Genomic DNA, 70,865 nt, shown 5'->3' with positions numbered 1-70,865 from the left:
TGCTATGAATTCTGCCAATGCTCTGCATTGGATAGTTGAAGTAATCTCAAACTTGAGGCCAAAGCTTGACAGTTCAAGTGGCCACTCGACAATCCTGCCTGTTGCTTCTGGATTCTGTAGTATCCTCTTCAGTGGAAAGCAAGTGAAAACTATGATCTCATGTGCTTGGAAGTAATGGCGTAGCTTTCTCGACGACATGAGAAGGCCGAAAAGCAATTTTTGCATGCTAGAGTACCTTGACCTAGCCCCCTGCAGAAGGGAACTGACAAAGTAAACTGGGCGCTGCACCATTCTCTTCTGTATCTCCTTGCGCGTCTGCGCAGATCCATCCTTGTCGGGTCCAGAGCTTGCCGGGGAAGCCCCCTGCTTGTCGCTGGATGCGCCTGCCGTGGTTGCTGGCTCGTCATCTGCCTCCCTCTTTTCTACTAACGCAGCACTAACCACTTGATTGGTTGCCGCTATATACAGCAGCAACTTCTCTTGTGGCTTAGGTGCGACAAGTATTGGAGGGGAGGTCAGGTATCTCTTCAAGTCTTGCAGCACAGCCTCCGCTTCAGGAGTCCATTTCACTGGACCTGCCTTTTTCAATAATTTGAAAAATGGCAGGGCGCGCTCAGCAGACCTAGAGATAAACCTGCAGAGAGCAGCCACGCAACCGGCAAGTCTTTGTACATCCTTGACGCGCTTTGGTGCTTCAATCTGCGCAATGGCCTTGATCTTGCCGGGATTGGCTTTGATTCCCCGCTGAGACACGAAGCACCCGAGAAGCTTGCCGGAGTGGACTCCAAACACACACTTCTCTGGGTTGAGCTTGAGGCTGATCTTGCGCAGATTTGCAAAGGTCTCGTCTAAATCTTGGATCAGAGTTGCCTTGTCCTTGCTCTTGACCACTATGTCATCCATGTAGGCTTCCACATTTCTGTGTATTTGTGGCTCAAGAGCGACATGGACTACTCTTGCAAATGTTGAACCAGCATTTTTTAATCCGAAAGGCATCTGTATGAAACAGTACGTGCCACATGGAGTAATGAATGCGGTCTTCTCCTCATCCTCTTCTGCCATGAAGATCTGATGGTATCCTGAGTACGCGTCAAGAAATGAAAGCAAATCACATCCGGCTGTGGAGTCAACAATCTGGTCAATGCGCGGCAAAGCAAATGGGTCTTTGGGACAAGCTTTGTTAACATCGGTAAAGTCAATACAAAGTCTCCATTTACCGTTCGCCTTGCGCACGACTATAGGATTGGCCAACCACGTAGGATGGAGCACTCCTCTGACAAGGCCTGCTGCTTCCAACTTCTTGATCTCTTCTGCAATGAATTCTTGGCACTCCACTGCTTGCTTCCTGACCTTCTACTTGACGGGCCGCGCATGAGGACAAACGGCAAGGTGGTGCTCAATTACTTTCCTGGGAACACCGGGGATGTCATATGGTTGCCATGCAAACACGTCGACATTCGCCCGCAGGAAAGAAATGAGCGCGCTTTCCTATTTAGGGTCGAGAGTGGCACTGATGGTGAAGGTACTACCAGTGCCGTCCTCCTTGGCGGACACCTTCTTCATCTCTGGCGGAGCTGCCATTGTTTTCTTACACTTGCCGGTGGAGCTCGATGGTGCATCCTCGACGGCAGCGCAACACTCCGAAGAGGTGCGCTTGCCGGAGTGGGCATCAGAACTCTTGCCGGACTTGGTCTTCTTCTTCCCCCCGGGAGCTTCAACGGCAGGTGACTTGTGATCTGCTGCGGCTGCCGCTTCCCGGTAGATCTTGTCGGCGCAGATAAGAGCATCCTTCTTGTCGCCAGGGACAGAGATGACGTTTACGGGCCTGGCATCTTCAACATGTTGTATGCATAGTGAGAGGCTGCCATGAACTTGGCGAGTGCTGGACGGCCAAGTATCCTATTGTAAGGCAATGGAATATCGGCAACGTCAAAAGTGACCCTCTCAGTCCTGAAGTTCAGCTCGCTGCCAAATGTTACTGGCAACGTGACCTTCCCCTTCGGCTTGCTCCTTCCCGGGTTGATTCCTTGGAATGTGCCGGTCTCTTCAAGCTCGCTGTCAGGGATCTGGAGTTTCTGGAGTACAGCGGAGATCAGGTTCAAGCCGGCCCCGCCGTCAACTAGCATCTTAGTGACCTTGAGGTTGCGGATAGTTGGTGAAACCAACATCGGCAAGCACCCGACCGCGGTTGTGCGATCAGGGTGGTCCTCAATATCAAAGATGATAGGCGTGCTGGACCACTTCAGAAGCTTGCGTGACTCGACAGGTGGTTCCGCCGCATTGACTTCCCGCACCCACTGCTTGAGTTGGCAGTGCGAAGTATGCAGAGAAGCACCGCCGTCAACGCACAAGACCACTGTGGCTTTCTGGAACTCCTGCTCACTGGTCTCGACATCATCCATGTCTTCGTTGTTGTCATCATCTTCATCCTTGTCGCGGCCGCGGGGAGGTCTGTCTCCTTGCCGCTGCTTGGCCTTGCCGCGGCGTCCTCCCCGGCCGGCGCGCTTCTTGCCAGATTCTCCAGCGCCTCCTTGGGCCCTCTCCTTGTCGCGTCGCTCGTATTCAGCCTTTTGCTGCTGGACAAGCTGCTCGACCTTCTTGCAGCTCTGGAGGTCATGGCCCTTGGTGCGGTGGATCTTGCAGTACTGCTGGTCAGTGCCGTCCTGCTTGTCGGCGGCCGCCATAGCCTGACAGTTGGTGCATGTGGCAATTTCTTGGCGCCACCTTCGTTGCCGGATTGCTCAATGACTAGCACATCTTTGCCTTTCTTCTTCTTGTTGTTCCGCCGCCGGTTTTTCTTTGCCGGGGCAGCATCCTCGCTGTCAGATCCCCCTGCTCCTGTATTCTCTCCAGGGAGTTTCCTCCCTTCCTCAGCACGTGCACACTTGTCGGCCAGGGCATACAGCTCACTGACGTCTCTGATCTTGCACATCGCCATCTCCTCCCGCATCCTGCGGTTATGCACGTTCTGATGGAACGCGCTGATGACCGCGGCAGGATGGACATCTGGGATGTTGTGCTGTACACGACTGAATCTCTGAATGTACTTACGCAGGGGCTCTCCTTCCTTCTGGGCGAGCAGATGAAGGTCACTCTCTTGGCCATGAGGTTTGTGGCCGCCTGTAAAGGCGCCGACAAACTGATGGCACAGGTCTGCCCAGGAGGATATGGAGTTGTCCGGCAAGTGCATGAGCCAGGACCTGACGTTGGGCTTGAGCACCAGCGGGAAGTAGTTGGCAAGGATCTTGTCGTCCCGCCCCCCGGCAGCCTGCACTGCGATGGTGTAGATGCTGAGGAACTCCGACGGATGCGACTTGCTGTCGTACTTCTCTGGTACGTCTGGCTTGAAATTCTTCATTCTGGGCCACTGGACTTGCCGCAGCTCACGAGTAAACGCAGGGCAACCTACCGCGTACGGCAAGCCGCCTGGTTCCCCTGGCGCATGCATGTCGACAGAGGGCCCAGCGCGCTGGTCCGATTGACGTCGCGCTTCTCTTCGGCGCTCGATGCGAGTACGAGCATCTTCTTGCTGTCGTTCGTGAAGAACTTGGCGCTGATCACGACGAGCTCGTGGATCTGATGACGCGGTGGAGTCGCTGTCGAGGTGGATCCGACGAGTCGGCGATCTTGGCCTTCGGGGCGGAGAGTGCACAGTGGTTGCACCCCCACCGGTCTTGTCGCCACCGGCTTGTGCCTGGCTGACTTGTCGCGGCTGCGACGTGCTCGGCGGCCGTTGAGTGTCGCCGTTGGCGAAGCCGATGAGATTCTGAATGGTGGCCCTCCAGTCGTCGATCTTGTCTGCCGTTGGAGGGTAGTCCAGGAGCAGTTGAGCTCGCGCCAAAGCTTCTGCTGCAGTGGCGGGTGGCGGCGGCGAACGGTGCGAGGAGCGGGATATGCTCGGACTTCTAACTATGTTAGAAGGAGCAGTATCCCATCCAGGCGACCATGTCTCACTCGCGCCAGCATGTTGGCGTGCATGCTGGTCTTGAGCACTCCGAGATCCACTAGCTCCATCTTGGTCCAGCAAAACGCATGGTACCGTGAATACCATGAAGCTGCCAGTCCCGCGCCTCCAGAGATGGGCGCGGTGCATGTACGGACGCCGAGGTCTTGGTGTGCGCCCGGTCATTGTGGGAGCCGGCTATGCCGCCGATGGGCAGCGCAACCTTGTCCTTGGATCTGGCAGCACCGTGAGCTCCCTCGTCGACGCCCGTTCTTCCGCCGGCGTCCGCCCCATCAGCCGTTTGCTCCGGTGGTAGCGGGGCGGACGGAGCAGCTGCCTCCGAAGCCTTCTTCTTTGGCGGCATGTCGATGAAGATGATGAAGATCTAGCTCGCGTGAATGCCGGATCTGGTTCACACAACCTCGACGCCCCCTACCTGGCGCGCCAAAGATGTCGGGGGACTGATCCACGAACACCTATGGGACCGGCGGGCCGAGTCCCTTTCGGTTCGGCGGGGGCGGAGGCTGCACGAAGAGCGGATCGAGGCGAAGCACACGAGCGGTTTACCCAGGTTCGGGCCGCGCGGATGCGTAAAACCCTACTCCTGCTTTGTGGTTTGTATTGAGTTCTTGCTCAGGAGCATGGAGTGCTACAGTACACACCATCAGCTAACGAGACCGAGCGTGAGTGTTCTGTTTCCCCCCCCCTCTACGTTGCGCATGGGCCTTCTTTTATATGCTCAAGGGGTCACCGACAGGTGGAACGTAAACAAGGGTAAAAATGGAAAAGGTGCTGCGGTAGGTACAGCTACCTGCCACAGTGTATCATACCTAACCCTGACGGCAGGGGACAAGGGCATTAAATGCCCGTCTGCGTCGCCTAAACAGTGCAGAAGGGACCGTCAGGGACGCCACCGCTCGCCACGATGGCAATCTTGTCAGCGCCGCTTGCCACCGCGCGCTGCTGGCTGCACAGCCTCCCGCCACATACGCCTGGAAGGGTCCCAGAGCGACACGTTGGTGGATGTGCTGGAGCACGGGCACAGAGTGGTGGCTTGCCGCGGCAAGCGCCTTGCCGCGGTCGTTGTCTTGTCACGTCCGGGAGCTTGTCGCTCACCGGGCCTTGCCGGGACGCGCGGCGCGTCGCGGCAAGTTCCTTGAGATGCCTTAGTTGGCCTTCCCGGCAAGCAACTCTTGCCAGGGTCTTGTCTCCTTGGCTTGGATACTTTGTCCTTGAATGGCTCCAAAGGAACCACGGAGGACCTTGGCGGTCACCTGGCAAGTCTTGCCGCGGAGTGCTGCGACTGCCCGTGCACAAGTTCGGGATACTAGGGTACCCCTACTCTAGTACACCGACAGTGGTCAAACAAATTTATCGTGTTAAAAAAGATGGCCGTAAGAGTGCTACTTTAGATTTGATCTCAAATGAGAAGGAGCCAATTGAAGTATTGACAATGGCTACTAATGGCGATGAGGCAAGTCAATCAAGTACCAAATCTGAAGAGAAGAAGTTGGGAGTGCACATGGTAAAACAAGAATTGCCATTGCTTCAAACAAAATCACAGCCAGGGTGGCCACTCGGCTTATCATATTGGCAAAAGAAGAAATTACAAAAACTTAGTGCACAAGAACTTGAAGAAAGGAATATGGCATGGGTTCCCAAAGGAAGTATTCAAAAATAAGAATTATGTGCAAGCTTCCTTTACAAGGAGTGCGACAAATGTGAAGAAGGAAAAGAGTGAAAACTATGAAGGACCAAGCCGAAGGTTTCAACATCTTCGGTCCACACATTATCCATTTTCTTCAACAATGTCATTGATGCCTATGCCATGGAATTTCTCATCAGGTATGATTGTATACCCTCAATGGGCTTATTTTAAACAATGGATGCAATATAATTTCTTACATCATGAAAGGGTATTACCAAATCATCATATGTTTGATTAGCTTTACTTTTGTTGCTAATCCAAATGGCTGATATATACTTATCGTCCTAAGAGCATAAAATGTCCCATGGAGTGTTGACATCGTCCTTAGGAAAAGCATCTTGCAAATTATTTTTCGGCACACAAGTTTGCCGAAAAACAGGGGGGCATGTGTTGACACCAGATTTTGGCACGACGAAGAACTTAATTAAGATGGCCTAAAATGGAGAAGTGCTCAAAGTGAGAAAGTTCCGTATCGTCAAAAGGAAAAACTTTGATATTTGGGTCATAGTCATCCGCTCTCATCTGTAAGGCTGAAGTTGTGTTCGAAGTACTTAGATTTTGTATTCAGAACACTATTCTGCTGATTACGCCCCCAAGACTGGCCCATATTGAAAATTGTGATCTCATGTGCTTGGAAGTAATGGCGTAGCTTTCTCGAGGACATGAGAAGTCCGAAAAGCAATTTCTGCATGCTAGAGTACCTTGACCTAGCCCCCTGCAGAAGGGAACTGACAAAGTAAATTGGGCGCTTGCTCCTTGGGAAAGTGCATCTGGACTACGTACTTGAGGTGCTCTTCGGTGGGTGCGACAGGCAGCACGCCACCGCCGCGCCTTGCAGCGAAAAGGCACCATCAAAGTACATCAGCCACTCTTTGCTTGCTTCCTTGACGGGGATGCTCGTTTCTGGAATTTCTTCATCTAGTGTTGGCGTCCTTTCTGCTATGAATTCTGCCAATGCTCTGCTTTGGATAGTTGAAGTACTCTCAAACTTGAGGCCAAAGCTTGACAGTTCCAGTGCCCACTCGACAATCCTGCCTGTCGCTTCTGGATTCTGTAGTATCCTCTTCAGCGGAAAGCGAGTGACAACTGTGATCTCATGTGCTTGGAAGTAATGGTGCAGCTTTCTCGAGGCCATGAGAAGGCCGAAAAGCAATTTCTGCACGCCAGAGTACCTTGACCTAGCCCCCTGCAGAAGGGAACTGACAAAGTAAACTGGGCGCTGCACCATTCTCTTCTGTATCTCCTCGCGCGTCTGCGCAGATCCATCCTTGTCGGGACCAGAGCTTGCCGGGGAAGCCCCCTGCTTGTCGCTGGATGCGCCTGCCGTGGTTGCTGGCTCGTCATCTGCCTCCCTCTCTGCTACTAACGCAGCACTAACCACTTGATTGGTTGCCGCTATATACAGCAGCAACTTCTCTTGTGGCTTAGGTGCGACAAGTATTGGAGGGGAGGTCAGGTATCTCTTCAAGTCTTGCAGCGCAGCCTCCGCTTCCGGAGTCCATTTCACTGGACCTGCCTTTTTCAATAATTTGAAAAATGGCAGGGCGCGCTCAGCAGACCTAGAGATAAACCTGCAGAGAGCAGCCACGCAACCGGCAAGTCTTTGTACATCCTTGACGCGCTTTGGTGCTTCAATCTGCTCAATGGCCTTGATCTTGTCGGGATTGGCTTCGATTCCCCGCTGAGACACGAAGCACCCGAGAAGCTTGCCGGAGTGGATTACAAACACACACTTCTCTGGGTTGAGCTTGAGGCTGATCTTGCGCAGATTTGCAAAGGTCTCGTCTAAATCTTGGATCAGAGTTGCCTTGTCCTTGCTCTTGACCACTATGTCATCCATGTAGGCTTCCACATTTCTGTGTATTTGTGGCTCAAGAGCGACATGGACTACTCTTGCAAATGTTGAACCAGCATTTTTTAATCCGAAAGGCATCCGTATGAAACAGTACGTGCCACATGGAGTAATGAATGCGGTCTTCTCCTCATCCTCTTCTGCCATGAAGATCTGATGGTATCCTGAGTACGCGTCAAGAAATGAAAGCAAATCACATCCGGCTGTGGAGTCAACAATCTGGTCAATGCGCGGCAAAGCAAATGGGTCTTTGGGACAAGCTTTGTTAACATCGGTAAAGTCGATACAAAGTCTCCATTTCCCGTTCGCCTTGCGCACGACTATAGGATTGGCCAACCACGTAGGATGGAGCACTCCTCTGACAAGGCCTGCTGCTTCCAACTTCTTGATCTCTTCTGCAATGAATTCTTGGCGCTCCACTGCTTGCTTCCTGACCTTCTGCTTGACGGGCCGCGCATCAGGACAAACGGCAAGGTGGTGCTCAATTACTTTCCTGGGAACACACGGGATGTCAGATGGTTGCCATGCAAACACGTCGACATTCGCCCGCAGGAAAGCAATGAGCGCGCTTTCCTATTTAGGGTCGAGAGTGGCACTGATGGTGAAGGTACTACCATTGCCGTCCTCCTTAGCGGACACCTTCTTCATCTCTGGCGGAGCTGCCATTGTTTTCTTACACTTGCCGGTGGAGCTCGATGGTGCGTCCTCGACGGCAGCGCAGCACTCCGAAGAGGTGCGCTTGCCGGAGTGGGCATCAGAACTCTTGCCGGACTTGGTCTTCTTCTTCCCCCCGGGAGCTTCAACGGCAGGTGACTTGTGATCTGCTGCGGCTGCCGCTTCCCGGTAGATCTTGTCGGCGCAGATAAGAGCATCCTTCTTGTCGCCAGGGACAGAGATGACGTTTATCGGGCCTGGCATGTTCAGCATGTTGTATGCATAGTGAGAGGCTTCCATGAACTTGGCGAGTGCTGGACGGCCAAGTATCCCATTGTAAGGCAATGGAATATCGGCAACGTCAAAAGTGACCCTCTCAGTCCTGAAGTTCAGCTCGCTGCCAAATGTTACTGGCAACGTGACCTTCCCCTTCGGCTTGCTCCTTCCCGGGTTGATTCCTTGGAATGTGCCGGTCTCTTCAAGCTCGCTGTCAGGGATCTGGAGTTTCTGGAGTACAGTGGAGGAGATCAGGTTCAAGCTGGCCCCACCGTCAACTAGCATCTTAGTGACCTTGAGGTTGCGGATAGTTGGTGAAACCAACATCGACAAGCACCTGACCGTGGTTGTGCGATCAGGGTGGTCCTCAATATCAAAGATGATAGGCGTGCTGGACCATTTCAGAAGCTTGCGTGACTCGACAGGTGGTTCCGCCGCATTGACTTCCCGCACCCACTGCTGGAGTTGGTGGTGCGAAGTATGCAGACAAGCACCGCTGTCAACGCACAAGACCTCTGTGGCTTTCTGGAACTCCTGATCACTGGTCTCGACATCATCCATGTCTTCGTCGTCGTCATCATCTTCATCCTTGTCGCGGCCGCGGGGAGGTCTGTCTCCTTGCCGCTGCTTGGCCTTGCCGCGGCATCCTCCCCGGCCGGCGCGCTTCTTGCCAGATTCTCCAGCGCCTCCTTGGGCCCTCTCCTTGTCGCGTCGCTCGTATTCAGCCTTTTGCTGCTGGACAAGTGCTCGACCTTCTTGCAGCTCTGGAGGTCATGGCCCTTGGTGCGGTGGATCTTGCAGTACTGCTGGTCAGTGCCGTCCTGCTTGTCGGCGGCCGCCACAGCCTGACAGTTGGTGCATGCGGCAATTTCCTTGCTGGAGCTACCAGCTTTAGCTTTCTTGGCGCCACCTTCGTTGCCGGATTGCTCAATGACTAGCACATCTTTGCCTTTCTTCTTCCTGTTGTTCCGCCGCCGGTTTTTCTTTGCCGGGGCAGCATCCTCGCTGTCAGATCCCCCTGCTCCTGTATTCTCTCCAGGGAGTTTCCTCCCTTCCTCAGCACGTGCACACTTGTCGGCCAGGGCATACAGCTCACTGACGTCTCTGATCTTGCACATCGCCATCTCCTCCCGCATCCTGCGGTTACGGACGTTCTGATGGAACGCGCTGATGACCGCGGCAGGATGGACATCTGGGATGTTGTGCTGTACACGGCTGAATCTCTGAATGTACTTACGCAGGGGCTCTCCTTCCTTCTGGGCGAGCAGATGAAGGTTACTCTCTTGGCCATGAGGTTTGTGGCCGCCTGTAAAGGCGCCGACAAACTGATGGCACAGGTCTGCCCAGGAGGATATGGAGTTGTCCGGCAAGTGCATGAGCCAGGACCTGACGTTGGGCTTGAGCACCAGCAGGAAGTAGTTGGCAAGGATCTTGTCGTCCCGCCCCCCGGCAGCCTGCACCGCGATGGTGTAGATGCTGAGGAACTCCGACGGATGCAACTTGCTGTCGTACTTCTCTGGTACGTCTGGCTTCAAATTCTTCATGCTGGGCCACTAGACTTGCCGCAGCTCACGAGTAAACGCAGGGCAACCTACCGCGTACGGCAAGCCGCCTGGTTCCCCTGGTGCATGCATGTCGATAGAGGGCCCAGCGCGCTGGTCCGATTGACATCGCGCTTCTCTTTGGCGCTCAATGCGAGTACGAGCGTCTTCTTGCTGTCGTTCGTGAAGAACTTGGCGCTGATCGCGACGAGCTCGTGGATCTGATGACGCGGTGGAGTCGCTGTCGAGGTGGATCTGACGAGTCGGCGATCTTGGCCTTCGGGGCGGAGAGTGCAAAGTGGTTGCACCCCCACCGGTCTTGTCGCCACCGGCTTGTGCCTGGCTGACTTGCCGCGGCTGCGACGTGCTCGGCTGCCGTTGAGTGTCGCCGTTGGCGAAGCCGATGAGATTCTGAATGGTGGCCCTCCAATCGTCGATCTTGTCTGCCGTTGGAGGGTAGTCCAGGAGCAGTTGAGCTCACGCCAAAGCTTCTGCTGCAGTGGCGGGTGGCGGCGGCGAACGGTGCGAGGAGCGGGACATGCTCGGACTTCTAACTATGTTAGAAGGAGCAGTATCCCGTCCAGGCGACCGTGCCTCGCTCGCGCCAGCAAGTTGGCGTGCATGCTGGTCTTGAGCACTCCGAGATCCACCAGCTCGATCTTGGTCCAGCAAATGCATGGTACCGTGAATACCATGACGCTGCCAGTCCCGCGCCTCCAGAGATGGGCGCGGTGCATGTACGGACGCCGAGGTCTTGGTGTGCGCCCGGTCATTGTGGGAGCCGGCTACGCCGCCGATGGGCAGCACAGCCTTGTCCTTGGACCTGGCAGCACCGTGAGCTCCCTCGTCGATGCCCGTTCTTCCGCCGGCGTCCGCCCCATCAGCCGTTTGCTCCGGTGGTAGCGGGGCGGATGGAGCAGCTGCCTCCGAAGCCTTCTTCTTTGGCGGCATGTCGATGAAGATGATGAAGATCTAGCTCGTGTGAATGCCGGATCTGGTTCACACAACCTCGATGCCCCCTACCTGGCGCACCAAAGATGTCCGGGGACTGATCCACGAACACCTATGGGACCGGCGGGCCGAGTCCCTTTCGGTTCGGCGGGGGCGGAGGCCGCACGAAGAGCGGATCGAGGCGAAGCACACGAGTGGTTTACCCAGGTTCGGGCCGCACGGATGCGTAAAACCCTACTCCTGCTTTGTGGTTTGTATTGAGTTCTTGCTCGGGAGCATGGAGTGCTACAGTACACACCAGCAGCTAACGAGACCGAGTGTGAGTGTTCTGTTTCCCCCCCCCCTCTACGTTGCGCATGGGCCTCCTTTTATATGCTCAAGGGGTCACCGACAGGTGGAACGTAAACAAGGGTAAAAATGGAAAAGGTGCTGCGGTAGGTACAGCTACCTGCCACAGTGTATCATACCTAACCCTGACGGCAGGGGACAAGGGCATTAAATGCCCGTCTGCGTCGCCTAAACAGTGCAAAAGGGACCGTCAGGGACGCCACCGCTCGCCACGATGGCAATCTTGTCAGCGCCGCTTGCCACCGCGCGCTGCTGGCTGCACAGCCTCCCGCCACATACGCCTGGAAGGGTCCCAGAGTGACACGTTGGTGGATGTGCTGGAGCGCGGGCACAGAGTGGTGGCTTGCCGGGGCAAGCGCCTTGCCGCGGTCGTTGTCTTGTCACGTCCGGGAGCTTGTCGCTCACCGGGCCTTGCCGGGACACGCGGCGCGTCGCGACAAGTTCCTTGAGATGCCTTAGTTGGCCTTCCCGGCAAGCTCCTCTTGCCGGGGTCTTGTCTCCTTGGCTTGGATACTTTGTCCTTGAATGGCTCCAAAGGAACCACGGAGGACCTTGGCGGTCACCTGGCAAGTCTTGCCGCGGAGTGCTGCGACTGCCCGTGCACAAGTTCGGGATACTAGGGTACCCCTACTCTAGTACACCGACAGTGGTCAAACAAATTTATCGTGTTAAAAAAGATGGCCGTAAGAGTGCTACTTTAGATTTGATCTCAAATGAGAAGGAGCCAATTGAAGTATTGACAATGGCTACTAATGGCGATGAGGCAAGTCAATCAAGTACCAAATCTGAAGAGAAGAAGTTGGGAGTGCACATGGTAAAACAAGAATTGCCATTGCTTCAAACAAAATCACAGCCAGGGTGGCCACTCGGCTTATCATATTGGCAAAAGAAGAAATTACAAAAACTTAGTGCACAAGAACTTGAAGAAAGGAATATGGCATGGGTTCCCAAAGGAAGTATTCAAAAATAAGAATTATGTGCAAGCTTCCTTTACAAGGAGTGCGACAAATGTGAAGAAGGAAAAGAGTGAAAACTATGAAGGACCAAGCCGAAGGTTTCAACGTCTTCGGTCCACACATTATCCATTTTCTGCAACAATGTCATTGATGCCTATGCCATGGAATTTCTCATCAGGTATGATTGGTTACCCTCAATGGGCTTATTTTAAACAATGGATGCAATATAATTTCTTACATCATGAAAGGGTATTACCAAATCATCATATGTTTGATTAGCTTTACTTTTGTTGCTAATCCAAATGGCTGATATGTACTTATCATCCTAAGCACATAAAATGTCCCATGGAGTGTTGACATCGTCCTTAGGAAAAGCATCTTGCAAATTATTTTTCGGCACACAAGTTTGCCGAAAAACAGGGGGGCATGTGTTGACACCAGATTTTGGCACGATGAAGAACTTAATTAAGATGGCCTAAAATGGAGAAGTGCTCAAAGTGAGAAAGTTCCGTATCGTCAAAAGGAAAAACTTTGATATTTGGGTCATAGTCATCCGCTCTCATCTGTAAGGCTGAAGTTGTGTTCGAAGTACTTAGATTTTGTATTCAGAACACTATTCGGCTGATTACGCCCCCAAGACTGGCCCATATTGAAAATTGTGATCTCATGTGCTTGGAAGTAATGGCGTAGCTTTCTCGAGGACATGAGAAGTCCGAAAAGCAATTTCTGCATGCTAGAGTACCTTGACCTAGCCCCCTGCAGAAGGGAACTGACAAAGTAAATTGGGCGCTTGCTCCTTGGGAAAGTGCATCTGGACTACGTACTTGAGGTGCTCTTCGGTGGGTGCGACAGGCAGCACGCCACCGCCGCGCCTTGCAGCGAAAAGGCACCATCAAAGTACATCAGCCACTCTTTGCTTCATTCCTTGACGGGGATGCTCGTTTCTGGAATTTCTTCATCTGGTGTTGGCGTCCTTTCTGCTATGAATTCTGCCAATGCTCTGCTTTGGATAGTTGAAGTACTCTCAAACTTGAGGCCAAAGCTTGACAGTTCCAGTGCCCACTCGACAATCCTGCCTGTCGCTTCTGGATTCTGTAGTATCCTCTTCAGCGGAAAGCGAGTGACAACTGTGATCTCATGTGCTTGGAAGTAATGGCGCAGCTTTCTCGAGGCCATGAGAAGGCCGAAAAGCAATTTCTGCACGCCAGAGTACCTTGACCTAGCCCCCTGCAGAAGGGAACTGACAAAGTAAACTGGGCGCTGCACCATTCTCTTCTGTATCTCCTCGCGCGTCTGCGCAGATCCATCCTTGTCGGGACCAGAGCTTGCCGGGGAAGCCCCCTGCTTGTCGCTGGATGCGCCTGCCGTGGTTGCTGGCTCGTCATCTGCCTCCCTCTCTGCTACTAACGCAGCACTAACCACTTGATTGGTTGCCGCTATATACAGCAGCAACTTCTCTTGTGGCTTAGGTGCGACAAGTATTGGAGGGGAGGTCAGGTATCTCTTCAAGTCTTGCAGCGCAGCCTCCGCTTCCGGAGTCCATTTCACTGGACCTGCCTTTTTCAATAATTTGAAAAATGGCAGGGCGCGCTCAGCAGACCTAGAGATAAACCTGCAGAGAGCAGCCACGCAACCGGCAAGTCTTTGTACATCCTTGACGCGCTTTGGTGCTTCAATCTGCTCAATGGCCTTGATCTTGTCGGGATTGGCTTCGATTCCCCGCTGAGACACGAAGCACCCGAGAAGCTTGCCGGAGTGGACTCCAAACACACACTTCTCTGGGTTGAGCTTGAGGCTGATCTTGCGCAGATTTGCAAAGGTCTCGTCTAAATCTTGGATCAGAGTTGCCTTGTCCTTGCTCTTGACCACTATGTCATCCATGTAGGCTTCCACATTTCTGTGTATTTGTGGCTCAAGAGCGACATGGACTACTCTTGCAAATGTTGAACCAGCATTTTTTAATCCGAAAGGCATCCGTATGAAACAGTACGTGCCACATGGAGTAATGAATGCGGTCTTCTCCTCATCCTCTTCTGCCATGAAGATCTGATGGTATCCTGAGTACGCGTCAAGAAATGAAAGCAAATCACATCCGGATGTGGAGTCAACAATCTGGTCAATGCGCGGCAAAGCAAATGGGTCTTTGGGACAAGCTTTGTTAACATCGGTAAAGTCGATACAAAGTCTCCATTTCCCGTTCGCCTTGCGCACGACTATAGGATTGGCCAACCACGTAGGATGGAGCACTCCTCTGACAAGGCCTGCTGCTTCCAACTTCTTGATCTCTTCTGCAATGAATTCTTGGCACTCCACTGCTTTCTTCCTGACCTTCTGCTTGACGGGCCGCGCATCAGGACAAACGGCAAGGTGGTGCTCAATTACTTTCCTGGGAACACAGGGGATGTCAGATGGTTGCCACGCAAACACGTCGACATTCGCCCGCAGGAAAGCAATGAGCGCGCTTTCCTATTTAGGGTCGAGAGTGGCACTGATGGTGAAGGTACTACCATTGCCGTCCTCCTTAGCGGACACCTTCTTCATCTCTGGCGGAGCTGCCATTGTTTTCTTACACTTGCCGGTGGAGCTCGATGGTGCGTCCTCAACGGCAGCGCAGCACTCCGAAGAGGTGCGCTTGCCAGAGTGGGCATCAGAACTCTTGCCGGACTTGGTCTTCTTCTTCCCCCTGGGAGCTTCAACGGCAGGTGACTTGTGATCTGCTGCGGCTGCCGCTTCCTGGTAGATCTTGTCGGCGCAGATAAGAGCATCCTTCTTGTCGCCAGGGACAGAGATGACGTTTATCGGGTCTGGCATCTTCAGCATGTTGTATGCATAGTGAGAGGCTGCCATGAACTTGGCGAGTGCTGGACGGCCAAGTATCCCATTGTAAGGCAATGGAATATCGGCAACGTCAAAAGTGACCCTCTTAGTCCTGAAGTTCAGCTCGCTGCCAAATGTTACTGGCAACGTGACCTTCCCCTTCGGGTTGCTCCTTCCCGGGTTGATTCCTTGGAATGTGCCGGTCTCTTCAAGCTTGCTGTCAGGGATCTGGAGTTTCTGGAGTACAGCGGAGGAGATCAGGTTCAAGCCGGCCCCGCCGTCAACTAGCATCTTAGTGACCTTGAGGTTGCGGATAGTTGGTGAAACCAACATCGGCAAGCACCCGACCGCGGTTGTGCGATCAGGGTGGTCCTCAATATCAAAGATGATAGGCGTGCTGGACCATTTCAGAAGCTTGCGTGACTCGACAGGTGGTTCCGCCGCATTGACTTCCCGCACCCACTGCTGGAGTTGGCGGTGCGAAGTATGCCGAGAAGCACCACCGTCAACGCACAAGACCTCTGTGGCTTTCTGGAACTCCTGCTCACTGGTCTCGACATCATCCATGTCTTCGTCGTCGTCATCATCTTCATCCTTGTCGCGGCCGCGGGGAGGTCTATCTCCTTGCCGCTGCTTGGCCTTGCCGCGGCGTCCTCCCCGACCGGCGCGCTTCTTGCCAGATTCTCCAGCGCCTCCTTGGGCCCTCTCCTTGTCGCGTCGCTCGTATTCAGCCTTTTGCTGCTGGACAAGCTGCTCGACCTTCTTGCAGCTCTGGAGGTCATGGCCCTTGGTGCGGTGGATCTTGCAGTACTGCTGGTCAGTGCCGTCCTGCTTGTCGGCGGCCGCCACAGCCTGACAGTTGGTGCATGCGTCAATTTCCTTGCCAGAGCTACCAGCTTTAGCTTTCTTGGCGCCACCTTCGTTGCCGGATTGCTCAATGACTAGCACATCTTTGCCTTTCTTCTTCCTGTTGTTCCGCCGCTGGTTTTTCTTTGCCGGGGCAGCATCCTCGCTGTCAGATCCCCCTGCTCCTGTATTCTCTCCAGGGAGTTTCCTCCCTTCCTCAGCACGTGCACACTTGTCGGCCAGGGCATACAGCTCACTGACGTCTTTGATCTTGCACATCGCCATCTCCTCCCGCATCCTGCGGTTACGCACGTTCTGATGGAACGCGCTGATGACCGCGGCAGGATGCACATCTGGGATGTTGTGCTGTACACGGCTGAATCTCTGAATGTACTTACGCAGGGGCTCTCCTTCCTTCTGGGCTTGCAGATGAAGGTCACTCTCTTGGCCATGAGGTTTGTGGCCGCCTGTAAAGGCACCGACAAACTGATGGCACAGGTCTGCCCAGGAGGATATGGAGTTGTCCGGCAAGTGCATGAGCCAGGACCTGACGTTGGGCTTGAGCACCAGCGGGAAGTAGTTGGCAAGGATCTTGTCGTCCCGCCCCCTGGCAGCCTGCACCGCGATGGTGTAGATGCTGAGGAACTCCGACGGATGTGACTTGCTGTCGTACTGCTCTGGTACGTCTGGCTTGAAATTCTTCATGCTGGGCCACTGGACTTGCCGCAGCTCACGAGTAAACGCAGGGCAACTCACCGCGTACGGCAAGCCGCCTGGTTCCCCTGGCGCATGCATGTCGACAGAGGGCCCAGCGCGTGGTCCGATTGACATCGCGCTTCTCTTCGGCGCTCGATGCGAGTACGAGCGTCATCTTGCTGTCGTTCGTGAAGAACTTGGCGCTGATCGCGACGAGCTCGTGGATCTGATGACGCGGTGGAGTCGTTGTCGAGGTGGATCCGACGAGTCGGCGATCTTGGCCTTCGGGGCGGAGAGTGCACAGTGGTTGCACCCCCACCGGTCTTGTCGCCACCGGCTTGTGCCTGGCTGACTTGCCACGGCTGCGACGTGCTCGGCTGCCGTTGAGTGTCGCCGTTGGCGAAGCCGATGAGATTCTGAATGGTGGCCCTCCAGTCGTCGATCTTGTCTGCCGTTGGAGGGTAGTCCAGGAGCAGTTGAGCTCGCGCCAAAGCTTCTGCTGCAGTGGCGGGTGGCGGCGGCAAACGGTGCGAGGAGCGGGACATGCTCGGACTTCTAACTATGTTAGAAGGAGCAGTATCCCGTCCAGGCGACCGTGCCTCGCTCGCGCCAGCATGTTGGCGTGCATGCTGGTCTTGAGCACTCCGAGATCCACCAGCTCGATCTTGGTCCAGCAAACGCATGGTACCGTGAATACCATGACGCTGCCAGTCCCGCGCCTCCAGAGATGGGCGCGGTGCATGTACGGACGCCGAGGTCTTGGTGTGCGCCCGGTCATTGTGGGAGCCGGCTACGCCGCCGATGGGCAGCGCAGCCTTGTCCTTGGACCTGGCAGCACCGTGAGCTCCCTCGTCGACGCCCGTTCTTCCGCCGGCGTCCGCCCCATCAGCCGTTTGCTCCGGTGGTAGCGGGGCGGACGGAGCAGCTGCCTCCGAAGCCTTCTTCTTCGGCGGCATGTCGATGAAGATGATGAAGATCTAGCTCGCGTGAATGCCGGATCTGGTTCACACAACCTCGACGCCCCCTACCTGGCGCGCCAAAGATGTCGGGGGACTGATCCACGAACACCTATGGGACCGGCGGGCCGAGTCCCTTTCGGTTCGGCGGGGGCGGAGGCCGCACGAAGAGCGGATCGAGGCGAAGCACACGAGCGGTTTACCCAGGTTCGGGCCGCACGGATGCGTAAAACCCTACTCCTGCTTTGTGGTTTGTATTGAGTTCTTGCTCGGGAGCATGGAGTGCTACAGTACACACCAGCAGCTAACAAGACCGAGCGTGAGTGTTCTGTTTCCCCCCCCCCTCTACGTTGCGCATGGGCCTCCTTTTATATGCTCAAGGGGTCACCGACAGGTGGAACGTAAACAAGGGTAAAAATGGAAAAGGTGCTGCGGTAGGTACAGCTACCTGCCACAGTGTATCATACCTAACCCTGACGGCAGGGGACAAGGGCATTAAATGCCTGTCTGCGTCGCCTAAACAGTGCAAAAGGGACCGTCAGGGACGCCACCGCTCGCCACGATGGCAATCTTGTCAGCGCCGCTTGCCACCGCGCGCTGCTGGCTGCACAGCCTCCCGCCACGTACACCTGGAAGGGTCCCAGAGCGACACGTTGGTGGATGTGCTGGAGCGCGGGCACAGAGTGGTGGCTTGCCGCGGCAAGCGCCTTGCCGCGGTCGTTGTCTTGTCGCGTCCGGGAGCTTGTCGCTCACCGGGCCTTGCCGGGACGCGCGGCGTGTCGCGGCAAGTTCCTTGAGATGCCTTAGTTGGCCTTCCCGGCAAGCTCCTCTTGCCGGGGTCTTGTCTCCTTGGCTTGGATACTTTGTCCTTGAATGGCTCCAAAGGAACCACGGAGGACCTTGGCGGTCACCTGGCAAGTCTTGCCGCGGAGTGCTGCGACTGCCCGTGCACAAGTTCGGGATACTAGGGTACCCCTACTCTAGTACACCAACAATGGTCAAACAAATTTATCGTGTTAAAAAAGATGGCCGTAAGAGTGCTACTTTAGATTTGATCTCAAATGAGAAGGAGCCAATTGAAGTATTGACAATGGCTACTAATGGCGATGAGGCAAGTCAATCAAGTACCAAATCTGAAGAGAAGAAGTTGGGAGTGCACATGGTAAAACAAGAATTGCCATTGCTTCAAACAAAATCACAGCCAGGGTGGCCACTCGGCTTATCATATTGGCAAAAGAAGAAATTACAAAAACTTAGTGCACAAGAACTTGAAGAAAGGAATATGGCATGGGTTCCCAAAGGAAGTATTCAAAAATAAGAATTATGTGCAAGCTTCCTTTACAAGGAGTGCGACAAATGTGAAGAAGGAAAAGAGTGAAAACTATGAAGGACCAAGCCGAAGGTTTCAACATCTTCGGTCCACACAATATCCATTTTCTTCAACAATGTCATTGATGCCTATGCCATGGAATTTCTCATCAGGTATGATTGGTTACCCTCAATGGGCTTATTTTAAACAATGGATGCAATATAATTTCTTACATCATGAAAGGGTATTACCAAATCATCATATGTTTGATTAGCTTTACTTTTGTTGCTAATCCAAATGGCCGATATATACTTATCATCCTAAGCACATAAAATGTCCCATGGAGTGTTGACATCGTCCTTAGGAAAAGCATCTTGCAAGTTATTTTTCGGCACACAAGTTTGCCGAAAAACAGGGGGGCATGTGTTGACACCAGATTTTGGCACGGCGAAGAACTTAATTAAGATGGCCTAAAATGGAGAAGTGCTCAAAGTGAGAAAGTTCCGTATCGTCAAAAGGAAAAACTTTGATATTTGGGTCATAGTCATCCGCTCTCATCTGTAAGGCTGAAGTTGTGTTCGAAGTACTTAGATTTTGTATTCAGAACACTATTCGGCTGATTACGCCCCCAAGACTGGCCCATATTGAAAACTGATCTACATGAATTGTCTTTGTCTCGTCGAAACGATTGATTTTGATATAAAGATCGTCTCAATCCGAGGTCATATGCAAAAGTTAGAGCCCTCACAGCACGACCCTCGAGTGAGCAAAAATATGACGCCCGAAACCACACACATATGTGTGTATGTCTGATGTGCTGCATGAATAATTAGCTGTCTTGCACAAGCGATTTGACCCTCGAGATGACCTCTGATTGAAAAACGTTCAACATGAAAGTTGTTCGTCTCGTCGAAACGGTCAAGATTGCTTTTGGGCTCGTTTCCATCCGAGGTCGTTTGTCCCCACAAAAAGGACCCTCAAAGTACAGCCAGGTTAAACCAAACAGTGTTGGAAAGTTCGGATAAAGCCAGTCCGAATTTGACTAGGGTTTTGGACGTGAATCGATGTAATTTTCTTGTAAAGAAAGCCTAGATAAATCCTTTGCTTGTACGAGAAGTCCAGCCGCCTCTTATATATGTTGGGGTGACGTCCGATTGAAACAACACACAATCGAACAAATCAATCTACTACTTTTTCTTGTTCATCTACTTTTTATCTCTCCCTTGTATCTTTCTTCTCGTTCTTCGCTAGTTCTTCATGCCGGAGGGCTGCGGAATCACGAGGCTCTAGGGTCGAGCGAATCGACCTGGAGCAGCCCATAGCCGTTGTGAGCCCTGACGGGGTCCCTCCCGGGTAATCGGGGCATCGGGTCTACAAAAGCGTCTGTCGGCTGTCCTGCGTATCGCGCTGCCGGCTGGACCTCCTTTGACGCGAGCTGTGGTGCATCACCCCCGGCGTTGAGGGTACACGGTGACGTGTTCGTGTGCGAACATCAGTTCATGCCTGAAAATCTTCTTGGGCTTCTTGGTTTTCTTTGTCTTCTCGGCCTTCTTGGAGACACGAGATATGTCTTCAGAGTGCACACTGGCTTCAGGAGGTGCTGTGGCCAATGGCTTCACACATGAAAATTTTGGTGAGGCAGGGGGCTTTGAAGCCTTTGATTTCTTCTTCTTCTTCTGTGGCTTTGGTGGTGCTGGCGCATCCTCCGAGTCTGCGTCATCAGCTGAGTGCTCCACCGTAGCCCCCTATACAGCTATGTGAGTGAGAAGGCCATCGAGGTTGTAGAAGGGGCCGATGACATTTGGATTGGTATCACGTGTGCCATCAGCCCCTGGAGCAGATGGACCAGGGTTGAAGTCAAGTCCCAGGTCCTACTTGTTCTTGACAGCAGACTCCTTGGCAAATTGATAATTGCGCTTGAAGAGATTGTCGTCACGACACCATAACAGTGATGATGGGTCGGCATTCTCTGGCTGTGGTCCTCGGAACATGCCAAGGTAGAAGCCTTCAACAATGGCTTCATACTTGGACTTGGGCTGCAGATTTCTGTATAGAATATCTCCCCAGGGGCCCTTGATGGCGTTCTTTTCAGCATATTCAGCAGTCACAAATCTGTACATGAACCATTGCTCTGCCCAATATCTTCGAATCCATTGGATTCGGGTCTTGCGCTCGCCATAGCTCTCCCCAGGATCTGACTTGTATAGCTCAAACAGATCTGGAGGCAAATCCTTGGTTGTATCTCTACGGCACTGCCTGCCGCCCTTTGTAGCTCATTTCTGTGTTGCCATTGTATTCAGATTAAAAGGCTTCAAGACAGTGAATGGCTTCCTCTTGCTGGTCAGACATGAACTGGCTTCAGGTGAGTGAATATGAAGCTGTAAGAACTCTACAAATGAATGGAGACTATGAGAACCAAGGGATTCTCCCACGGACATGTACCTGTGACAGCATTAGAGATGCGAGGGAAGGTGAAGAGGCCATATGCATTCTAAGCTTTGGAGGGAGTCTAGCATAGACAGGGCAAAACCGTTCTCGCCTGTGCATATTGATGGTTTCTCTTGCGAGTTTGTGCAGGTGCCGCAGCAGAAAAACACATGAGTATCCGTTTTTAAAGAGTTTTTGTTAGTTGTTTTTGTTGCTGGGAGGGTGGTGTTACTGTGTTTTTGGATTTTTGATGTACCCATTTGTTTTTTCTTTTGTTAACATGCATGATTGTGGATTCTTTATGCTACAAAGCTGCAAGACCTATCATTGCCGGGAGGATGGTGTGATTAGAAAGACTTTTCTGTATACCTGTGCAACTAGCGATGTGTTTGATGTTGACTTCCGTGGTTTGTTTGGCATCGAACCCTGTATGTAATGCATGACCTTTTGTAATTTTTTGCAGCTTGTACTTCTTTGATTTGTACTGTCATGAATTACGTATTTGAACTTTACCCTTGATGCGGTCTTTTATTTTTTTATTTTTGCAGGTGAGTGGCTGGATCTTAATGAGCATGACTACAAGATCTTTGGGAGCTAGTTCTCAGAGCTCGAGCGCGTATCTATTGATCTTAGCCAGTGGTGTTCTCCAGAAAAGACATGGTCTGGTGTTGTTAAGGGGCGGTTGGGAGCTCTGAAAGGTTCTACGGCTACTTGTGCAGAGAGCCCCTCTACACCCAAGAATCGCATGTGGAATTTATAGACAGTGATGATGATGCGTTTGACAAGATTACTGGCATGGGAAGAGTCACCAGGAGTGCTGCTGCTGCCAAGGGTTTATCCCCACTTGCTGGAATAGTGGCCCGTAGAGCTGGTGGTGCAAGGAAGGATCCTGCTTTGGATTCTGGCAATGTTACAAGCACGAAGCGTGCACCCAGAGCTCCTATAAAGTTCTGCTGCCCTATGCAGCAGCTTCACCCTCATAGATACCCTCACCTGGACAAGGCTCGCAAGTTGTATAATCTGTTGCTTAGCGATGAGGCATGTGAGAAGTATGCCGAGTGAGTATCTCTCATTACGTTTCCTCTTCTTTTCCTCTGTTGTTTGTAACTGCTAGATAGATATGACCCGGACTGTTACTTTTTATACAACTTGAATTGCTATGAATGCCTTATCTTGCTTCCCCTGCTTTTTGTTCTTGTCCGTGCTGCAGCAATATATTCTCAATGATACCTCAGCCCGATGATAGCGTAACCAGCTTCACTGGGAAACGCATCTGGGAAGTTTTTGCACCTGGGCAAATGATGGAGGGTGATGTAATGGACTTCCTTATTGATGATTGGAAGAAAGATCCCGATAGAAATGTTGATTTTGCGTCTGGGAAAAGGGTATTGCTGAGTCCATATTTCATCACGGTAACCAATGGATCGTTTGTTTCTTTTAAACAAGAACACCTATTTGTTTTACGAGTTTTGATAATACCTTGCTTTGTTTATCCTCTTCCCCTATCTATTTCTTTTTTGGCTTTTTTGCAGGTTGTGCTTGACTGTACATTTTACGGTGATGAAAATAAAGAGTTTAATGTCAAGAGTGCAGTGAGAGATTTTAAGAGCTATGTTAAAGATAATGAAGACTTGCTCAGTGCCAACCTTGTGAGATCTACTAGCTAATTTTTGGTTTTATTTGTTTGTTGTCATGCTGGTTTTTATTTTGAATAGTTAACATCTCTTTTTTGGTCATCTATTTTTAGATCATGATGCCTCTATTCAAGCCTATGGTTTTACCAAAGGATAAGAAAGTGAACCACTTTTCCTTATATGTCATGAATCGGTACCGAAGTAGCGTCGACATCCTTGACTCTTTACCTTATCCGAAGAACCATCGTCCTTCAAAGAACACCTATCATAAAGACTGCGAGAAGATTGTGAGTGACATTTATTATCTGTACTGGATTAATTTTTTTGCATCTTTGTTTCTGCTTTTTCTTAGACCTGAAAATGTGTGGTTTCTTTTCTTTTTTTATAGATCTCCAGGATGGTCCAAGTAATGAAGGATGTGTATGGTGATGCTCAGTACAATGCGAGCAAGCAGCCCAAATGGGAGCTTTTTAAAAAGAAACCAACGTTTGTGAAGGTTCCACTTCAAGGGGCGAATGAATGTGGCCATTATACTCTGAAGTATGCTGGATCCTATGATGGTGAAAAGATCGTTGGGAACATTCGAGATAATGATGTGGGTTCTACTTGAGCTTTTCACTTTTCTGTGTTTGGCTGATCGTGTATTCTTCTTTTTAATGTGTCATGATTTTTGATAATTTGTTTCATTGTTTTGCAGCCTCGTATTGTTGATTGGAAGGCTGAGGATCTGTATAGAGTTGTGTTCAACCGGAATAACCAGCTTCTGGTGACGGAGCTTCCCAAGGAGTTTCAGCCTTTGGCTCCTGGTGCATAGAAGAAATGGTCATCATTCACGTAGTGAAATGGATAGTTGTGTGATATATCTCTTGAAAGCATTGTAGGCTTTGATTGTAGTGTTTGGATGTCTTTGATTTTTGATAGTTGTGTGATATATCACTTGTGTATGTTTCATTGGGAATTCTTTCTGGTTAAGTTCTATTTTTTGTACTGAAGTCTTGTAAACTACTTGAACTAAAAACACGTTTTCCCAAGTTCATTACGAGTTGTTGCTGGAAAAGTGAGATTTATCATTTATTTTCATCTGTCCCAACCTAGGTTGGACCTTTATAGTTTCTGTACCCTCTTTTCTTGTACTTATAGTGTAGTTATGTTAGTACTGAATTGTAATGTTGTTCAGCGTAAGGCTTTTAAAATTTGGTGTTACGATGGCACTTGTGGATCTAGCGTGAGTGGAGTGACGCTTCCTTGTTATGTAGAACTGATTTCATATAATGTATTAGAACTGAAGTTTTTTTTGTGATTGAAATTATTTACGACCAAGTTGCTACGTCATCTCTAGCCAGATTTTATTCAAGTATAAGAAATTTAGCAAGATTTGAGAGCCAAATTTTTGTTTGAACTTCTTGAATTGTAGTAGTTGAACTTCATAGTAAAATTTAAATACTGGTTTAAATTAGCTACATTTAAATATGTCTCCGAGGGGGGGGGGCTATTTTCTAGGCTGTGGTTCTTCTCAAGGCAATGTTTTGTATGATCATAGTACTTGCCTTACAGACTAAGTTGTACTGATATTTCAGTTGTACTATTAGTGTTATTCTTGAGTGTGTCAATGTTTTATGGAATGTGAACTGGAGCTTCCCGTCCCTTTTTATATTTTGTAGAATGAATCTACCGTTTGTTCAAGTGTACCAGAACTCTCAGTCCTAGCATGCTAGTGGCTTGGAAATATGTACTGATTGTTCTTTGCTTTTCATGTTGCAGTACTCAGTAAATTTCTAACTACTATTAGCACGATGCTGTTAGTACTCCTCGGCTGAAACTTAGTCTTTTTAGTGTTCTTCTGAAACTAAAAACTGATTTCTTAGTGTGATAGTACTACCGTAAATGTCTAAGCTGTACTGAGCGTCCAATTCTACTATTTTGCTGTTTTCCTTAGTTAGTCTGCCATAGTTTTTGTTTTCTTTTGTGAAAATATCCATGTATGATTTTTGTTTCTGCATGACTAGTTTCAGCTTCAACCTACTTCAACTTCAAATGATGGATGAACAAAAATAGGAAGCTAACAAAACTTGTTGACTGACATAAGCAAATGATGTACATGATAGACAAAGGCAAACTTGTTCAAACCCTGACAGACATAACATAAGGTAGCTGGTTCAACATAACGGAAGCAAACTATAAATATGAAACAACAATATTAAGGACAGGCAGAAGTGCGAGCAACACGAATGCAGACTTTCATGCATCTTCATCCCGCGCAGTTGAAGTGGCAGTAGGGGTCAGCCTCCTGCTCTTTTGAAATATCCCAACCTGTCACGATGTTGTCGATTGTCTTCCATGACTTGTACGTGGCGTACGCATCTATTTCTGCGTACGTGATGAGGTTGTCTGGCAGCTGGCTGGTCCCCCACAGTTGGTCTTCTCCCTTGTCCATCTTCTTCTTCATGCCTTTGTAGGATTCGTGGATGACGCCGCCTGCAACATCGGCCAAGGAGTCGAAGTATTTGCTGGTGTGTGGATCTTTCCACTTGCGCTGCATGTCGATGAAGTTGTTGGGGTTGATCTCCAAACCAGACTTGTTCAGCATCCGCTTGTCACCTCCAATGCTGAAACCGACAAAATGTGTACAATTTCTCCTCCCGCAGGAACTGTTTGAGGCATTTGGGCCTGCAAGGGGGGAGACACACATTGAAGGTTAGTGTTCTTTTTTGAAGATTTAATTCTTCTATTTTTTGGTTATGAAAGTGATAATCCATGAGGTAGATGCTTATATAGTATAAGTCATGGATGAATGTTGTCCAGAAACTAGTACACAAAGTCCTGAAATTAAATTCAACTACACCATGTTATTTTTCTTTTTTTGCTATCTTCGGTGCTTCACCAAATGCTTCTCCAAATTCAAGAATCATTTTTAACAGATTCAATGATATATGTGCTGCTTGATTCAAGTTTAGTTTTCTTTTTCGTTGAATAAAAGACCTATACCAGTGCTTGATACATCTTTGTGCATCAATTCTATATCAAGTTTAGAAATTAATTTGAGAAACATGTGCATCAAGATATGGACCTATACCACTTCACCAAACATATTTTAATACATCAATTCTATAAAATATACTAGTGCATCAAGATCAGAATCTATGCTAGCACATCAAGTTCAGAAATTAATTTGGTGCATCATTTCATATACTAGTGCATCAAGATCAGAATCTATGCTAGCACATCAAGTTTAGAAATTAATTTGGTGCATCAAGTTCAGAATTCTATAAACATTTTTTTCAGATGCTAATCTGGTGAAACAATCCACTTCACAGTTTCAGAATTGCATGTAAGTTGAGAAACATGTACTCGTGCATACACTTCACAAAGTATAGTAGTTCATCTAGTTGGGAAACTAGTTTAATGAAGTTTTTAGTGAGTAGTACTTGTACAACAGATGAATGAACAGTAGTATGGGTTACCATTTTGTGGCTGCTGCGATGTGGTAAACCAAGCAGAGTTCCTCGACGCACAACTGCAGTACTGCCGCCATCTATGGAGGTTCCTCATCGCTGGTGAACTCCACATCAACTCCGATGAAGCTCAGATACAAGCCACCGCCCTTCGTCCTGAGCCTGCTCATCACCTCGTCGGCCTTGTCTGGTTCGTTGGTGCAGATGATCTCCGGCGTCTCTTTGCCGTGGATCTCAACCCCTGTGAGGGTTCTCGTGTACTCGTGCTTCTCGCCGGGGACGTGAACGTCAACGAGGTTGCTGCTCTTGTCCGACGGCTCGCCATGATGGCGCTTGGCGGATGGTTCCTCCGCCATCGCCTTCCTGTGGCGACTGTGGGCTTGGGAGAGAGAAGTTTGTGGTTTGTGTGCAGTGGAGATTGAAGCGGCAATGGTGGTTTCTGGGAATGAGGCAGAGATGGAAGACGATGAGGTATTTTGCAGTGCATCAACGGGGATGTGTAGGAGGCGGTTCGTCAGGGGCGTGGGTGTGGTGGTCGTGGGGGTGCCCGTTTGCAGTCCCTTGTGGCAACCGCTCAGTGGGTGGCGCGGGTGGTGGCCTGGAAGAAGCAACCGTCCAATTCAAATGGTTTTACTGCTGCACTGACTTGTCTTGTCAAGCTGTACTTATGACCTGCTAAATCCCACTTGCACGTCTCAGGGTGTTGATGACGGCATTTTGGACTGTTTAGGTGACGTATGCTTTGTGATGTTTTTCCCTGAGGATGTTAAGTATTTCTTTTTCCGCTGAAGTCTTATAGACTAGTTTATCTGAAGACATTTGTTAGTGCCCTGGGAGTTGTTGCTCAAAACTGGTACTTATTTTATTTTCATCTGTACTTACCTAAGTTAGGCCTTTATAGTTTTTGTATTCTCATTTTAGTGCACTTATGGTTTATGCTGTGTGAACTGAAATGTAATTTCATACAGCGTGTGCTTTTCAAATTTGGTGTCGTAGTGGTGTGAGTGGCCTGACTGATCCTGCTTTTTTAGTACTGATCTCATATGTATGTTTGAACTGAGTTTTTTTATTTTTTTCGGTGGTTTGTGGGATTGAGATTATTTTACGACTAGATCGTTCGTTGAGGTGTGTATAGATTTTATATAAATTAGAAATTTAGCAAAATTGACAAATAAATTCTATTTGAACTTCTTTTATTTTAGTAGTTGAACTTGTGGGATTTTATATAAATAAGAAATTTAGCATAATTGACAAATAAATTCTATTTTGAACTTTTTGCATTTTAGTAGTTGAACTTGTCAGATTTTATGTAAATAAGAAATTTAGCATAATTGACAAACATTATATGTTTGAACTTTTTGCATTTTAGTAGTTGAACTTGTTAGATTTTATGTAATAAGAAATTTAGCATAATTGACAAACATTATATGTTTGAACTTTTTGCATTTTAGTAGTTGAACTTGAAAGTAATATTTAATTCAGTTTTTAAAATTATGTACATTTAACAAATAGGCTACTAAGTTCTCTTCTTTTTTAGAGGTTTATTTTTTTGTATCATATTTTCTTCCTTTTTTATCATCCGTGGTGCAGAGCTAAATTATTTTTATTTTTATTTTTCGTATTCAAAGTTATTTCCTATGAACTAGTATTTGAATTTATATATTTTTAGTTTCAAACATTTTTCTTGTAGTTTATATTTCTTTGCGTCATCCTCTGGTTTGTTTAACTGGGTTTATTTGGTGTGGTGTTTGTAAATGATGCAGGCTATTGGGCCATTTTCTGGCCCAGATAGCTCGTCCGTGCAGCTATGCGGTGGGGCGTGCGCATGCACTCTGGGTTTAGTCCCACCTCGCTAGTCGAGGGGGCTCCGAACCTGTTTATAAGCGCAGCCAAGGCTCACTGGTCGAACTCCTCTGAATAGTTACCTGAGCACTTACACACGGCGCTCGCTCTCTCTCTCTCTTGACCTGTGGGCCCTGATGGGAGGGCCCTGCGTTGTGCGGATTACTAGGGATTCGCCTATGGGCTCGAGTTTAAGTATCTAGCAACGTCAGGGCTTGCGCCTGACCTTGGGCGGTCAGTTTTTTCGTTTTTTGTTTGTTTGAATCTAGTACTTGACTCCAGCAGTAACTTGGACTGAAACTTTTTGTTCTAGTTCTTGTCAGTTTTGTGTAAGTGTAATTGTAAGATGTACTTGCGTGTAGACTAAGTTGTACTGATAGTCCATTCGTAGTAGCGCTTACGGATTGATGCTTCTATGTACTTTTTATTGTAGTAAGTATGTACTGTCCGATCAAGTGTACTAGTACTGTGATTCTTAATCTGCATGCGACCAACATAAGTGTGTGCTGATGCTTCTTAACCTTTACCGTTTGTAGTGCTTGTTAATTATCTAGTAGCTACATATGAATGAGAACACTACATGAAGTACTAAGAATTTTTGCTTCAACTTTTGAAGCGTTGTTAAGCAACTCAAATTGTGCTGATTGTTCTCAACGTTATGTTTTCTATACAATACTGAATCGAAACTAGACATGGAACAACGTTACGTGATTAGTTGCATCATAACTAGTACTTTAGAGCAGCCACAAAGTTCTATTCAGAAGCTACTTTTGAATTTGAAATGATGGATTAACAACATACGAAGCTACCAAACTTATATAATGAGATAAGTAGAACATTGTACTTGATGACATAAATAAACTAGTTCAACCATGACAAGCACGACATAATCAAACTGGTTCAACCCAACAAGAGCAATCTACTAATTTGAAACAACAAGATAAAAGGCAAGCACAAGTGAAAGTAAAATGAAGGCAGGCTCTGATGTATCTTCATCCCTAAAAGGGGCAATAGGGGTGGTCGTAGAATTTCGCAGCCTCCCGCTCTTTTGCAAATTCCGAACCATTTGCGATGTAGTCAATCATGCTCCATGCCTTGTACGTGGCGTATGGATCTACTCCTGCGTACTCGATGAGGTTGTCTGGCAGTGGGCTGGTCCCCCATAGTTTGTAGTCTTCCTGCGTGTTGATGTTCTTGTTCATGCCTTTGTAGAATGGGTGGATGACGCTGGCTGCAACATCAGTCACGGAGTCGTACTCTTTTCCGGTGTATGGAACTCTCCACTTGCACTGAATGTCGGTGAACTTGTCGGGGTTGATCTCCAAACCAGACAACTTCAGCTTCTCTTTGTCGCTTTCAATGTTGAAACCGGCAAATGTGAACAACGTCTTATGCTGCAGCAACTCGTTTAGGCGCTTGGGCCTGCAAGGGGAGAGACATTTTTGAAATTTAGCATTACTTTGATGTTTGAATTATTCATTTTTGTTTTGTTTTACAAGAGGTGAATCTATGAAGTAGATGTTTATGTAGCATAAATAATGGATGAGTGAACTTCAAAAACTAGAAAACAAAGTTCTGAAATTAAATTAAGTACATCATGTTATTCATCTTTTTGGATTATACATGGTTTCAGTCAATGTTGTATGTTCTGCTTTGGCACTAGTTTAGTTTACTTTTGTTGAATAGGATAACACATAAACAATGCTTCACCAAGTTCTTAGTTTATTTTCTTTTGAAAATAACATTAGATCAAATTTAGAAAATACTTCACTACATCAAGTTCAGAAACATCTATTTAATACATCGAGTACATAAACTACACTATTGTATCAAGTTCAGAAACTAGACAAGTCGATCAACTTCAGAAATTAATCTTCCGCAAGATTTTCCGAATAGTAATCCGGTGCATCAGGTTCAAAAATACATTTATAGTGTATCTACTTGAGAAAATGCAGCAGTGCATCCAGTTTTCACAAACCACACTAGTACATCTAGTTGGGAAACAAGTTTGATGAAATTTTCAGGATACAGTACTAATAAAACAGATGAACCAAACAGGGCAAATGAGTAGGGTGGCTCACCATTTTGTGCCCGCTACGATGTGGTACACTAAGCATAACTCATCGACGCACAACTGTAGGACTGTTGCCATCTGGGGAGGTTCATCTTCTCTGGTGTAGTGCACACCAACACCGATGATCTTACGAATCTTGCCGCCAGCCTTCCTCCAGAGCCTGGAGATCATCTCGTCGACCTTGTCTGGTTCTCTAGTGCAGACGATCTCCAACGTCTCCTTGCTGTGGAGCTCAACCTCTCTGAGGGTTTTGGTGTACTCGTGCTTCTCGCCGGGGACGTGAACGTTGACGAGATTGCTGCTCTTGTCGGACGACTCGTCTTGATGACGCTTGGTGGACAGTTCCTCCGCCATTGCCCTCCTCCGGCGGCTGTGGGCTTGTGAGAGAGAAGTTTGTGGTTTGTGTGCATTGGAGATGGAAGGGCAATGGTTGTTAGTGGGGATGATGGGGACATGGAAGATAATGGAGGTTTTTTGAAGTGCATCGATGGGGATTCGTGGGAGGCGGTTCGTAGGGGGCATGCGTGTAGTGCGTGTAGTGGCGTGGGGTCGCCGTTTGCAGTCCCGTGTGGTAACCGCTCAATGGGTGGCGTGGGTGGTGGCCTGGAAGAAGTAACCGTCCAAGTCCAATGGGTTTTACTGCTTGATTGACTAGTCTTATCAAGCTGTACTTATGACCTGCTAAATCCCACTTGCACGTCTCAAGGGTGGTGATGGTGGCATTTTACTGTCGCACTGAATTGTCTTATCAAGCTGTACTTATTGGCTGCTTATCCCACTTGCACATGTTAGGGTTGGTGACGATGGAGGTCTGTACTCCTCTACTGTGGTACTTGGACTGGTGACTGAAGTGTAATTGAACTTACCAAATACCAATGAGACTATGTGTGATGCTAATGTTTTTAAAACAATTTTTGTATTTTTTAAAGGATTGTTTATATCAAGATAATCTCTGAGTATTTTTTATAGATAAATTAGATTTTCATTAGTACAGAATGTATTATATTCGTATTTTTGTTTGAGGTAATTATTTTTAAGTACTGAAGGTCTTTCTGAATTGGGACTGGCAGAAGCAGACATAGCTTTGTTTTTTTCAAAACGATGTTTTTTTGAGGTGGTCACGGGTGTGTTTGTTTTACTCTGCTTTTGTACTGATGACTGGTCGACAGTAGTGTTTTTCGTCAGTACAAATGTATTTGTGACTGCATTCAAAAGGATTATCAAATGTTTTACATAATAATGAGACTGCTCCAGCAGGCACAAATCACAAATTATATCAGTACTAATGTGTACTCTTTCTTTGTACTGACGACTGAGAACTATCAATACTGATGTACTATAGGAGTTTAAATTTTCCTTGACATATTTTTGCTGCTGAGTTACTGGTCGACAGTAGCGTTTGCATCAGATAAATCCAGATAAGTTTTTTCAAATGTATTTGTGACTGCATTTAAAAGGATTATCAAATGGTTTACATAATAATGTCACTGGTCCAGCGGGCACAAATCACAAATTATATCTTAACTATAGAACTGATCGAGAAATCGATGATAAAGCTAAATAAGTTTTGGTAACGATAGTTTTTCTGAATTATTTCCTCATTGTGTGGCGAGGCAACCGAGACCACTATGTATCGTTCAGTTGTTCAGCCTTGAGCTTCTCCTAACTGGCCCCGAATGTTGTGCCTTGCCCGCGCCCTTTCCTGGTTGAGCCTTGGGAGCTTCATCATCAGTTTCAGCTTCCTCGTCCCCGACACTGTCATCTTCATTGTCTTTGTATGATTAGTCATCATTCTCGTCAAACTCTTCTTCTTCACTGTCTTCATTTGATTTTTTAGAACTCTGCACCCTGTCCTGTGTTTGTTCGGCGCCAATGACCTTCTTGCCCACTTTGCACGTGCGGGCATTATGCCCGTCAGTTCCCCCACACTTGAGGCAAGTGTAGCTGTTACGTGCGTTGTCTCCATTGGTAGAAACCTGGGTGGCTCCAATCTGCTTGTGCTTGTTGGCAGTGCCATCTGTGCGGAGTGGGCATGTGTGGTAGTTATGGTTGCTCACGATGTTGCAGAATCCGCATGCCCTTATCCCGAGAGGTTTGCCGTCCGGGCCAAATTCCACATGCTTGATGGGGCGTGGTGGCTTTTTGGCTGCTGCTTTCGCTGCTTGCGTCTTGCTCTTCCTCCCCTTTGTGTTTGAGAATATGGGTGGTTTAGTCACTCTTTCCTGCTGCTGCTGGTAGGATGTGCTGTTGTCATGTCGTTCGCCTACAGCACAATCAAGCTCATGATCTCGCATGTGAGCTTGTTGTTGCTCTTGAGTGTGCACATGGGCAAGCTCTGGTTGTTGCTGCTCCTCTTCCTCATTGTCGAACGGGTCAACAGCTCCCAGATGATTCATCTCGGATAACATGGTAGCAATATCCTTCTCAATGGCTTCATTGTCCTTCACATCTCCATTTTCAGAAGAATGCATGGCGTCGAGTTCTTGTTCATGTTTCTCCATGACGACCCACGACCTCGCCATTTGCTCTTGGCTTCTCAAACTTTTTCTGTGCACCCTCATGTTGAGCATCAGTAGTGAATGTAGTATTTGGATGCCTTGTTTGATGCTACTGTCCTCAAGTCATTTCTGTCGAATGTTGGCTGGATGTTCGGGCGTTTGGTGTATCTCTTAAGGATGTATTTCTCTGGAACGCTGGCAGCCTTAATTGTTTGCATCATGCACAGGACATGCACGCAGAAAAGACCTGTATTGTTTTTGGAAGAGGTGCATATTTTTTGTCATTTCATTCGAACAAAAACTTTGCAAATAAAATAGTACAATATGTAACATATTTTTTTGTAGTCCTCACCTATGTGGTCCCATAGCCTGCACTCACACTCATATGTTTCTCCCACGGGGTCTGCAACCACCTGGAATGCGTGCTGAGACCATGCAGACAGTTTTTGTGGGTTGTTGTAGCGCACGAGGTACTTTGTGGGCTCTTTTGTCTCCGTCGTCGTGAAGAGTGTGCTCAGTTTTAGCCTTTTTCTGATCTCGCTGTACACAGCTCGCGAGTAAACCTTTGCCATCTAGGTGTCAAACCCATAGAAGGTCAGTGTTTTTTGTTCCTTCTGCACATGCAAGAATGATGACCAAATTGTTAGTTTTCTCGCGGCAAAAACTTGTCTAACTAATAAAGTTTTAATTTAGTAAGCATGTTTTTTTGTCTCACGACAGGTGATAGAGCTATACCCTGTTACCCATTGTCTCTTGGTTCTCTGTCTGCCTCCTGGTTTTGACGCAGGAGTTTACCTGGCTGACAAAGCGGTGTAGGTTTTGTCTCTCACTTACAAAGTTCTTCTTGAGCACATAGTTCATGCTCTCACTTCGCTGTGTGGATGTCATTTTGGCACAGAAAATTTCTTTAAAGTAGGCCGATATCCATTTCTCACGCTCGTTCCGCATGGCCACCATCGTGGCATCATCATGGAGGATGGACCAATCCATGAGTCCTTTCCAAGCATCCTCAAACTCAGTTGGCATGAGGGGCCAGTTGAGGATTGATGTGAATTCATCCTTAAAGTCTTCGTGTAGGTAGTACATGTATGCGAGGTGTTCCCTGTACTTCTTCATAATGTGCCAGCGGCACAACTTGTGTACTGTGTTCTTGAAAACTTTTGGTATCGCCAAAGCCATTGCCGGGCACTGGTTTGGTAATGAGAAAAGAGATGTGGAGTGGTTAGCATATGGTGGTGCATATATACAAATAGAACTCACACAACATTTTTTATCGTGTTATTTTCCTTTTATTTTTTGGGGGGAAGGGAGTGGTGGTGGTGGTTGGGGGTGGTTTTAGCGGTTGTACCTGTGAGGATGCATGTAGGAGCCTTCCCCTCTCATGCACCTTAAAAACGTCTTGAACAGCCATCTGAATGATTCTGCATCCTCATCTCTTATCATGGGGAAACCAAAGAATGTAGTCTGTAAGTGGTTGTTAGTACCGACAAACACCCCAAGTGGTATATGGTACTAGTTGGTCTTATATGTGGTGTCAAATGTTACGCAGTCACCGAAGTCCTGATAGGCCCCTCGGCAGCTTGCATTGGCCCAGAATATGTTCTTAACTCTGTCGGACTCATTGAGTTGCATGTCACAGAAGAATTCCCTGTTTATAGCTTTCATCTCCCTAAAGAAGTTGACAGTCTTTAGGACATCATCCACATCATCCATCCTTGAATTCTTTCCTTTCCTGGATATTAAAAGTTCATTCAAAAATGCATGTTGAACTGGTGTCAGGTCATGCGTTGCATAACATGTTTGTACTGAAAAAGGAAAAAATACATAGGCGGTTATGGGAGGAGAACAAGTTTGTACTTACAGGTTAATCAGGTCTTTGGCATTCATTTCGAGGAAGTAGCTACCAGGGTCATCACCGCCCAGTATGCTCATGATTTGCGCGTGTTCAATGCCTTTGAACTGCAGGTACTTGATGTACTGCAAGATTGTTTTGTCAATGTTTTTGTGGGAGTGCAAGAAGACAAGCATTTGCGGAGTGAGATGTAGCCTGTGGTTGTGCTCCCATACTATCTCTTTTACGACAAATGTTCCATCCTTTTCAATCTTCAGCCTCATTTTAGCCCCGCAGTTAGTCCTGGATGTCGTTTTGTTCCGCTGTCTATTTGCTTCAGACACCTTCGATAGATAGACTCCATAGCACGTGCAATAAAGGTAGGCTCTGGTCTTAAACTTGGAGCCTTCCCTGACAGCAAAACCCGTGTGCTTCGCATAGACGTTGTAGAAGTTCTTTGCTTCTTCAAAAGTTTCAAAGTGCATCTCTAGCCTTGGCAGAACATAAGCTTCAATGTTAGGTGGCTGCACGCAACAGTGAGCAAACAAAAACGCAGTTATGAAAATGTTAGATGGGGTGGTCACAGTACCATGGTATGGACTGTTCTTGTATGTTTTTTTTCTATATGGATACTTACATGTGTATAGCTCTGTGCTGCCTCCGGTGTTTGCTGTTCACCCTGGTGTATGGGCGCGGGTGATGTCACCCTTGGCACATGCAACAATGCATCTCTTGGAGGGAGCAATGTTGACGAAGATCTCCGTCTCTCATTGTACGACCGTCTCCCCTCAGATTCGTTGTGAGGTTGCTCCTGTCTATATGGCTCATATCTTTTACTTTGGAACCTGCTAGAGCTGCCAAAATTTCTATCTCTTTGGCCTGGTCTTCCCGTTGCAACCGCTTTTGCAGCACGGATGATTGATGTTGACGGAGCGATTGGTGGAAGGCTTGTTGCAACCCATCCACGACTTCATGTCCTTGGCTTTCTGCATGCGCTAGGGAAGGAAAACATATGTTGTTGGGGATATTGTTGGCCTTGTTGCAACCCACGAGTGAAAAAGCTTGTATTCCCAGATATTGGTGTTTGCTGCATAGAAGAACTTGTCCGTGCTTCTGATGATTCCGGTGTATCTTGAAGTCTGCCTGTATTGTTGAAGTATCCAGGTGGTATTTCTGGTGTTACCCAACCAGGTGGTGCCCCATGTCTGCTTGGATCATCAAACGCTCACTGCGTGTGCCGCCTTGCTCGCTTCTGCAATGACATTCAACAGTTTTGGGATTAATCTTTTCTGCATTTTTCTCGTATACATGCTATGGATAACATGTCATGCACTGAAGGCATTGTACAAGTTGAACTTGCAATGCTGGTTGTTATTTAAACTGTTGTTCTCTATTTTGTATCTGGTTTCGTTTTCACTCGAATAGTAGAACCGTACATGCTCAACACTGATGTACTGTTTTTTAGCACTACTTGTAAACTGAACATTGAACTTCAGAGATGCATGGATATGCATATATAAAAAACTGATGCATGTCTTCTCTTTTGTTCATCTATACCTTATGCAAGTACACTAGAAGTACTCCTAGTTTATGTATCATTGAATTTACTGTGTAACATGTGTATATTTTGTTTCAACAACATTCTTTCACTAGTTCGAACTGACACAACTAGACGGCATGCACTATTAGAAATAACATCATACAACTTGCAGTGGCAGCTGAACCTTATATAAAGCCCAGTAGCTCTTTGGACTGATGCATAAGTTTATGGTTTTTGGTTTTGAACTGAAGCTATCATATTAGAGGTACTGACAGTAACCTCGACATCCAAATTGTGCATCAAGTGGTAGGGGTGTAATGAACTGATCAGGCATTTGCAATGTACTATCAGGTTCTTCTTCATAGCAGGACTGATGAACTGATGTACTGACACAAATGTGGGAAGCAGACATTACCTCCAGTTGACTGACTTCTTCTTCTTCTTCTTCCTCTCATGGTCGGCGTACTGGCATGTTCTTGGGAGGCGGCACCATTGATGCAGCTCCTGCTTGTGGTGGACATCTGGCGAAGAGGTCTGGGGAGGCAGCGTCTTGCGGGGATCACTGCCCCGGAGAAGGATCCCCGGTAATGGATGGAGGCAGGAGGCGGCGGATCACGGCCCTGTCGTTGGATCTGGCGACGGAGGGAGGAAGGAGATGGCGGATCACGACCCCGTCATTGGATCCAGCGACGGAGGGAGCCAGGAAACGGCGGGTCACGGCCCCGCCGATGGATCCGCGACGGAAAGAGGCAGGAGACGGCGGATCACGGCCCCGTCGATGAATCCAGCGACGGACAGAGGCAGGAGACGGCGGCGGATCTGTCGCCGGCCAGTCACAGCGTCGCTGGCTCCCTCGCTCCGGCTGCCGTCGTCGCTCGCTCGCCCACGATGGCTGCCTCCGGCGAAAGAAGGCGGTTTGGGTTCGGTTCGGGCTGGGTCAGGGGGATTCTATGGTGGTCGGCGTGTCGCGCCTATATAGGGCGGGGGTAATAGAATATTAATCAGTTACGGGGAACAGAATAGTCCAGCCCTATATAAACCTTGAAGTCAAATCAATGTTGAAGACAAACTAAATGCGAAGACTATGCGATTATGATGCCACATGAAACACTTCAAAAGGATTTTGGTGGTGACATTACCCACCGTATAGGAAGTATTAGACCCAGACACAGCGCACAATTATCATGGCGCACCGAAGTCAAATTCCGCATTATTGTATTCACACTTAGAGTGTATGTCTTCATTGATTGAAGATATACGTTACTTTGTGTGTTGCACATCTAAGTCCTCAACATGCATAAGCGTTAGGATGAGTGTCCAATTAAAGGACATTTGAGGATTCTAAGATATTTAGCTCACACCGCAACTTGCAAAACCTTTTCTCATCTAAGGACTTTGTGAAGATATCTGCCAATTGCTCTTCAATGTTGACGTGAATGATATCAATATCTTCCTTCTTGACATGATTTCTAAGAAAATGATGACAGATCTGAATGTGCTTTGTCTTCGAGTGTTGAACTGGGTTATTGGCAATCTTGATGGTGCTTTCATTGTCGCAGTCGAGTGGCACATGCTTCAGGTGGATGCCATAGTCCTTGAGAGTTTGATTCATCCACAGAAGCTGAGCGCAGCAAGATCCAGCAACAATGTATTCAGATTCTGAAGTGGAGAGAGATACACAGTTCTGCTTCTTTGAAGACCAACGGACAAGATATGGTCCAAGAAAGTGACATGTTCCTGATGTGGACTTGCGATCAACCTTGTCACCAGCATAATCAGCATCTGACAATCCAACTAGATCAAACTCTGAGCCCTTTGGATACCATAATCCTAGTGTTGGGGTGTAAGCCAAATACCGAAGAATTCACTTCACAGCTAAGTGATGCGACTCCTTTGGTGCTGCTTGAAATCGGGCACACATGCAAACGCTTACCATTATATCTGGCCTAGATGCACATAAATAGAGTAAATAACCAATCATGGAGTGGTATACCTTTTGATCAAACTCTTTACCATTGTCGTCGGGGCCCAGATGACTTTTGGTTAGCATTGGCGTCATGTATCCTTTGCAGTCTTGCATTCCAAACTTCTTCAGGAAATCTTTGAGGTATTTCTCTTGTGATATGAAGATGGCGTTGCTCTGCTGACGAATTTGAAGACCTAGGAAGAATTTCAGCTCACCCATCATGGACATCCGATATTGCTCTTACATCATGTGTCCAAACTCATCTCTTTATCTCTTGTTGGTGCAACCAAAGATAATGTCATCCCCATAGATTTGGCACATGAACAGTTCTCTATCATATGTCTTCGTGAAAAGTGTAGGATCCAGTGAACCATGTTTGAAGCCTTTACTCTTCAGAAAGTCTTTGAGTGCGTCATACCAAGCGCGAGGGGCTTGTTTGAGGCCATATAGTGCCTTGTTGAGCTCGTATACCATGTAAGGATGTTTTGGGTCTTCAAGGCCAGGTGGTTGTGCAACATAGACTTCTTCAATCTTGCCATTCATAAAAGCACTCTTCACATCCATTTGGTATAGGAGGATGTTGTGATAGTTGGCATAGGCTAGCAGTATGCGAATGGCTTCAAGCCTAGCCACTGGAGCAAAGGTTTCATCGAAGTCAATTCCTTCTACTTGAGTGTAACCTTGAGCAACGAGACGAGTCTTGTTTCTTACAACTTGACCGTGCTGATCTTATTTGTTGCGATAGATCATTTGCTGCCGATGATGTTATGCTTACGAGGGTCGGGACGCTTAACTAATTCCCACACATTGTTCAGCTATAACTATTGAAGCTCTTCTTGCATCTCTTTAATCCACTCAGGTTCCATGAAGGCTTCAGCAACTTTCTTGGGTTTAGATATAGAGACAAATGCAAAGTGCCCACAGAAATTTGCTAGCTATGTTGCTCTTGAACGAGTGAGCGGACCAGGTGCTGATGCTATCAATTATCTTCAATCTGCACTTCATTTAGTCTTCATTGTCGGCATTGACTTCAGGTTGAGCATTGTCTTCGGGTTGATTAGGTGCAGAAATGATGAGTTCTTCTTCAGCCTGAGCCTCTAAAGGTATGATTTCTCCAGTACCCATAAGCTTGATGGGTTTACTTGGTGAGACTTCATCTAGCACATTTGGCAGGTGCTCTCTTTGTGAGCCGTTAGTTTCATCGAACTGCACATCCACAGTTTCAACTACTTTATAGTGAAAGAGTTTGAAGACTCTGTAGGAGTGCGAATCCTTTCCGTAACAAAGCATAAAACCTTCATGTGCTTTCGAGGCAAATTTGGAAGTGCGATGTGGATCCTTGATCCAGCACCTAGCAGCAAATACTCTTAAGTAACTGACGTTTGGCTTCTTACCAGTTAGTAGCTCATATGATGTCTTCCTTAGAAGCTTGTGAAGATAAACACGGTTGGTTACGTGGCATGCATTATCAATGGCTTTAGGACAGAATTTTCTTGGAGTCTTGTACTCATCAAGCATTGTCCGAGCCATCTCAATGAGGGTTTTGTTCTTGCGCTCCATGATGCCACTCTGCTGAGGTGTGTATGGAGCTGAGAACTCATGAATGATGCCCAATGTACCAAGATAAGTGTCGATGCCGGTGTTCTTGAACTCTATGCCATTATCACTTCTGATGTGCTTGATCTTGATGACATAGTTCGTCACGACACAATTGGCGAATCGCCTGAAGACATCCTGCACTTCATTCTTGTAGAGGATTATATGCACCCATGTATATCTCGAGTAATCATCAACAATGACAAGACCATAGAGGCAAGCAGTGGTAGTTAGAGTAGAGTAGTGAGTAGGGCCGAATAAGTCCATGTGAAGCAGCTCGAAGGGACGTGATGTAGTCATGATTGTATTCAAGGGATAGTTGGCCCTAGTCATCTTTCCAGCTTTGCAGGCACCACACAGATGATCTTTCTTGAACTTGACACCCCCGGTGCCTACAACATGCTTCTTCTTCGCGAGAGTGTATAAGTTCCTCATGCCAGCATGCTCTAGCCTCCGATGCCAGAGCCAGCACTCTGAAGCTTTTGCCAGAAGACATACGGCCAACTGTGGTCCTGCTGAGAAATCTACCATGTACAGATCATCTTTTCGGTACCTTTCAAAGACTAGAGATTTGTCAGATTCCATAAGCACAAGGCAATGGTATTTTCCAAATATCACTACCATATTCAGATCACAAAGCATTGAGATGGATATTAAGCTGAAACCAAGGGATTCAACAAGCATCACTTTATCCATGTGCTGATCCCTTGAGATTGCAACTCTACCTAGACCCAATACCTTTCTTTTACCAGTGTCAGCAAATGTGATGTGACTCTTGTCATATGGATGTAAGGTTGAGTCCATGAGAAGACTTTGATCACCAGTCATGTGGTTAGTGCATCCACTGTCCATAATCCATTTAGAAGCCTTTGGTATCATACCCTACAGTACAGTTAGGGGGATCAGCTTCACAAAGGGAAATGTGAAGCATAAACATTTGACGAACAAGCATATTATCAAAGTTCAGGTCCTGGTTAGGCAGATAGGATGATTGTCAAGAAATCCAGTAACAAAATACATAATAGGACCATTTGGGCATTTTATCTTGTGCCCCACAAGATGTTTTAGGTCCCCAACATAAGCATCAGTTGACTTTGACTTTTGACTGGAGACCTTTCCCTGCAAAAGGGAGTTAATTCTTCTTAACCACCCACATCTTCAGGGGTGGCTTAGAAGCAATGAGTCTAAGTGCAGCATCTGAGAACTTTGGCTTTGGGGCCCTAGCAAATAGCCTTTCAGGAGGAGAATAATACTAATAAGAATACGCAGAATAGTTCTTGGTCTTATGAACATAGTGGTTTGATGAAACACACTCATATTCATAAGTCTGAGTATGGTTTCCCTGCAAAACATTGGCGTTAGGGTGACTCTGGTGAGTCCTCTATCTGTATGAAGCCTTTGAACCATATGAAGCCTTTGGTCTGGGGTTTTTCTTCCTCCCAGGTGGTGTCATGATGACATTCACCTGAAGATTTCCAAGACAACTCTTTGGCACCCAGATCTTCTTCAAAGGCGGTCCATTCCTGCAATTAGTACCAATATACCTGAAAACACTTCACCATTCTGATTCGTAAACAATTTATAGTTTCCATCAAAGGATTCATCAATGATAATAGGGTTAGCACAAGTGAAGCCAGATAAGGTAGATGGATCCACTGAAGGTCCCTTTGTAGCAACCCATGTGGTTTTGGGGTACTACTAAGGCTTCCAGTAGGAACCATCAACATTCATTGTCCTCTTGAACCCAACACCCTCTTTCCAAGGGTTTCGGTTTAGAATCTGTTTCTTGAGGACATCACACAGTGTCTGATGCCCTTTGAGGCTTTTGTAGATCCCTGTTTCAAGCAATGTCTTCAACCTTGCATTCTCATCAGGAATAGTAGTGGTATCCTCAGAAGAGGGGTTAGTCTCCACATCAGCAGTTGAAGACATAGCTGTCGGATCTCGGGTTCCGGCAAAACCCTTGAGGTTCGAACACTGGGGTGCGCACAAAGATCTCTCCCCCTCTCTAGCTCGATGATCTCATGGCCTAGCTCTACGGACCCAAATAACAAGAGACACAAGATTTATACTGGTTCGGGCCACCGTTGTGGTGTAATATCCTACTCCAGTGTGGTGTGGTGGATTGCCTCTTGGGCTGAGGATGAACGGTTACAAGGGAAGAACAGCCTCCTGAGGAGAGGTGTTCTTGTGCTTGGTGAACTTGTGTGGTTGGCGATAACCTGGATGATCCGTCCCTGCTATGGTGGTAGTTATTCCTATTTATAGAGGCCCTGGTCCTCTTCCCAAATATTGAGCGGGAAGGGATCCCACAATGGCCAAATTTGAAGGGAGACAGCTAGTACAAGTTATCCTCACAAAAGTAGTCTTCGCCTGCCAAAGTCTCTGGTGGTGACGCCGTCTTGGGCTCCACGGTGACCTGCGTCCTACTGGTATTGGTCTTGTTGCACCGATATGGAAAACTTTGCCTGATGCCTCGGGACTCCTCGCCTGCGTTTGCCCCTTTAGCACCAAAGAGGAAACAAGGACACTACGTGCGCTGGTGCCCGCCTGGCTCCAGTCGTCACTGCTTGCTTCACAGAAACCACGTGAGGTGTCCCTTGCCTTGATCTCTCCACCCCTCGCGAGCCAGCCTGGTGAGGCCGCCCCTGAGGAGGTCTTGCGTCGTCCGCCTCGCAAGGCTTGGCCCCTCGCGAGGCTCTTGAGTGTTTGCTGGTGAAGATGGGCTGTACGGGGCCGCTGGCGGAGCCATGCCATGGGCCGCAGGCAGGCAAGTCTGGGCACCCCCGTTCCCAGAACACTGAGAGTAGCCCCTGGGTCCAAGGCGCGCTCGGACTTGGCTTCAAGGCGAAGCGAAAGGGCAAGTGCGGAGAGCTACGGGCCCCAACAGCCTGCGGCCACGGTTGGCGCGTGACGACTGATTGGACGTGGGCGTCTCCACTTCCCAATGCTTCCTCCGCAACTGCCCGTCTGACAAAAAGGCCGGTGTGGGCAACGCTTACCTTCATTGCTTTCCTTCGTCTTTCCGTAGATCCCCTCTCTCGCTCCTTTCTTCTGAAATCTCCAGATCTGCTCCAATCCCCTTCCAAGCTTCCAACCATTGGCGCCTCGAAAACCCAAGGCTCGCCGCCTGCTTGGTATGAGCCGGCTCTGGACGCGCCCAATGTCTCGGAGAAGAACCTTTCGTCCATGTGCCTACTGGCGGCAGGGGAAAACAACGAGAAGGGGAAGAACGAGCTCTGGGCTGGCTCCGCTGTGCCGGAGGCTTCGAAGAGCTCCTTCTACCCCTTCTTCATGAGCAGCATCGTCGCGGGCCTGGTTCCCCCCTTCTCCCTTTTATCATCTCGTCCAAGAGAGAAAGTTCTTCTAATTCTATGAATCTTACTAGAATCCTTTTCTCTTGAATATCAGTTCCCAACTCTATTCTTATCTTGTCAATCCTTGCCTTCTACTATGAGGCGTGTGTCGGGGTGATGCCGTCTGTGGCACTGCTGCACCACTTCTTCCTCCGAATCAACGACGGCCACACCACAGGGTGCGCCAACTTCATTGCAGCCGGCAAGGATAACACGATCTCGAAGGCCGGAAAGAAGGCCGATGGCTTCAGGAGCAAGTGGGTCATGATGGATGCCAAGTGTGTCCACCCGCAGTTGAAGCTGCCGACGGAGATGCCCCAGTCTGACGAGGGGTGGTCCCGCGTGAAGGTTACTCATGACCGGGCGAAGTTGGTGCTGGAGAAGATGAACGCCGACTTGAAGCCGGGCAATGCAAAGGCGGCGAAGCTGACAGGGGCCATGCTCCTGAGGGAATTCCTAGTGCTACGGGTGGCTCCTCTCCAGGCGAGCTCGCGCCCCTTGTGGATGCTCGGGGACGAAGAAGACAGGCTTCACTTGAGCCCGGAGGCCTTCTCTGGAGAGGAGCTAGCTGTGGCTCTCCGCCTCTTGGTCGGGGACGACCAGGAGTATCCGCCGAATGCCCACATTCCCTTGTTCCTTCGGAAGGACGGGGCGCAGGTCGTGGCCGCCATGCCCACCTTTGACCAGCGCGGCCTGGTGCTGCCGGTGCCCCCTGTGGTCCCGATGGCGATGGCGATGGTGGACGTGTCTTCTGGCAATTCCCGTGGGGAGGGGGAAGAGGAAGAGGGCGAGGAGCGCGACTCCAAGGCGACCCTTGAGGGATGGGGGAGACCTCCCCCTTGCGCAAGGCCAACATCCTCCACGCTTTTCGTGATGATGATGACGAGGATGGCGCCCTCCCAGAGAGAGAGGAGCCGCCCACGGTCCCGACGAGGGGCAGGTCGGCATTGATCTCCCAGGATGATGCTCCTGCCCTGACACCACCTGGGGCTGCTCTTGGTGTGTATGCTGCCCCTGCTTTTGCTCCTGGAGCTCGCACACCTGCGCCTCTAGCTGCAAGGCTCTCCGGCTTCAAGCTTAAGAAGCTGAGGGACTACGCCGCGGTGGACCAGTAAGTGTTCTTGCCCCGCCTTGTTCTTGCTTCTGCTGCTCGCCCTTGATGCTTCTCCACTGTGCAATTAGGCCGGGGCCCGCGGCGAAGAAGAGAAATGAGAACGAGGTGGTGCTGCTCGAGCCCAGGTCGCCTCCTGCGGTCGTACCCCTCTCCATGGATAAGGGCAGTGACGGTGCTCGCGCTTCTCCTGCCCGATCATCCTCGCGAGGCTTGGTGGAGCTTCATCGGGAGGGGTCAGCCCCCGTGGCCCCGCTGGCTTCGGAGGTGCCAACGTCCGGCTCGGGCGCTAGGGCCCCCGAGGCTCAGGAGCTTCTGGCCTCCCGAGCCATGGTGTCGATGTCGCCTCCTCCTTCTGCCGCATTGTTGTCTCCTGGTTGTTCCACCTCTCCTGACATCCTAGAGCGCGCTCTTTCTGCGATGACACTGATGCGAGAAGATCTTCAAGGCACCGCAGTCGCCTGGTGCCGGGCGCCTGGAGCTAGTCTCTGGCTGGCTTCACTCCAACATGTCTGTCCGGGCGGTGCTAAGCCAGGCTGTCGTGGACTCCGAGAAGGACAAGGAGGCCGTCGCCCAAGCTGTGGCCGCCCGTGAGGTGGTGCTGAAGGATGCCGGGGCTTCCCAGGACCGCTGCCGGTCGCAGGAGGCCGAGCTGGAGACCGTTGTCGGATTTCGGGTTCCGGCAAACCGTTGAGGTTCGAAAACTGCGGTGCGCACAAAGATCTCTCCCCCTCTCTAGCTCGCACACTCCACAAGATCTCACAGCCTAGCTCGACGAACTCAAAGAACGAGAGTCACAAGATTTATACTAGTTTGGGCCACCGTTGTGGTTTAATACCCTACTCCAGTGTGGTGTGGTGGATTGCCTCTTGGGCTGATGATGAACAGTTACAAGGGAAGAAGAGCCTCCTGAGGAGAGGTGCTCTTGTGCTTGGCAAACTGTCTGGGGCTAAGGATGGAGTGGCTCTGATCCCAGTGAGATCTTTTTCTCTCTCATCGACCTGTGCCACATCAAGCAGCAACCAGGACAGACCTTGCAGAGTTACATCCAGCGCTTCAACAACGCGCACATCAAAATCCCCAAGGTGACCGACGAGGCCATCATCTTAGCATTCTCCGACAGCGTCTGGGACGTCAAGATGAAGGAGGAGCTCACCATCCATGAGGAGTTGTGCACGACCTTGGAGCTGTTCAACATCGCGACCAAGTGTGCAAGAGCTAAGGTGGGGCGCCTCTCCCTCCTCGAGCTCCCTGCTGCGGACCCGGAGGAGAAGAAAGCCAAGGCTAAGGACATGAAGCGCAAGGGAGCTGTCGTGCTCGCAGCAGAGCCGGACACCAAGCGCGGCAGAGACCAGCCCGAGTCATCCAAGGGCAGTCGACCATTCTGCGCCTTCCACAACCTGCACACCCACAACACCGGCGACTGTCAAGAGCTCAGAGCCATTCGAGAAGGATGCTTCGGTCGACTCCCCGAGCGCAGCGACCGGGGCTACGGCCGAGGTGGAGGACATGGTGGCGGACACTGGGACGATCGTGGCCCACGCCAGGAGTGGCACGACCTGCCTCATGAGGACCACTGGTAGGATTAGCCTCGCGAGGGTGCCTGGAGGGACCAGCCTCGTGAGGCTTGTCCTCAAGGCAACGCTGGCCTTCCTCCACTACCGCCACCACCTAGAAGGAATGACAACCACCATCAAGACGAGGGGGCTAGAGGCTTCCAGGAGCCACGCGCTATCGCCTGCATCTTGGGCGGAGCTCAAGCCCCAGCCTCGCAGCGTATCTTCAAACAGTTGCCCGTGAAGTGAATGCAGTTCTCCCCAAGCTCGAGGCCACACGCCCGCTCAGATGGTCCAGGTGCCCCATCACGTTTAGTTCGACAGATCAACTCAAGTGCGCGGCTACTGCAGGCGTCCTCCCAATGCTCTATTCACCAGTGATCAGCAATGTGCAAGTCACCAAGACCCTCATCGACGGCGGCGCAGGGCTCAATGTCCTGTCCGTCGACACGTTCGACAACCTCCAAGTGCCATATGACCAGCTTCAACCTACCAAGCCTTTCTCAGGAGTGACCGACTATTCTACTACCCCGATCAGGCAGGTTCGCCTCCCCGTTACCTTCGGAGAACGCAACAACTACCGCATCGAACTCATTGACTTCGACGTCGCCTACATCCACCTACCATACAACGCCATCCTCGGGTATCCAGCCCTAGCCAAGTTCATGGCGGTGACCCATCACGGCTACAATGTCCTCAAGATGATGGGAAGCAGCAGAATCATCACAGTCCCGTGCGAGGAAAGAGACGCGGTGTGCTCCCTCGAGTGTGCTTTCCAAGCTGCAACAATCGACGACCCCGACAGCCAGGGTGAGCGCCCTCCTGAGGCCACCCCCAAGAAGAAGAAGAAGAAGCAGTTGTGCCACACAGGGCCTCAGGCAAGCGGCGCCTCATCAGGATCGGCGCCCGCACCTGGGGCGCCTCCCTCCATCGCATAGAAAAGCACGGTGTCGGATTTCGGGTTTCGGCAGACCCTCGAGGTTCGAACACTGGGGTGCGCGCGGAGATCTCTCCCCTACCGATCTACATCCAATTTCCTCGCGTGATCTAAGCTGGAAGCAACAAACAACACAAGGGACACGAGGTTTATACTAGTTCGGGCCACCGTTGTGGTGTAATACCCTTCTCCAGTGTGTGGCGTGGGGGATTGTCTCAGGGGCTGATGATGAACAGTAGAAGGGAAGAACAGCCTCGCGAGAGGTGTTCTTGAGCTGGTGCGATGAACCGCTTGGGTGAGTTCAGTCGCCTCTCTCTCTCTGCTAGGGCTCTATCAGATGTCTCGATCTCCCTCTACTCTGTGGTGTCTAGCTCTATTTATAGAGGCCCTGGGCCTCTCACCAAATAATGAGCGGGAAGGGCGCTGTCGGTGTCAAAACCGGCGGATCTCAGGTAGGGGGTCCCGGACTATGCGTCTAAGGCGGATGGTAACAGGAGGCAGGGGACACAATGATTTACCCAGGTTCGGGCCCTCTTGATGGAGGTAAAACCCTATGTCCTGCTTGATTAATATTGATGATATGGGTAGTACAAGAGTAGATCTACCACGAGATCGGAGAGGCTAAACCCTAGAATCTAGACTATGGTATGATTGTATGTTGTAGTTGTTGTGTCCTACGGACTAAAACCCTCCGGTTTATATAGACACCGGAGAGGGTTAGGGTTACACAAGGCCGGTTACAAAGGAGGAGATACACATATCCGTATTGCCTAGCTTGCCTTCCACGCTAAGTAGAGTCCCATCCGGACACGAGACGAACTCTTCAATCATGTATCTTCATAGTCTAACAGTCCGGCCAATGGATATAGTCCGGCTGTCCAGAGACCCCCTAATCCAAGACTCCCACAGTAGCCCCTGAACTAGGATTTCAATGACGATGAGTCTGGCGCGCAGTATTGTTTTCGGGATTGCAAGGCGGGTTCCTCCTCCGAATACACCACGGAAGACTTTGAATATAAGGATAGTGGCTGACCCTGCAAAATAAGTTCCACATACCACCATAGAGAGAATAATATTTCCACAAATCCAATTTGCTGACTTGTTTTGGCAACACGACATTACGTCACGGCCAGGTGATTATTTGAACCGTTTCCTTTAACTAGCCCCGCACATAGCGCGAGGTATTTTTTTAACACGTCTTGTCAAAGCAGAGATCGTGTCCCCCTAATTACAGGATTCTCATCAATACGGTCGTGGGTAACCCAACCGTGTCTAGGACTCTTAGATTATAGGCAAGTCCCAAACGGCTACGGAGAGGACGCTTGATATTCACCCTCTTTATAAAGGTACAAGGCTTTTACTTTTTTCCCTCCCGTGCTCAATCGAATCCTTCCCCGCCTCGAGTTCTAACACCCAAAGCCCAGGTCAGGTGCTTCGGACCTTCAATCATGTCCGGATCTAGCCTTCAAGGCCGGTGGATGCCCTCCTCCATTACGGAAGAGGATATCAAGAAGTTGAGGGAGGCAAGATACCTGACCGCCGAGGTTTCGCATCGGCTGCCTGCCCGAGGGCAGGTCGTCCCTACTCCTGAACCCAACAAGAACGTCGTGTTCATCTCCCACTTCCTCCGAGGTCTAGGCCTCACCCTGGATCCCTTTGTTAGGGGTTTGATGTTCTATTACGGGCTAAATTTCCACAATCTAGCCCCGGACTCCTTTCTCCACATCTCGACATTCATTGTCATGTGTGAGGCCTTCCTGTGGCTCAAGACCTTTGATGTGAAGACGAAGATGGTCGAGGGGTAGTATGCAGCGTGCGGAGGCGCATTAATAAGCAAGATAGCAGGAGCTCCGTGGGCCAAAGGTTCCTTTCCAGAGGTGTGCGGATTATGGAAACATGAGTGGTTTTACATCACAGCTCCCAGAAGTGCCTAGTGGGTGGCTGCCCCTGCTTTCCGCTTGGGCCCTCCACCACAACTGATGTCATGGATTAGCAGAGGACTAAGCTGGGGTCCAGCCAAGGACGTGCCTATACTGCAGAGCCGCATTTGCGATCTCTTCGAAGGAGATTTCAGTCTGGTTATGGTGGCGCAAGTCATGCTGGTTCGTCGAGTCCAGCCTTGCAAACGCCTGCCCCTCCGCATGTGGGAGTTCAACCCAGAAGGGCCGCGTACTATTCAAAATTTCCTCGGCCTGACGCACGAGGACATGTACAAATCATTCTTCGGACCCCAAATAGAGTGTCCGGATACTACCGAGGACGTGGGCCTGAGCAGCAACCGTACCGCCGACCAAGTAAGTAATCCTTTAGCCGAACACACCGTCTCTTTTTTTACCATGATGTCATTCTGAGAAGTCGCACTTTGACCAGGACTGGCTAACAAAGGCGAAGATGACTCGGTGTTCGTCCCCCCTTCTTGAGGGTTTGGAGAATTCGGTACTGGAAAAGATGCTAGAGCTAGCACCTTGCCCGGAGCCCTCAAAGGAAGACAAAGGGGGCAATAATGAGGGTGAAAACGGGCCTTCATCGCTACCTATTCCAACCGAGGGAACGAGCGCCTCCGTGAGGGAGGATAACCGAGGTGAGGAATCGGACATTCTCTCACCCCGGGGGGAAGAGGACTACCTCTGAAGATCCGGAAACCAAGGTTTCCAAGCGGGAGAAGAAATCTCCACCAGAGGGTCCTGCCTTGGAGGGTGCTCTTGCCGCACAAAGTCCGCACAAGGATCAGCCCTCTAACTTGTTGTAAGTAATGAAAAAGTACTTTAATAGTGAAGATATATTACCTTACCTCTGAGGAAAATAACCGAAGTATTTATCTTGCAGTTCGGATCTTTGCCCTTCTCACCAGAGCTCGTCTTCGGGGGATCTTCTTCCAGAGATGATGGAGAGTGAAATGCCTCCCCCGGACTCCTCCTCTCAAGAAGCAGGCGACCTTGAAGTGTCGTCATGGAGGGCCTCTCCGGATCTAGTGAGGCAAGAAGATAATCCTATAGTCACCCTAAGTCCCCAGCGTCCGGCTCTCGAACAGAGCAAACAGAAGAGTCCGGCACCGACTGGTATGCGGTCGGACGTACTGAGAGAGCTGTTGGAGCGAGAGGCCATCTCAGAAGAACACCGTACATTGATGGGTATGGTGATGGAAAGGATCTCATCCGCCGAAAGCGGGTTGCATGATGCCTTTATGAGTCTACTAACGGGCTTTGAGGTACGTAGAATGATGTACATTTGTGATGGTACCGCACATTTTTAGGTGTGCCCTGTGTAGATAGTAGCCCCTGAGACTCTGGTTGTCGCCGAGAACGGCGGCAAACAGAGGATCATAGTCCCAGGCAATAACCATATCGCTTTAATGTGCAGGTAGTGGGAGCTCCGGTGGCTAGCCCTACTCATGAGTTTGACGAACTGAAGCGGCAACTGGATGCGGCGGATGCCGACATCGAGCTTGTTAACAAGAGTCTTGACGAGGCACTGGGTAAGTGTTATTTTCCGGTGAATGGCACATAGTAAGAGCAGCATGATGCCAGTATCTTTAATATGTTGTGACTGCAGATGGAGCTGCCACCGTGGAAACCCTACGGGCGGAACTTTCCCGAGCCAAAGAACAAGCAAAGATTAGTAATGCGGCTGCTTTGAAGGCGGCCGAAGAGTTGAAAGCTGAGAAGGCTGCGCATTGCGAGAGTAAAGAGAAGATGGCCAAGATGGCCGTAAAGTTAAAAGACACTGCCGACCGTTGCCAGTTCCTTGAAAAAGAAGACCGAGCGAAGGCAACGGACCTTGAAAAGGCCACAATGGCGAACAAAGACACCCGCTCTGCTATGAGAGCGAAGAAGGAGGAGCTGCGTGAAGCCGGGGATATTGCGGCTGGGAAGCCCTTCATGCTACAGAGAAAGTTCGGGGATCCACGGTATGCCCCTCTGGATCGGCTGTGGAGTTCGACAGACGCATATATGGACTTGGCGGCGAGCGCTTCCGATGCGGCCAAATACTTCCAAGGTCAAACAGATCGTGAAGTGGACAAGCTGTTCTGGTCGCAATTCAACGTTCTAGAGGGTCCGCTTCCATTGACTGATCAGCTAACCGAATGGGCCGAACTAAATAGGTTGTCCGGACTCGCCATGAGGTCTGTCGTGGATCAGCTGTGGCCGGAAAAGCCGAAGCCGAACAGCTATTTCAGCTTAGTGCAGCAGTTCCTTGGTGCGGTGCCACGCATCAATGCGATAAAGAGGTCGGCGTGCATAGAAGGCTCGCGGATGGCCCTTTCCCATGTTAAAGCATACTGGGCGGTGATGGATGCTACCACTGTTGCGGCACAGGGTTCGGCCATAGGCCGAGTGGCTGTCGAGCACTATTTCGGAGAGTTTCTGGAGGGTGCTCGTTTGATAGAGGCCCAGTGCTCGAAGAATATTATGTTTGAGTGACATGTATTCCCATTGTAAACACAATGTTTTTATGAAATTTATTAAGGTTGTGTTTATACTTTTGCCTGAAAGTAATATGATCCATCTTGTGTGGCCGTTTATGTATACATGTGTATAACCTGAAAGATTGCAGTCGTCGACTTCAGCCCCCACGCATATAATGCGGAGGTGTTCGCAGAAGATGCGTGTTCACACTTAACCCAATGTCTTGGTCCTATTAAGGAGTTGATAGCGTAGTGAACGAGGCAACCGGACTATAATGCTTTAACACTTTCACTTAGCCATAGGAGGTTGACGGTGGGGCTACTATATAGCCCCTGTTGGCTCCGCATTCTCCCTAATTCGGGGTGCGTACGTGCTTGGCCAGGAAACGACCCTTCGTTAAGGTGGAGGAATTCTAACATTCCGATAGGTCATTGAGTGGTTAACCAGTCTCATGCTATATCATGACAGTCAGTTTTCGACTTTTTCTACGGAGGTGCTCGTCCGGATGACCCGGGGCACAATCTATCTGTACCTATACTAATCACAGACTCCCTAATAATTCCCACGTTAATCAAAAATTACCGGCCGTTAATCTGGTGGGGCCAGGTTATTACGGTGTAGATTGGTCCATGAAATCTGCATGTTAATAGACTATTAGAGAGAAAAAAACGTCAATGAGATCTCAATATCTGAAAGAAACGTCATTGAGATCTCAATATCTATGCGTATTAGTTGGATGAATAGAACCCTCCATTGTTCTCCCATCCACATGTTTCCAGCCCAGACTCTCCTGCTTAGTTTTACGTCCCCATCATGCCCATAGGTTGTTCCGTTTGCAACCCCTCCAAGAGAATTATCATGCGTCTCCTACTACCTCTCTTCCTCACCCTCCGTCTCGCCGCACCTTTTCTTTGGGATGTCAATGACGTTGGTGCTCCATCCAAGATTGAGTTTTTTTAAAGAATTGGGTACGATCAGATCTGTCCTCTCCTGCAACCTGTGATCATGTTCCTCTCCAACCTAGAAATCTCGATTCTAATTAGTTTTCAATTTCTTGCCACGGAGTAACCTAGCATATATTTTCAGTTCAGCACATGAATTTGTCCCAGCATAGTTGATGCAGCGGATTCCTACTGCCTCTCTTCCTCACCCTCCGTCTCGCCGCATCTTTTCTTTGGGATGTCAATGACGTTGGTGCTCCATCCAAGTTTGAGTTGCTGTTAAAGAATTGGGTACGATCAGATCCGTCCTCTCCTGCAGCGTGTGATCATGTTCCTCTCCAACCTAGAAATCTCGATTCTAATCAGTTTTCAATTTCATGCCACGGAGTAATCTAGAATATATTTTCAGTTTAGCACATGAATTGGTCCCAGCATAGTTGACGCAGCAGATTTGTACCAATGGAAGTTTGAGGCAGACTAGAGGGCCCTGACGGCGGACGAGACTACCGGGCCAAATAACTATAGCAGACTGCTGGCAGACCTGTTTACGTGATCATAAAAGTATTATTGCTAATTGTGTGTTTCTTGCAGCCAGCCGACGGAGAGAACAACACGTACTGGGTGATACAATCATACTCACTCTGGGCAATGGCCATGACAATCGGTTCAGATCTGTGAGGTGTACGTGCATGCTAAATTGATCCGGCTGATTTTGACGAAGAGTTGAAGACCATGTGCTGTGTGACGAGCTCAACACAGCCTGCGGATAGAGCAGCCATGAGTAGATAAATTGGGAGGATATAACTAAACAGGGAAGAAGCGCTTTAAGATTTGGGAGGACTGTTATTCTGGGAAGAGTCTAAATAATTAGAAGGAGAAAAAGACCCGGTCTCATAGGATTATTTACCTACGATTTTCTGCAATCATGCCATCAGTGAACTACATCTCTGATTGATTCCTGTCAAGACTGCAAATCAAAAGAATTGGATGTGGCTCCCTATGGCATCTACGTATCATGCAGGCCATCTACCTCCTCGATCTACACCATTGGAGAACGGCCAAAGTTTCAGGCCATCCGGGACAACCGTTGAAAAATTGGATGGTACTTGGTAAGCAATGTGCTATTCACTTTCATGTCAGATTCAAGAGTTACTGAACCACTATTAATTGATGGGTCACCCGCTGAGACCACCCATGGTGACGCATCCGTTGATCTTTTATGGTGACGGAGTCATTATGACAGTGTGAGCCGTACTCACCTTGGCCTCTTCCCCTGGAAGTAAAAAGGATAGAGAATTTGAGTGTGGTCTCCTCCTTCTAACCATCCCAAGTTGTTGGATGCCTTACATTACGTGGTTTCTCTTTATTTTACGCACATGCCTTCGCTCCTTCATAGCTGCGTCCGCCGAGTATTGTCGAGCCGCACAAGATCTCCAGGTTCCAAAGCCCTAGCATCTCGCATCTTTCTCTTGCTTTGTTGTACCGCCGCACCAATCCTTTTTGAGCGCCCACGCCATCAGGCATCAAGCCTCTTTATGCGCCGGTGGCCAGATGTAGTCACCTTTCAGACCACTTGACACCTCACTGGCACGGTCGATGCCTATGAACTGGAATATATGTGTGGTCATCCTCCAGCTCCTTAAATCGCCGGTTTGATATCTTCTCAATGTTTCATACTTTACCTCGATGGCACTCGATACATATATGGATTTTGGTCTGATCTCTTCTCAATGTGCCATGCTTTATCTCAGAGGTAATTGGTGATACATATATGGAGTTCATGGGTACGCAGTCTTAATTGATGCATAGTCATATCTTGCTGATGAATAGATGAAGAAAATAGATGCATACATAGATGGTTGGATTCTCAAGTATGAATAAAGAGAATAGATGCTTACATAGATGGTTGGATTCTCAAGTATGAATACAGAGATAAATGATATATTGTGCCCAGCCCACCGAACGAATGAAGCCACACATGCCTTCACGTATCTCTAATCTCCGAATCAGACATCACACAGATTTTCATGATTTCTGGTGAGCTCCCTGTAATATATGGTTCGAGTTAAGTAGTGCAATTTGTTTAAATATAGTTGTAGCTCATGCCGTCACAGGTTGTTGCAACTATTTGGTTTTGTTTGTTTGTTCTGAATTAGGCAACTGCTCAAGTCTTGAACATGAATACTGTGCAAATTGTTACGAAACTGTTATCTTCAATGTCAGATGTTCACTACTTGCAGGAAAAGGTGTTGGAAGGTTGGGGTAGTTGAACGTCATTATAGGTTACAACAGGTGTAGAACATGATCAGCGGACTTCCAAGTTCGTTCATACATGCTAACATCAACTGGATCTTCCCTCAGAAAAAAACTGCGGGGGCTATCTTGCAGTCTGGCTTCATCCCATGTCGCCAAAAGTGCCAGTTCTGGGTGAAATTTCTGCTTCATACTTCTACAAGCATGCTGATAGTTCAATTGATGTTTTGTAGCATCTCCAGATTATAATACTGTTGTCTGTGACCCAGAAAATACTGCAAAGCACACATAACTTCTGTTGCACCTTAGCACAAAGAAAATTAGTCGTTGAAAATACATTTGCTTTCATCAAGACAATTGTAATTCTTTTGTACTGGAAGAACTCTAGATTAGATGCGTGATACCAATTTCACCTTCGGTATAGTCATATATATATATATATATATATTAAGATATGCTTTTGGCTGTCCAATAACACTTATTTTTACCTAATATGGCTTTTTTTGAAGTAGGACTCTGTTCTTCAGCTCAGTAGATTGTTATTCCTTGCAGTTACAAAGAAATGTCACATTTATATTTATATGAATATTTTTCATACAAGCAATATTTTTATTTCTCCTTCTAATTAAAAACAACACGTAATTTTGGTACATGTTGGTAATAACATTTTTTTCCCAATTAGGTTGTCGGTTCAAATATATATATATATGTCTTTCCCAAAACTAAATATATTAATCTTAGGCCATCGTATTTCTCTTTCTTGCTAATACACAGTCTAGTTCTTTTTATATTTTATATTTTGTACTAATACAGTGGTGTACGTCACATGTCATCAGTGATCCACATAGATGCATCTCATCTGTATAAACATTTGAATATTTGATAGCACTTGCACCTGATTTATGAGATTGGAGAAATAAGTAAGTGGCTCCTACTGGTGGATTTAGAGAATATCTTCTTTTACTAGGTATAGGAAATTGTTTTTCTTTAATTTGTTACAGGGAAGATATGATACTGGAGTGTACTGCTACAAAATTGGTCAAAGTTTATATTTGGTATAATATATTTTTATAATATATTTTGTGAAAATAAATTCATTATGTTTATGATGTTCAGAGTGTACAATCTCCAACAATTCCACTTGATTAATTTAGAATGAATATTTGTATATGAGATCATGGATCAATATATTTCCAAAATTTCTAAGTTAACCCTAATATTTTTGATAATTTTTCTATAATTTTATTTTTTCTAAATAATTTTTTTCTTCCGAGCATTATTGTGGGCTGAATGGACTAATGGAATTGACCATATGTACTAGATTTCTTTATTGGCAGAAGTACCAACATATTGGGTGAATGTGCTAATGCTTTTACAAAAACTGATCTTAGAACTACTTTTTGTATATATTTTCACTATTTTATGCAAATTATATATCAGAAATGAGGTAAGATATTTGTTTGTTCTTTCTGACAGTGAGTGAGTGTATTTTCGCTGTATGTACATTTTGTTCCAGTTATTTTGACTTCTAACCATTGTTTGGGGAGCTTTGTATCGCATTGGTGTCTTGGGTTGTTTTGTCTATCAAAGTGTCTTTAGTATTTTAACTGTGTGGTATCATCATGACGGTGCGAGGAGTCAAATCGTAGTTTGTACCCCATTCATTGCAATTATCATTTCCTTATTGTTTAGCTATAATGTGCTGCCGGACTACTTTTCAGCTATAACGTCTCTTAATTTCACATAGATAATGATTTATAACTTGGTGTGCCGTATGCACATGCATTTTCAGGTATGTGTAACAGTGAACAATCTCTCCATGGAAATTTAGTGTTGATAGAATCACGGAGAAGTTACGAAAAGGAATACTTATGAGCATGCATATGGTTGCCACATAATCTTGATGCATGGTCTTCCTTCCGGTTCATTAAGTAGTTCAATTCTACCATTGCTATCTGCTTAATTGAGTTCTTAATTAAGTTATTATTTCATTTTATCTCGATTGCAGGTGGGCGTCCATTGTTCAAATTTTCCTTCCCATTAATTTTTAAAGTATGCAATCTCACTTGAAAATTATTGAAATAAGTGATATTGTCTTGATAATTTATAGTTGGTAATAGATGGTGGTATAGTTGTTAGAGCAATAATTTCTATACATGTACTACAATATCCATCATTTAAAGGAAGATCACAAGTAATAATAAAAATTTAAAGACCTAGCCCATGCGAATGCACGGGTTGACGACTAGTCATAGTAGTTCTCCTAGTGCTACCTAAGCCGATAGAGCGGAACGTAAGGTACCAAAACATAGGAGCCGGGCAAACCCAATATTTGACCAAAGACATGATTCGGAGCTGATGCATATAAGGCCAAACTCGTGACGCCGAACACTCCCTAAGGTATTCGGTCTTTATGGTAAAAACCGGGCCTAAATAGTGCCCTTTGTAAGAAGCCCCTTGTGTCCAGGTACGGGCGTTTATTCTGACGCGGCCACATGCCAAGACGTTAGCATGCTTCTCAATTGTACTGAGAATCCGAGGGATGTGTATCAACAAGAGACAGTAAAAAAGGTTGACGCAGGGTCTTAATCTAAAAAGAATCCTTGGAACGGGTCCCTGCTGCACGTCTGCGCCTGTGTCTCCGTTGTGCCGTATCCTGGACGGGTGTAGCATGATGGTCATCTATAAAAGAGAGAAACTTAGGTGAAAAGTTATCGTGCAAAAAGGTAGGTTTGAAGAAACAATGTATAATTCAAGATGAGTAAAAATTGCCACTTGTCTGCGTGTGTTGAGCCCCTTGTATTTGTAATAGGGGTGTGGCTTACCAAACCTGTGTGAGTTACATATAGCTGCGCCGGACTCGTCTAACCATGTCCGTGGTCTTGACGACCTATCAAATGCTTTAGCTGGTGAGGCCATTTTTAGTGTGTAGCTGCCAAGGGAGTCGCACTCTCTTCGGCGCGCAGGGACCGCTTAATATTTCCATTCATTGTAATGCTGCCACGTGGACCGGGCATCTTAAGCGTAAGGGAAGCGTAATGCGGTATTGCATTAAAGAGAGCAAACGCTTCGCGTCCAAGTAGTGCTTGATAGCCACTTTGGAACGGAGCAATGTGGAATGTTAAATTTTCGTTACGGAAGTTATCGGGGAAGCCGAATATAACCTCTAGTAGCAGGGAGCCCATGCAATGAGCCCCTGGGCCTGGCGTTACTCCTTTAAGGGTAGTGTTGCCGTGGCGAATTTTCGTTGGGTCTATCCCCATTTTGGGTCTGTTGTTCTGTCGTATGCCTCTATATTTACAGGTTTGAATCCCTCTGGAAATTCATGATCTAGCACCTCATCGGTGTAACATAATGGGTTTGCGGCACCCCTGTATCCGGGTGCACCGCGTTCTTCAGATGTTTGTTGTGTTGCATTGTATGCTGGAGCGCGCTTACGTGGTCCATAGATGGATCTGGTTGTGCCATCCTTTTGATCCGAGTCCTAGCGTGGATCGCGTATTGGCTTATGTGCGGCGTTGGTTGCCGCTCTAAGTTGGTCGTGAGGTCGCCTATCCGGCCAGATGGCTATTTTGATTTTTGGTTGTGCGGGATCTAAGGCCTCCTCATCGAATTCAGGGAGCAACTTCCGCTTCGGGTAGCTCTTGGTGGGGCGATTACCGCCAGACTTTGCTGCTGTGTTGAGTACTTTGCTCCATCTGATTTGGAGTGTGTCTTGTGTAGCTTTGAGCCTTTGCTTCTGCTTTTTTAGACTCCTCGCGGTGGCAACGAGCCTTTGATGGGCATTCTGTTGCTCCGGATGTCCGTCCGGTGTGGCGTCATCTGGACTATGATCTTTGACAGAGTCGGGTTGTTCAGCTTGATTCTCCGTGTTGCCGTGGTCTGGCAATGGTTCCCCCTGCTCTAACGCTGGGTCTGTATGATCGTTGTTTCTGCTGAGATGGGATTTGGGGCGGCGCTTACACCGCCGTTTTGACTGCTTCTCGAGGGAACAATCCTTCGTTGCGTCTTTTCGTTCCTTGTCATCGTTTTTCTTTGGTGTGTCCACCATGTATATATCGTGTGATGAGGTGGCTGTCCAGTGCCCTGTGGGCAGTGGTTCCTCTTCATCTCCCACATCGTCGTCCATACCGTCGATGTCTTCGGAGTCGAAGTCAAGCATGTCGTTTAAGTCATCGACAGTGGCTACTAAGTGGGTGCTGGGTGGGCCGCGAATTTCTTCGTCGTCCGCATCCCAATCCTACCGGACATAGTTTGGCCGGGATCCTCCTGACAAGGAGAGAGACCTTAATGAGTTCAGTATGTCGGCAAAGGGCGAGTGCTGAAAAATATCCGTGGAGGTAAACTCCATGATCAGCGCCCAATCGGATTTGATAGGAAAGGGCGCAGGTGGCTCGGATTCCATGGCCGGAGAAGGCTCCGGCAGTTTAACAACACGGCTCTCATGCAAGGTAAGGTCGATGTTTGGCTCAATCGCCGCTGAGGGTAAGGCCTCCGTGGCGGGGTCCATCTACCCATCCATGGACGGCGCAACTGGCTCCGAATTGAGGGTCGGAGCGGCTGCCTGTGCGATCTCCTGAACACTGTTTGATGGTAGAGCAAGGCGTGACCGCGTGACGCACAAGGCAGAGGCTCGAATCCGTCGAAGATCAAGTCTCCATGGATATTGGCCGTGTAGTCTAAGCTTCCAAACCTGACCTGGTGGCCAGGGGCGTAACTTTCAATCTGCTCCAGATGGCCAAGCGAATTGGCCCGCAGTGCAAAGCCGCCGAACACGAAGATCTGTCTCGGGAGAAAAGTCCCACCCTGGACTGCATCGCTATCAATGATAGTAGGAGCCATCAAGCCTAACGGCGACGACACAGAGGAACTCTCAATGAAAGCACCAATGTTGGTGTCAATACCGGCGGATCTCGGGTAGGGGGTCCCAAACTGTGCGTCTAAGGCGGATGGTAACAGGAGGCAGGGGACACGATGTTTTACCCAGGTTCGGGCCCTCTTGATGGAGGTAAAACAATACGTCCTGCTTGATTAATATTGATGATATGGGTAGTACAAGAGTAGATCTACCACGAGATCGGAGAGGCTAAACCCTAGAATCTAGACTATGGTATGATTGTATGTTGTAGTTGTTGTGTCCTACGGACTAAAACCCTCCGGTTTATATAGACACCGGAGAGGGTTAGGGTTACACAAGGCCGGTTACAAAGGAGGAGATACACATATCCGTATTGCCTAGCTTGCCTTCCACGCTAAGTAGAGTCCCATCCGGACACGAGACGAACTCTTCAATCCTGTATCTTCATAGTCTAACAGTCCGGCCAATGGATATAGTCCGGCTGTCCCGAGACCCCCTAATCCAGGACTCCCACAGGCGCCAACAATTGGCCGTTTTGAAGGGGAACATCTAGTACAAGTTATCCTGACCAAAGGTGGTCTTCGGCTGCCAAAAGCACTGGCGACGACGCCGTCTTGGGCTCCACGGTGACCTCCGTCCTGCTGCTCTGTTTGACTTGGTCTCGTTGCACTGGAATGGTAACCTTTGCCCGATGCCTTGGCCTGTGCTTGCCCCCTTTGCACCAAAGGGGAAACAAGGACACTTCGCAGGCAGGCGCGTTGTCCGCCCCGCGAAGTACCCCTACCGTGGTCTCAATCGTTGTGGCTTGCGTCACGGGCTCCTCGCGAGGTACCCCTGCCTTGATCTCTCCGCCTCCTCGCTAGCCTGCCTGATGAGGATGTCTCTGAGGAAGCTTTCTGTCGTCTGCCACGCGAGGCTTGGCCCCTCGCGAGGATCTTGAGCTTGAGGTGATGAAGATGGGCCGGGCTGGGCCCCCACTTGAGCCACGCCGCAGGCAGGCAAGTCTGGGGACCCCCGTTCCCAGAACACCGACAGTAGCGCCCGGGCCCAAGGCACACCCGGGCTTGACCTGGCAGGGAAGCAAAGGGGCAAGCGCGAAGCACCGTGGGCCCCAACAGCCTGCGGCCTTGGGCGCCGCGTGGCGATTGATTGGACGTGGGAGTCTGCCTTCCCCATGATGCCTCGGCGGCCGCACGACTTGACAAGTCCCTGCATGTAGAGAGACCGGTCCTGATTACCTGCGATCGTGGTTCTCGGCGGTTGGCCTCCTCCGGCTATAAGTACGGGGCTGTGTGAACCCCTTCAGCCCATCCCTTCTTGCTGCTCCTTTTCTTCTTCTTGGCTACTCGCCGTTCCCATGGCTCCAAAGAGATTCTCGGCCGCGGAGAAAGGAAAGGCCCGCCAGGCAGGGCCTGACTCCCCCCCGACCAAGCGCGGCCGAGGCCGCCCTCACAAGTATTCCACGACCCCCGTAGTGGCTTCCCGCGGCCATGGAGGCGGTTCCCTGCGCGGTGGTGAGCGCCCGGTTGCCGATGGGGGGCACACCGTGGCTGTGCGCCCCCCTAGGCCACGCTTTTGCTCTGCGGAGGTGCTGCCGGAGTTTGTCCTGTGGTCGGCGGACCCAACCAGCACCCGGCTCCAGCTCCCCCGTTTCTTCGTAGGTGAACTGCCGGCCAGCGCTCGGTGCTGCCTCTGGCTCCATGCAGACGACTGCTGCTGCAGGGCCTCCTGGGCTTTGCTGGAGGTCTCCGTTTCTGGGAATGGGGCCCTGACCCACGGCTGGCAAACGTTTGCCTGCGCGCGCGGCCTAGGCCGGCGGTGCACCCTGTACTTCAAGTTTTATGGCGACGCCACCCTCTACGTGAAGGTGTTCCGGGAAGACGGTCGCCGTGTTGGGTGCTGCCCCGAAGACGACGACCGCGGCCGCTTGCCCAGCCCCGGCACTGACCAGGATGAAGACAGCGACAGGCGTACAGGCGGCGGTGCTCGAGGTTCGCTGAGCTTCGGCCACTCCCTCTCAGGCAACAGCTCCTCCAGCGGTGGCCGCGACCAGCCTCTGCGCCATCGCGCCCGCCTGGGTGAAGATAGCGGGTCAGCCCGCCATCGCGCCCCGGTGAAGCGAGAGGAGGGATCCGCCTGAGCCCCGGGAGCAGCTCGAACCCTCGCTGTGGGTTGGTGAAGGACGAGTCGCGCCCATTTTGTTTTCCTTCTTTTCCTGCGCAGAAATAGAAGGTTGTATAGGGCCCCGCGGGGGCGTGTTAGAACTGTTACTATTAACCATCTCGCTGCTTCCGCTATTTCTGCGCTGTGTTTCCACGCCGTGCACCCGTGTGTGAGAATTGTTTTAGCTCGGTGGGGCTTGACGCGGTCCTCGCCTCCTGTTGGGGATATTACTACTAGGCATAAACCGGCCTATCTGGGCCGGGTTAACTTCATCAGTAGTTTTGTATGTTAAAGCCCATGAAGGTCGAAGAGGTCTTAAAGCCCATGATCGGTTTAAGGCCTGTAGCTGTAAACCGGCGTCGGTATGAAAACTTGTATTGTAAGTTAGGAATAAGTAGAGACCAAACCGAACACATATATGAGCCGGTGTTGGGACTCTATAAACCGACGGGCGTCACCCATGTATATAAGGGGACAACCGGCGGCGGTTCAAGGACAACAGACAACAACTCGAGACTTAGGCGAAGCTTGTTTGCTCCCTAGTCATCGAAACCCCATCAATTCCATCACAACTAAACGTAGGCTTTTACCTTCATCGAAGGGGACAAACTAGTATAAACTCTCTTGCGTCCCTGTGTCCGCTTTAACCCCTTCAAGCTAACCCGTTGCGATGGCTCCACGACTAAGTCCTTTCACGAGGACATCTGCCGTGACAAAACCACGACAGTTGGCGCCCACTGTGGGGCTATCGCACGATGTTTTCAAGTTCTTGGAGGGCCGCTTTGAAGGACTCAGGGCTACGTTGTGGGCCGGATGACTAAGAGTCGTCATGGCAAGCTCTACATCGATGACGCAGGCTGGGGCCCTGAGGCCGGCTCAGTTGAGTACAGGTACCGGGTCCCCTTTGGTGGCATACATGTTTTCTTCGGCAAGATCGGTGAACCGGGCCCTCAGCCAGACATCTGCACCGACCTCGTCGAAACGGCTCAGCGTGCGCGATCCACCCGGGTTAAATCGGCCGTGAAGCATGGCTTTGTGGGAGTCATCCATGGAGGAAGTTATGAGGATGGATCAAAATCTCGCAGCGAGACCGTCGTTTATTCCGGCGACGAGTCATCAACCGGAGAAAGTGAATCTCTATATCAGCTACAAGATGGACGGATTGGGGGATGTTCCGATGGCGACAGTATTCCGGACCCCTCTGATCTACCCAACCGAGTTGGAATATTCATGGCCGGTACACAAGCAGCGCTTCATTCTTCGACCACTGCGCCAATAACCTCCGGTTCAGTAGCGGTGATAGCTGCCGGGGCAGGAAGCTCTACACGCCCGCCGGCTCAAGTTCTATCAGATCTATTTGATGCATTGGCTATGCTTATGGCAGAAGCTAATCCGGCGGATCAGGAAGTCCACAACACGGAGATTGCAAAGGTGAAGGAACAGATCACCCAGGCCAAGGCGGACCTGGCAGCTGAGAATGCCAGGATGTCCATGGAGCGGGCCGCTTTAGATGCACAAGCCTACAGGCTCATGTTGGACCAGAACGCGTCACATGAAGTCATGAAGAGGAAGTACTGATCCCGTTTGCCTTCGGTTTTCGAGGCCAGAGACCTTTTCAACACCCCAGGAGCAGGAACCAGTAATCCGTTGGAGGGAAACCAGCCGGAAGCTCCGGGGACCGGCGCGCCGGTTCAGCCCCGTCTGATGAATCCGCCTCGTCAAAACACTTTCATACCTCAGGCTGTTTCAACACCTTCGGGTCACTACTCCAACCCAATGGACAATCTCGTTGCCGCTGCTGCATGGCTGGAGGCCATTCCAATTGAAGGTGACTCACCACAGGCGGTAGAGATGCGACGGGTCAAGGAGCTTCTTAGGACAGCTTTGGTCCAATAGGAAACATACTCGTACAGCCGCGACCGGATCCACTCGACCCCTCGTCCAAGCCGGAGCTATAGCAGGCGTATGGATGAGCCAGCAGTGTCAAGTAATGAACGATGTGGAGCACCCCGCGGCAACAACCCGGCGGGTGGTGTTGATAACACTCAGGAAGTGGTGGACCGGGCCCGAGCGCGCAGGGAGGCCGAGTTAGCCGCACAGTATCAGGCTCGGCAGCTTACGCCAGTTCGTCCAACTATCTCGGTCGAACCCGGTGCTACTTCTAGTTCTTTGGGGGTGCCTTGCCTCGTCCCCGCTTTACGCAATGTGCGCCTACCCAAGGATTTCAAGGGCCCGCGCAGGGTACCAAATTACACGGCGGATCAACCCCCAGAGACATGGGTGGAGAGCTATGAGATGGCCATGGAGATGCTTGATGTGGATGATGCGGCATGTGCTAAGTACATCACCATGATGCTTGAAGGAACGGACCACACTTGGTTAAAAAGCTTACCGGCCAATTCTATCAATTCATGGGCCCAATTACGAGCCTGGTTTATCAGTAACTTCAAGGATACAGGTAAGCAGCCTATGTCGATAGTGGATTTAGCTGCCTGTGTCCAGGAGGAAGGAGAATCGACGACTCATTGGGTGCGCCGGGTCTCGCAGGTTCTGCATTCGTCAGACCGCATCAACGCTGACACCGCGGTTATAACGCTAGAAGGCAATTGCCGGTTTGGGCCCCTAAAGCTGAAGTTAGGACGGATGAAGCGCCACTGCACTGACATGGGGACCCTCATGGCTTCTTTGGTAAAGTATGCTGATTCTGATAGTACCAAGGATCCCGAGTCTGATGTTGACAAGACAGGGAAAGGAAAGAAGAACAGCAACTCCAAAGGTCAGCAACATCACTCGGCAGGTAACACTAGCGGAGGCAAGCGTAAAGCAGATGGCAACATGGACTTCGTGGCTAATACCAACGCACTGGACAAGGGTTAGCGACGCAAGGGTAAACCGCCGAATCGCAGTGGAGCGCCTAACCCTAACCCAGACCGCTTAAATTATCTATTGAACCAGCCCTGTCCAAAGCATGGGACGAAGGAGGTTCCAGCAAACCACCTTTGGAAGGATTTCTTCATTATGCAGGAGTTCAAGAATTCTAATGCTTTCCGGTATGATCACGGCTCCGGCGGTGGCTCAGGATCCGGGCCGGGTTATGGTGGAGGAAATTCCGGTTCAGGATTTAATGGTAATCCGGGCGGACATAACAATCAAAATAATCAGAACAACCAGGCTGGTTACAACCAGCAGCAGCAATAGTCAGGTTACCAGAGCAACCCAAAGCAGTTGAATAGTGGGCAGTACCATGTCTTCACCATTAGCTTGGACAAGCGAGACCGGAAGGTTTAGAGGCGGGCAGTCAACTCTGTTGAACCGGCCGTGCCCCGTTATCTACGCTGGTCTGAACAGCCAATCATATGGAACAAAGAGGATCACCCTCCCCAGGTTGATAATCCGGGTTAGTTGGCTCTGGTGGTGGCGCCTCAGGTGGGAGGTTACAAGTTCACCAAGGTGCTCATGGATGGAGGGAGCAGCATTAATATCTTATACAATGAGACCCTTCCGTCGTATGGGACTAACAGATAAAAATCTCAAACCGTCCAATAAGGTGTTCCACGGTGTGGTACCTAGCAAGTCAGCATATTCTGTTGGTAAGATAGCTCTGAAAGTGGCCTTTGGAGATGATCATGATTCCAGGTCGGAAACATTGACGTTCGAAGTGGTGAAAATCCAAAGTCCATATCACGCCCTGTTTGGGCGACCGGCCTACGCCAAGTTTATGGCACGGCCCTATTATGTGTATTTGCAGCTCAAGATGCCGGGTCACAAGGGGACAATAACGGTTCACGGAAGCCATAAAATCGCTTTGGAGTGCGAGGAAGGAGATGCGGCCTACGCAGGGTCGGTTTGTGCCACCGAGGAGCTGAAGTATTATAAGGACAATGTTGATCCGGCGGACATGACTCCATTAAAGAAGCCAACTACGGAGCATGATCCGGCCTTGAAGTTCAAATCGGCAGCAGAAACTAAGCTTGTTGACTTCGTACCTGGCGATTCGTCCAAGCAGTTCAGCATCAGTGCCAACTTGGATCTGAAATAGGAAAGCGCGCTCATCGAGTTCATCCATGAGAATCGGACATTTTTGCATGGAAGCCCTCTGACATGCCGGGTGTACCGAGGCAACTCGCTGAGCACACCCTTAATGTGGATCCTAAATACAAACCGGTGAAACAGTTCCTCTGCCGGTTTAACGAAGAAAGACGCAAGGTGATTGGAGAAGAGGTAGCCAGGCTCTTAGCAGCTGGCTTTATTGTTGAAGTTTTTCACCCTGAGTGGCTTGCCAATCCGGTGCTGGTCCTTAAGAAAAACAGCACCTGGCGCATGTGTGTGGATTACACAAATCTTAATAAGGCTTGTCCAGCAGATCCTTTTGCCCTCCCCCGTATTGATCAAATTATTGATGCTACGGTGGGTTGTGAGCGTTTAAGTTTTTTGGATGCATATTCTGGCTATCATCAGATCAAAATGGCAGTTAAGGACCAGGAGAAGACGACATTCATAACTCCCTTTGGAGCCTTCTGCTATGTGTCTATGCCCTTTGGGCTCAAGAGTGCCCAGGCAACTTATCAACGGTGTGTACAAAATTGTCTTCACAAGCAGATTGGCCGTAATGTACATGCTTACGTGGATGATATTGTGGTTAAGTCTAGGGAGAAGGAGACTCTGGTTGATGACTTGAAGGAAACTTTTGATAACCTAAGGACGTACAAGATGATGCTTAATCCGGCCAAGTGTGTCTTTGGTGTACCGGCAGGCAAGTTATTGGGTTTTCTGGTGTCCAACAGGGGAATTGAGGCTAATCCGGAGAAGATCACAGCCATCACCTCCCTGGCTAAACCGAAGTGTATCAATGATGTTCAACACCTGGCAGGCCAGATTGCCGCGTTAAGCCGGTTTATCAGCCGCCTTGGTGAGAAGGCAATCCCTTTGTATCAGATGTTCAAGAAGACGGATCAATTCGTCTGGAGTTCTGCTGCTGATGAAGCATTTGAGGACTTAAAGCGGCAATTGGCCAATCCGCCTGTGCTCGCCGCTCCCATTGACAAGGAGCCGTTACTGCTATATGTTGCTGCTAATGCTCGTGCGGTCAGTGTGGCTATTGTGGTGGAGCGAAAAGAGGCAGGCAAGGAGCATCCGGTTCAACGTCCGGTTTATTATATCAGCGAGGTACTCATTGAGTCCAAGCAAACGTATCCGCATTGGCAGAAGCTGGTATATGGAGTTTTTATGGCAAGCCGAAAGCTTAAGCAATACTTCCAAGGGCACCCCATTACGGTGGTCAGTTCTGCTCCCTTGGGGGTTATCATCCAGAACCGGGAAGCGACTGGCCGGATTGCCAAGTGGGCTATAGAGCTTGGGCCGCACGGGTTGAAATATGTGCCTTGGACGGCGGTTAAGTCTCAAGCACTTGTTGATTTCATCAATGATTGGACGCAACTGCAAGCACCTGAAGAAAGGCCGGATCACACATATTGGACCATCCATTTTGACGGATCCAGGCAATTGGAAGGCTCGGGGGCTGGAGTCGTATTAACTTTCCCACGAGGTGATCACTTTTGTTACGTTCTCCGCTTAATGTTCCCTTGTACTAACAATGCAGCTGAGTATGAAGCCTTGCTCCATGGTCTCCGGATGGCTAAGGAGATGAATCTAAGTCGAGTTAAGTGCTTCGGTGACTCGGACCTCGTGTCTGGCACTTGGGATTCCAAGGACCCACTCATGGCAGTGTACCGTCGTGACGTGGATATTGTTGCATGTCACTTTATAGGCTATCAGGTGGACCACGTGGACCGACGGAAGAATGAAGCGGCGGACGCTTTAAGCCGGCTGGGCTCTCAGCGCAAACCGGTCCCGCCCAATGTTTTTCTGGATGTGCTGCACAACCCGTCGGTCAAGCTCCCTGGTGAAGCGGATTTGGCTATTCCTGATCCGGAGGCTCAATTGATGGCAGCGCTTCATGTCATTTCGAATTGGACGCTTCCTTACCTGGCGTACATAAACCGGGGCGAGTTACCAGAGGATGAGACTCTGGCCCGATAGATAATCCGGCGGTCCAAATCCATGACTATTGTCAATGGCGAGTTGCATCATTGCAGTGTATCAGGGGCGTTTCAACGCTGTGTGTCTCCTAAAGAAGGCTGTGAAATTTTGCGTGAGATCCACGAAGGAGATTGTGGTCACCACGCCGGTTCAAAATCTTTGGTGGCTAAAGCGTTCCACCATGGCTTCTATTGGTTAACTGCTCATGCTGATGCGGAAGATCTGGTCAGACGATGTGACGGTTGCCAAAAGTTTTCAAGACGTGCTCATGTGCCGGCTCAAGAATTGAGAATGATTCCAATTACTTGGCCATTTGCGACTTCGGGGCTGGATATGGTTGGGCCTTTCAAAAGGTCCAAAGATAAGAAGACCCACCTCCTGGTGGCGGTTGACAAGTTTTCAAAGTGGGTGGAGGCAGAACCTGTTAGCAAGTGTGATGCGGCCTCGGTGGTTCAGTTCATCAAAAAAGTGATTTTCCGGTTTGGCTTTCCACACAGTATCATCACAGATAATGGTACCAATCTTTCCAAGGGTGCCATGAAGGAGTTCTGCGAACGGGAGCACATCCGGCTTGACGTTTCATCCGTAGCGCACCCACAGTCCAATGGTCAAGCAGAAAGGGCTAATCAAGAGATCTTGAGAGGCATCAAGCCCCGGCTTATGGTTCCTTTGCATAGAACACTGGGTTGTTGGGTACAAGAGTTCCCATCTGTGTTATGGAGCATCAATACCACACCCAACAGATCAGCAGGATATACACCATTCTTCATGGTCTATGGAGCGGAGGCGGTTCTCCCAAGTGATATCCGTCATGACTCACCTCGTGTGGCGGCTTATGTTGAAGCGGACAATGATATAGCACGACAAGACGCTTTGGACCTGTTGGATGAAGAACGTGACATAGCAGCCAGCCGCTCGGCAATTTACCAATAGGATCTTCGTCGTTATCACAGTCGCCGAGTCAGAACCAGAACCTTTCAGGAAGGAGATTTGGTGCTTTGGCTCATCCAAGATCAGACTGATATGCATAAGCTATCCCCACCTTGGGAGGGACCTTTCATGGTCAGCAAGAATCTGCACAATGGGTCATACTATCTGATCGATATTCGAGAGCATAAAGACTCACGTACATCAGAGGAGGAGACCAACAGGCCGTGGAACATAGCTCATCTTCGGCCTTACTATACCTGAGCCATTGGCTCTACTTATGTACATATTACGATGATGTATATATTATGATTAATATAATAAACCGGAACCTCAGCTAAAGCGGGGTATCTGTTCTTTTACATCATGTGTGGTTACACGGAGTGGTTCTAAAACGGCCTCCGGTTTACCCCTTGGGTTAGCTTTTCAAAGCATCATGTAATATCACTTGGGGGCTTGGTCGTATCCGAACCAATGCAACACCTTTGATAGGCGAAAGCCACCAGATCACTTGGGGACATGGTCAAGTCTGAACCAGTCACGCCTGTTGATCGGCCTAAGGCCACAGAATAACTTGGGGGCTTGGTCGAACCCGAACCATTGCCACGCCTCTTGATCGTCATAAATGCCATGGTTTCATTTGGGGACCTGGCTGACATGAACCATAGCTACACCTATCGGGAGCTTGGTCGTGTCCGACCATGGTAACGCCATCTGATCGGCTCAAATAAGCTTTTTTTTGCATACGGTTTTATCATTGCCTTTGCTTCAAAATTTTCTTTGATACATATTTCTTTCTTTTTGTTGCGTTTTTTAAACCGACCAAGTTTTAAACCGGTTCAAACTATCAATTGACGGAACACGGTCCATTTTTAATCCGGGGACTATTTGCCCGGTTTGATTTTTTATAAACATCCTATTACGGAGTAACACGGTGTTTTATTATAACCCGGCACGATTTACATGGTAAACCGGCATTATATATATACAGGAGCTGCTATCTCCTCCCACAGTGTGGGTTTATAAACCTCCACTTCAAGATTAGCCAAGCCAACTTCATGCCCAACGATGGCAGGTATTATGTATCCCAAAGTTTTGATCATATGCTTAAATTTCAGATATTTTGATTTCATATATGCAGACATCATACTCCGCCTGACGGTACAACCGCGGTGGCACTTTAAGATTTTTTTGTATTGCAGAAAATACTTTGGAAAGTGCATCACCCGAAGGAAGAACAAGTTGCAGTAATTATGCACGAAGGCATATCAAAGTCAAGAGTATCAGCTAGCCTATTACAAGGCAACACGGTGCCCAAAATAAGATCATTGTTTTTTCGCCAAGGAGAAGCAGTTTAAACCGGCTTCCGGTTCAAGCTTGGTCACTAGCCTGGCCTGATGGTTGTGGGTCATCCCGCGCCACTTCAACTTCAGCTTCTCTACCCAGCGGCTGGAAATCAACAGTTGTCTAGTCGATTCCCATTAATGCTTGAAAGACAGCTTTATCATGGATCAGCAACGATGGTTTAATATCGGGAGCGTAAGTATGCTTACGGATTGGAAGGATTAGATTTTCCGCTTCAGGAATTGGTGCAACTACTGGCTTGTTTTGGTTGTCATATTGGGCTTGATAATGAGACAAGTCTGCTTCTTCAACCAATTGACAAGCTAGCGGACGCACCTCCCGGTTTATTGCTTGCAGATCCGCTTCACTAAACTCTGACCCGTCTTCCTTCAAGCTGGGATAGCCCTGAGCCACTTCAACAGGATCAAAATCCGGCACCCAAGCTTTTGCCCGGATTAAGGCATTGATCACACCGGTTCGAGCAGCAGATTTCTTCAGCTCTTTAACCCGGGCAGGAAGCATTGACAGTCTCTTCAGGGTGTCCTAAATCAATGTGGGCGCCGGATTGTTGTGGGATGCAACAGAGATGATCCGCTGTGCACCAGTGTACAGTTGTTCGGACAATGTGTAGGCGGCTTTCAATTTCTTCCGCACATCTGACCCCAAGTGACCAACGCGTGTCCCTAAAATATTACAAAAGGTTAACAAACCGGCAGCTCTATAAGACGGCTGAATCAATCCAGAAATCAAACCAGCTTACCAAAGATAGCAGCAGTCATGGCATGCACTTCCCGCTTTATGCTGGTTAGTTCTTCCACCACCGGTTTCAGTGCAGCCTCGGCATCTTCTACTCGTTTGGTTAAAGCGGATTTTTCAGTGGCCCAATCCGCCCGCTTCTTCTTGAAGCCCTCCTTAAGCTGTTCCATGGCGCTTAAAGCGCTGGTTAATTCCTCTTTTGCTTTGGAGGTTTCAGCTTGTTGGGACTTCAGATTTTCTTGGAGATCGGCGACTTGGTTTTCTTTTGTCTTTAGCTCAGCCTGCATACAGATAGTTATATGATTCAGCAAGCAGTGCAAGAATTGAAGAACCAACCACATAACAAGTTATGCACTTGGCGCTTGGGGGCTAATGCCTATTTGATCTTCATATTTCACTTGATTATAAAGTCCCAAGATCAATACAAGTATTCAACTTGGTACTTGGGGGCTAATGGCTATTTGCTCGAATAAATTCTGATGCAGTGATCTCAATTACTTAAAGT

General features: G+C 49.0%; 4 protein-coding genes across 4 annotated transcripts; all 4 read right to left on the bottom strand.

Moving 5' to 3' along the window:
• Positions 1-25,162: 25,162 nt before the first annotated feature.
• On the bottom strand, positions 25,163-25,501 carry LOC147981049 (uncharacterized). Its single transcript, XM_087515850.1, has one exon. The coding sequence runs from the start codon at positions 25,499-25,501 to the stop codon at positions 25,163-25,165; it is 339 nt and encodes a 112-aa protein (XP_087371976.1).
• Positions 25,502-29,206: 3,705 nt separating this feature from the next.
• LOC147981048 (uncharacterized) lies at positions 29,207-30,636 on the bottom strand. Its single transcript, XM_087515849.1, has 2 exons — positions 30,290-30,636; positions 29,207-29,630 (listed from the first exon to the last, which is right to left on the bottom strand). The coding sequence occupies exons 1-2, from the start codon at positions 30,634-30,636 to the stop codon at positions 29,207-29,209; spliced, it is 771 nt and encodes a 256-aa protein (XP_087371975.1).
• Positions 30,637-33,509: 2,873 nt separating this feature from the next.
• On the bottom strand, positions 33,510-33,959 carry LOC147981047 (protein FAR1-RELATED SEQUENCE 5-like). The gene has a single exon (XM_087515848.1). The coding sequence runs from the start codon at positions 33,957-33,959 to the stop codon at positions 33,510-33,512; it is 450 nt and encodes a 149-aa protein (XP_087371974.1).
• A 156-nt stretch (positions 33,960-34,115) lies between these two features.
• On the bottom strand, positions 34,116-42,904 carry LOC147981046 (protein FAR-RED IMPAIRED RESPONSE 1-like). Its single transcript, XM_087515847.1, has 4 exons — positions 42,716-42,904; positions 34,642-35,135; positions 34,326-34,512; positions 34,116-34,244 (listed from the first exon to the last, which is right to left on the bottom strand). The coding sequence occupies exons 1-4, from the start codon at positions 42,902-42,904 to the stop codon at positions 34,116-34,118; spliced, it is 999 nt and encodes a 332-aa protein (XP_087371973.1).
• Between the last annotated feature and the right edge of the window lie 27,961 nt (positions 42,905-70,865).

Source organism: Triticum urartu, chromosome 3A (assembly GCF_056163025.1).
Source record: "Triticum urartu cultivar PI428250 chromosome 3A, HENAU_Tu73, whole genome shotgun sequence".
Lineage (NCBI taxonomy): Eukaryota > Viridiplantae > Streptophyta > Magnoliopsida > Poales > Poaceae > Triticum > Triticum urartu.
This window is presented reverse-complemented; position numbering and strand designations above follow the sequence as displayed.

Coding starts and splice junctions, on each gene's coding strand:
- LOC147981046 (XM_087515847.1), bottom strand. CDS start 42,904: ATGGACGAAAGGTTCTTCTCCGAGACATTGGGCGCGTCCAGAGCCGGC. Junction 35,136..42,715: donor GACGAAGGAAAGCAATGAAG/GTAAGCGTTGCC, acceptor TGTTGCGTGCAG/CCACCTAACATTGAAGCTTA. Junction 34,513..34,641: donor GCCAAAGACCTGATTAACCT/GTAAGTACAAAC, acceptor TTTAATATCCAG/GAAAGGAAAGAATTCAAGGA.
- LOC147981048 (XM_087515849.1), bottom strand. CDS start 30,636: ATGGCGGAGGAACTGTCCACCAAGCGTCATCAAGACGAGTCGTCCGAC. Junction 29,631..30,289: donor ATCGTAGCGGGCACAAAATG/GTGAGCCACCCT, acceptor CTCCCCTTGCAG/GCCCAAGCGCCTAAACGAGT.
- LOC147981049 (XM_087515850.1), bottom strand. CDS start 25,501: ATGCTGAACAAGTCTGGTTTGGAGATCAACCCCAACAACTTCATCGAC.
- LOC147981047 (XM_087515848.1), bottom strand. CDS start 33,959: ATGGCTTTGGCGATACCAAAAGTTTTCAAGAACACAGTACACAAGTTG.